The sequence below is a fragment of the Lutjanus erythropterus genome, chromosome 4, assembly GCF_056507025.1.
Source record: "Lutjanus erythropterus isolate fLutEry1 chromosome 4, fLutEry1.hap2, whole genome shotgun sequence".
NCBI classification, from domain to species: Eukaryota; Metazoa; Chordata; class Actinopteri; order Lutjaniformes; family Lutjanidae; genus Lutjanus; species Lutjanus erythropterus.
Genome location: NC_139320.1, coordinates 9,303,409 through 9,375,497, shown reverse-complemented (window position 1 = coordinate 9,375,497; position 72,089 = coordinate 9,303,409). Strand labels below are relative to the sequence as shown.

General features: G+C 39.9%; 2 protein-coding genes across 5 annotated transcripts; both read right to left on the bottom strand.

The window, feature by feature from the left end:
* Nucleotides 1-29,544: 29,544 nt before the first annotated feature.
* On the bottom strand, nucleotides 29,545-37,749 carry rhoub (ras homolog family member Ub). 2 transcript variants are annotated; one of them, XM_084716907.1, is made up of 3 exons: nucleotides 37,368-37,749; nucleotides 36,518-36,601; nucleotides 29,545-30,888 (listed from the first exon to the last, which is right to left on the bottom strand). In XM_084716907.1, exons 1-3 carry the CDS (start codon nucleotides 37,583-37,585, stop codon nucleotides 30,432-30,434), a joined length of 759 nt encoding a protein of 252 aa, XP_084573033.1. In that variant the 5' UTR covers nucleotides 37,586-37,749; the 3' UTR covers nucleotides 29,545-30,431. The 2 variants fall into 2 exon arrangements, with proteins under 2 accessions (XP_084573033.1, XP_084573031.1); XM_084716905.1 differs by lacking the exon at nucleotides 36,518-36,601 and adding an exon at nucleotides 34,024-34,082 and having other exon boundaries at nucleotides 29,545-30,887; nucleotides 37,369-37,744.
* Nucleotides 37,750-41,779: 4,030 nt separating this feature from the next.
* On the bottom strand, nucleotides 41,780-62,226 carry rtn2a (reticulon 2a). Of its 3 annotated transcripts, XM_084716904.1 has the most exons (11): nucleotides 62,115-62,224; nucleotides 60,479-60,532; nucleotides 58,808-59,159; nucleotides 58,593-58,777; nucleotides 55,726-55,938; nucleotides 48,745-48,952; nucleotides 47,228-47,366; nucleotides 44,384-44,453; nucleotides 44,230-44,276; nucleotides 44,078-44,136; nucleotides 41,780-42,514 (listed from the first exon to the last, which is right to left on the bottom strand). In XM_084716904.1, exons 1-11 carry the CDS (start codon nucleotides 62,143-62,145, stop codon nucleotides 42,439-42,441), a joined length of 1,434 nt encoding a protein of 477 aa, XP_084573030.1. In that variant the 5' UTR covers nucleotides 62,146-62,224; the 3' UTR covers nucleotides 41,780-42,438. The 3 variants fall into 3 exon arrangements, with proteins under 3 accessions (XP_084573030.1, XP_084573028.1, XP_084573029.1); XM_084716902.1 differs by having other exon boundaries at nucleotides 58,593-59,159; nucleotides 62,115-62,226; XM_084716903.1 differs by having other exon boundaries at nucleotides 55,726-55,935; nucleotides 58,593-59,159; nucleotides 62,115-62,226.
* Between the last annotated feature and the right edge of the window lie 9,863 nt (nucleotides 62,227-72,089).

The window sequence follows — 72,089 nt, the reverse complement described above, 5'->3', positions numbered from 1 at the left end:
ATATCAATGCATTAAATTACATTGTGAAAGCAAAATATAAAGGGTTTTATGTTATATGAATATTACAATTACAAAAAGATAAACAGTTGGAAGCCTCAGTTCTCTAGCTGGTGCCATTAAACCATTGCAGAAAAAAGGGCACAACATGATGACTTATAAAAGCACTGGTCAAATGTCAAACTGTGGAAAACATTACAAGGGGCAGCAAGATTCATGTTGATGTCTTATATTGTGTGAAATGAGAGATGTAGTTCACTAAGCACACAAAACTAAACTACAACAAATCTATCTACCACAAACTGAGACTTTCATATGTAGACTTCTATATATATTTTTTCTGAATTAGGTCCCATGGGGCACGCTGGAAAGGGCATGACTTAGGCACTCTATAGGAATTGCTTGCTTGGCACAGATGCAAAAAAAAAAAAGCTTTACTTCCAAAGAATGCGGCTTACGCAAATCCATAAAGGAGTTTCTTTTGCTGCCCCCAACTGTTAGATTGTTGACTACATTGTGATGATGTCACAGATTTTTAAATACCTTTTCTTGGCTCTAGGAAAGTTTACAAATATAAAACAAAACTTCATAATAGAAAGAGTCATAATCGACTTTGTTTGCAGTATGAGGCGTCCTTTCAAGAGTTTTATGGATGTCTCTTTTATGATGGTGGCTTATGAGGAAAAAGAGTTTTGGGCCACACGGGAATTTTTCACTGTAATACCATGGGTGGCCACTTGGAAAAATTGGGAAAAGGCTGAGTGTTAACACTGTATCCTGTCTTGAATACATCCATGGTTTCAACACATTGTTAAACTTTACTGGTGTGATTCACTGTTGCATCTCTGACAGTGATGTTTTCTGCTGCAGCAGGCAGCTGTTTTCCGCATACAAGCCTTAAAAAGCCACGGCACACAACCTGCTCAGCATCAAACAGCAGACAGATAAAGTTAGCAACTAGCTGGTGATCACAGCTGCACATTTTAGCAGCACATATTTACCTCAGCAGACCAAAAACAGAGCTTAAAGAGAGCGAATATTGGACTTACATTCACCAGGTGCTTTGAAACATGATTGCAAATGAATTATCATGTTGCTCCATAATTACTGGATGTGTTAATAAGCAGCAGTTTGCTTTTAAGTCCATCAAACCAACTTAAAAGGTGATGATATGTCAATATTGTGCTGTAAGCTGGTTTCCATGTTTAAAGCATCCAAGATGACTTTATGTTGACATAGATCAAGTCACTGGTCACTCACACCTCCATGGGTCACAACAGTGTCATGCTAGATACTTGACAGCATCTTATCACTCATTTTTAGCTTGGCATATATTCACATACACACAGACACACACAGCTGAATTGTGTCACCACACCTGATTGCCCTCTGTGGCTGCTCAGGTGTGTGTTATGTGTGTGTCAGTGAGCTTAAATAAACAAATGCACATCCGAAGGTATTCCAGGGCTGTTTTTATTACACGCTCACATGATCACACTGACACTCAGGCCTCTCTGGTCTTATCTATACTGCTGGAAGGGGCTCCCTCTGTTCTATAGGAGAACAAAGTCCACTAGTTTCACCATAATAACCCTTCAAAGAGTGTGTGTGTGTGTGTGTGTGTGTGTGTGTGTGTGTGTGTGTGTGTGTGTGTGTGTGTGTGTGTGTGTGTGTGTGCTTGACTTCCAGTAAATGCCCTTACAGCTTTTCGCAGCAGCAGCCATGGTAAGCAGGTGTCCTTTGTTAGGCCTAATCCTCACAAACCTCTTTCAAAAGCGACCTGATATTTACTTTTCTCCCTCTTGCTGAAGTCTCTTGACGTCAGTGCTGCTGAGAAACTGACAAGGCTGAAGTGTATATTTCACAGCAATTCATTCTGAGGACAGTTTTTACAGCCTCTATCTGTTTCACTAACTGAAGATTTATGATGGTGTCTCTCCCCACTCCTCTCTGTCTCCTTCTCAACCCTCTCAACCCGACTTTCCACACTTTTTTTTTTTTAAACTTACCTCCCACCTCCTTATCTGTTGCCTCTGCCCCTTCTCGTCTGCTTCCCTCCCCCCTTGTATCCTTCTTTATCTCCTTTCTTTAAACGCCCCATTTCTCCCCCGAGCTCAGGTTGTCTTGCCTGGAGTTGCACCATTGTACCCATCATTTACTTTTTCTACATCCCCTAGTTATGTCATACCCTCTGTCTGCAGCCCCGGGGGCTTCTGTCAATCAACAGGCTGTAAAACAGTCCTCATCCCACCCTGCCCATTTTCCATCGGCCCATACACACTACAAAGTGTCACTGCTGTTTTCCTGACCCCTTTTCTATATTTTCTTTAGTAGTAAGTTGTAAGTTGCTGTACTTACATGTCTAATTCAAGATGGAGCGATGAGACAGCATTTGCATTCACCAGCAGGTCTATAATAAGATGTCAGCTTTATATACGCAGCAGCCTCATCCAGCAGCTTGGCGGGTCTGTTTATCTTACTATATTTATGTGGCCTGGTGTTTCTAGTGTCTGATTCACTCCCCAGTCAGTGGGGTCTGAAGCAGCTGCATGTGTTATTGGATATGTCTGAGCAAAGTCTGTTTAATAAATTTAGACTGGGTTTCACCAATAAGAGTTCATCTTTAAACCGGATTACATCATAGTTTAACTTTACATTATGTTGCACCAAACTTAACGGTCTTAAAATGAAGAGAGATTACATTTATACCTCTTAAAACCCAATGTAGTTTAAATTTAAAGTTGTTTCACCAAGATTAAAACTCCAATTTAACATGTGATGCAGTATTAACTTTAAACTTACACTTGAGGAGGTTTTACTTTTAAAATTGCCTTTAGAGATGCATTGAGCAAAATAATCAGGGAACAGGATAAATTTGAGTTTTATGATGCATCTCGTGTTCCTTTACTCCAGTTGATTCTCTGATGAGCCAACATGAGTAGGCAAACTTTTTAGCTACCTAGCAAACAGGCTAATGTTGTGTTACTATTCTAGTTAGCAAACCAGTGTAACGTTTTGTTAACTATTTTAGCTAGCAAACAATGCAATGTTTTTTTAAGGAATACAGAGCAGCTAGTTAACAGTTTCTACCCTCTTTTATATAAAGCATCTCCGTAATGATATTAACCCCATTTAATTTCAGTTTACATCAACAAACTTGCATTTAGTGAACTGAGATAATTTTTTAATTGTGCAACAGAGCTGTGCTTAAAAAATCCGGTTTTACTCATTTCAAATCTAGTTTTGCTAAACACTGATTAGAATGAATCCTTGATTAATATTTGGTGCAATCTAGTCTTAGACCATAAAACATGAAGTAGATTTTTAATTTTGTGCAAATGATGCAGGTCAAAATGCATACAGTAAGTACAGCACATCTGCTTTTGTCTGCAGAAGTCTGTGGGTTGAGTGTCTGTCTGTCAGTCTGTTGTTCATTGGAGTGTTTCTGCGTGGATGAATAGTACAGTGAAGTTTGGGGTGGGTTATGTAATGGAGGGGGGCGGTTGATGGAAGAACAGAGTAATGCATAAAGGCGGACATACAGCACACTGTGTCTCCATGCTGGGACATGTCGGGATAAGAGAATGCCACCTCTTGTTTATCTGCGTCTTTGCTCCACAACTCATCAATAAGGTTCTTTGACAGAGACACAGATACACTGTATGTCATTCGTCAACCTGCCACTCACTCCCACCAGCTGACCCCTGAACTCCCCCGAACGCTCCCATTTACATCCCGCCTCCTTTAAACAAAACAAAACAACCATTCAAAAACAGAAGTGTAATATTTATTAATAAAATTCCAGCCATGTTTCCTAAATAACATGTTCAATTTTCAGTTTTTGTTTGGTTTCTCTTCCACAAACTTGCATGTTCACTGTCACTACAGTTTAGATATGAGATTATGAATCAGTGCAATAAAGACACATTGTTTTTCACAGACCCAGGTGGAGCAGCAGACAGACGCCCTGATGACAACACTGTGAAAACAGATGTCAGGTGTCACTTGGACTCAGGTTTTCCGTGGCTAACAGAGCGCCAGCTCAACTTTAACTCACTCACAGGCAATGTGATACTAATGAACAATCAGGTTACTGTGGTATTCGATATACTACAATGAAAACTGATTTTATGCATCACTTTGCCTGTGAAGTGCAGTTATAAAAAATCAAGTATCAGGTCATGTAAGCCTGCACGCATGCATAATTTTTGAGTTGCAACATTAAATCCGTCTGGATTTTGCTGCCTGACTGTTCCACATTTACTGTGTGTGTGTGTGTAGTTAGATGAGCTGACTTCAGGAGGGAGATTGGCCTGCCAGTCTAGAGTGATTCTATCTATAGGCCCACTGAGACATCTGCAGCAGCTGGCCAACACAGTCACCCGTCTCATTTTAGGCAACAGACGGCCACACAGAATGGCACCATGTCCAAATGAGAGAGGAGGAACAGACCGAATAAGTGAGGTCTTCTCACTGAATGACAGGGGAGATATGAGAAATGCGGAGAGGAATAACCTACTGTTAAGGCAAATAGGGAAATGAGTATGAGTGCTTAATGAGATACAGAATGAGCTGCATTGTAATTAAGCAAACAGAGAGGCTGTCCACAATGACAGGAGGTCTGTTAACATGTTTATTAAAAAAAAATGCAATACAATAAATAATAGGTATTTGAATTAAAGAGAGCGAAACGAGTGCAGTGGAAAGACATGACACACTGTCCTTGAAATTACATTTTTATACTACTAATTTGACCTCCTTGAGTTACGTTTTTTTTTCAACATAATAAAGTTAAAGTTAAAATCCTTAAGATTTCAGTCCTGGATTATTTAACAACTTAACCTGTTGTTCCTGATGGTGACAGCAAGTGTGGTTTGGAGCATACTTTGTCAGAAATACAACAGAAGAGCCACATGTGTGTTTACAGCACAGCAAAACAAACTCACATTGTTTTAATAAAGGAGTCAGTCAATAACAATTGCAACTGCAATGTGACTTCAAGCTGCACATGCTGTCAGTAGTTTTCCACCCAGGTCCAGGGAGAGGACACAAGAAAAAGGAGGTGGTTACCTTGCTGAGGAGTTTGTGGTGTGCAAAGTGTCATCTCACAGCTTACTGTGGCTGCTCCGTCTTAGTCCATTAAAGTTCTCTGCTGCTATTAAAAATAAACAACATTGAGATGTGAATTTGTCTGGGACCTCTCAGTTCATTTTCTATTTCTAATGGACGTAATCAACAAATGCAGACCAAAACGCCTCTGGATGCAATGGGATAGACTTGAAACCAATCAGGGCATCAAAACATGTGACATAGCAGAGTTGGTAAATTAAACTTACCAAATCCTGTCAGAAGTTTGGCAAACACATCTTTCTTATCAAGAAAAACTACAAGTGCAGTTGTTTGTTCTGTGACAGTGGATTCAGTGGAAACAGCTCAGTGGCAGCAAAAATGCTTCAGCGCCCAATAAGGTCAACGTCCTCTGTACATTCAGCATATCAAACCCACCCCATATTAGATAAACAGTTCTGATTGGCCCCACCAGATCCAGAGACAGTGGAAATCTGTATTAACTGAAGGGGGGTCTGATTTCATGAAAATCTTAGGGTTTCTAACTTTAATTATAGTAGAGACAGAAAGTTTATACTAGATTTATGTGCAAAATGCACATACAATCATACATAGAATATCATCTCACAGCTATAAAGATTAACACTTTTTATGGATATGTTCAAATACTCAGAACACTTGGTGGAAGTGAGAGAAGTGAGAGAAAGATTGCAGCCCTGGTTAAATATTAAAGAAAGTTATGGGACATAATGTGTTTCCTTAATCAACACAGAACCAAAATGACAAAAGCATTGGTGTGTGTGGAACATGAGGAACCTGGTTATTCACATCCCTGTAAACATGATTCTCACAGTATTCAGGTTTCTGATCATCTGTGTGCAGCTCTATCTTTACCTCTCATCATCTCTGTACTAATAAAGAATGTTCAGAAATCAGGTTAAGGTCTAAGGCAGCATATCCAGGTCTCTCAAAACCGGGAAAAGGCCTCATCCAGGATTCTGAAAGCAGGATATGATGCTTACATGTGCAAAACATAATGCAGATGTGCTAAAAACCTGATCATAATATTTGTGCACATGTAAACACACTGAATGGAAAAAAATTAAACAAAAACACATTACTACTGAATGTAGTCCAGGCAGCAACTACATTTCCCTCAAAACATCACTGGCAAAGAAAGGAAAGAAAAAAAACTGATAAACTTCTTACATAACTGCAAGAACGTACAATTTCAATGTCAATAGAGTAGAAGTCATCACTTCAACTTCACCACAACTATGCCCAAGGACAGAGATAGTGGTAGGTTGACAGAATAGAAGAACAAGGGGGAGGGAGGAAGAAAGAAAGAAAGAAAGAAGGAAAGAAAGAAAAGGAAAAGGAAAGTCTTCGGTGAAGACTGGGAAGATAGATGGAGTTTGTGATCCAGAAGAATGTAGTGAATGACGTGTGATAACAGAACAGTCGTTCATGCTGGTGGGTTGTGTGTGAGCTGGGACATTAACTGGCCTGAGGGACTTTTCCTCCCTAATCCTCACTCAAGTATAAGTGACAGGCATCCACTGTGTGTGACAGCAGAGAAAAACATTGTAAAACTGCTCCATGCACAAACTGCTCCTGCTGCTGCTGTACGAGCTGCTTTACATGAGAGCAGCCATACGTCACGTCCCTGCTCTATGAACGACCACGCCCCCATTAGGTGAAAACAACTGCTTTAAGAGTTAGACATTGGAAAAAAAAATGAGTGACATTAAAGCTGCTGCCTAAAACCTGCTGTGTCACATTTCGGACACCAAACAACGAATTTTTTTTTATTTTAATCATTTTCTTTTCCCAACCGCGTGAGAGAGTAAAAGAAGAGATCTGTGGCTGTAGGCCATCATAACAGGACTCCCAAACTTTTTCTGGCAGGAAGCTGAAAAAGTCAATGCCCCACTACCCCAAAATTAGTATCATTAATAAAAATAGGGGGAAAAACTAATAAAAAAGATTTAGTGGAACAAAAGTTAGCACGGTAGCATCAGCAAACTAATTTATTTATTTCCTGTACATAAATCATATTCATTTAACTTTGTTTGAATGAGAAAAGAGTCTTAGTGGTGGTGTAAGTAAAGATTTTACTGTGAAAACATATGGCCCAACCGGGTGTTGAACCAAACTCCTTTTTCCAAAAGGTCCACTCAAAAAAACAAAAAAAACAAAAAAAAATCCTGGGTGCAGAGGGTATTTTAATGTTAATCATTTGCATAAATTTAGCTGACCTACCACCTTGTAATGAACCTCATGAACAGCCTAAAATAATGGAGGTAATGAGGGCAAAACTGGTCTGTTTTCTACTTCTCTTCTTCTTGTAGTAAACAGTTGCCATATTAATTAAGCACAAACAGCTATCAAATTAGAGACAGTTGTCTCCGCTTCGCACCAGATGCAATTAGTTTGCAACACATATGTCAAGCTCAAATCCTGTGGGCCAAACCTGGTCCAGCATCTCATTTTAAGTAGGCTGCTGGAGCTTGTAAAGAAGTTAGTTTGCACAGTACAATTCTATGCTGTGTTGTACGTACTGTGTCCAGAAACTACATGTCCCAGAATCTGTGCACTTTGGTGTCTAATTGCAAGGTGTCATTTGAGGCAGTTTGTATATTACCACTACTACTTTTACTTTATTTTTAGTCAGACATGTAGAGGTCTGCTTGCCATTGTTTTTCCTAAACTTCTGCTGTCAGAACTAGTTATTAGTCATTAAATTATTAGTAATACTAATGACAATCGAATGCAGAAGTAAATATGATGACAGAATACATTATAGTCTTATTTACAACCAGTCCTTTGAAGGCCTCCATGATGCTGATGAGGCCTGACATCAGCATTGATACCCCTGGTTTACAGTAAGGACAGATTACCAAAACAGCTAAATAAAGTGCTCTAATGACATAAAGAGTGACTGATTTTTGAAATAAATAACTGGAAAATTCAGTAAGGTAGTTGTATATGTCAGCTTTGTCATTTTGATGGAAGCAGAGTGAAAGGAGGAGAGGAATGTGCTTTCGTAAGGTTTTTATTCCCCTGAAGTAGAGGAAAACTTGAAAATGAGTGACAGATCCAAACTGTTGCTGCTGTCTGTCTAATCCAGGGCTTAGTCCCTCTGAGTCCCACTGAAGTGCTCATATTCAAGAGCAGACTGGACATGGAAATAGATTCTGTCTCACTGCTCCAGATTTACGTTAGACGAATGACCACTAACTCCCACACATGCCCCGGTCTCTCTTGAGCACACAGAGGCACCATGAACACACACATTATACTCAACCCATTCACATTTATCCACACACACGCACACACAGCGAGGCATGCACTGGCTGACAGAGAGAGTGGTTGTTCCTCCGAGTCCTCCCTCGACCGGCAGCTCTGAGACGCCATGGGTCTATATTTCAAAGGCCAAGGTCAGAGCGGCCTGCATTCACCAGGAAGTTACACAGTAATGAGACCAATTAGGAGGCTGCCGCAAGGAGGTATTCAATCTCTCTCTGTCTCCATCCCTCTCTCAAATCCCACCAGGAATAAAAGCCTCACTTTGTCCTCGGAAACGATCCACATTTTTAGCAAAACCTTAAAAACAATAAATACAGCTTCTCCTTGAGTTTGGCTGTCGGCTGCAGCTGTCATATGACTCTTTTCCCACAGCCGGGCAACATGGCACCACTTTCGATTCACCCTCTCATTTTTACTCACATCACACTCCCCCTCTGTCTGCTCTGCCCCATCCGTCTCCCCCAGACCTTCTGTATCTCAGTCTGTCCTCCCTTCCCGACGTCTCTCTGTGGTTCACTCCCACCAGCCCAGTGTCCCATATGACATATCACACACACACACACACACACACACACACACACACACACACACACACACACACACACACACAGTTTGATTCCCACAGTGACCAATACGTGTCCATTAACTACCTGTGTGGTTCAACCTTGAGTGAGACAATGAACCTCTGTCCTCATTTCACCAACCAGTGGTGGCAAAAGTAAAATACTAGTGCTAAAGTACAAGACATAGGCATTATCAGTAAAGTGTGCTTAAAAGTAAATTCATTCCTTGTAGGAGAAAGTCCACTGTCAGTATCATGTTATTATGTGATTGTTACGTTAACATTTTCTTTAAGCTTACATACCACAAAGAGCACTAATCAGCATGTGAAATTAGGTGTATCATGTCATCTGTAGTATCTGTAGCTTCCTTCCTAAGGAAAAAATAAACTAATTAATAAAAGGCAGGATAAAAGTATTAGTATGAGAGGTGTTAGACAGCACAGCAATGAATAGACATAGGCGTTAGATCAGCATTTTCTGAGGCTTATAAATTTTAACAAAAATGTTTAAATACAAACTGGAGGTGCGCTATTTGAAGGATTTGGGCATGAAGGGAGCAGGGAAGGTCTGTTGTTGCATTGTGGGAAGTGAAGTATCCAGAGTATTTGGAGTTTGGATCAGCTTGTCTCCTGTCCCCTGTGACAACATTATGAAAGTACAAAATCTGACAAATTATCATTAATGAGGATTTTTCTTGGTCACCTATCAGTTTATTTTCTCGGTCTGTATATGCTGTTTTTAGTGGTACTACTATTGTTTTTGAACAGTATCAATCAGTGTTACTGACAAATATAAACATAAATTAGGGGCTTGTTGTTATTATTATTAATTTAATTGATTTTGATTTATTGTAATTTTATTTTAATATCATTTTTTGTAGTTTTGTCTTCCCTTGCCTTGCATTTTTAATTGCTTTGCATTCATCAGTTTAAACAGCATTTAAATGTTGTAGCTCACCAAAATGCTAATGTTAACAGTTTAATATGTTATGTAACATAAATTTAACTACTGTTTAACAATTCATTGCAAGTAGAAAAGGAACAGAGAGAAATTTTCAAGTTGAACATTGACCCTCATTAGCATGCAACATGTTGAGCACCACCATCAACTTCGCATTTACATTAGAGAAGGAAGTTAAAGATGTTAAGTTGGATAATAAAAAAAATTAATTACACAATAAGTTTAAGACAATAAACCAGACATGGAAAGTAACTAATGACGTTTTTAGTGCAAGTTCAAGCAGAACTGTCAGCCTATTTCCTCATCAAGCTGAGGCTCCTCCTCTCTACTGTTATCCAATGAGTTCACTGGGTTCTGTGTGCAGGCTTTCCTGTCATCTACCTTACATATTTTGTCTTTTCTGCTGTCATTGGTTCCGCCCTGCAGCTTTGACCCTCCACCATCCCCAGGCTACAGTTCCCTGGGTGGAGTCAGCTGATGTTTAAAAGCCTCTATCCCTATACAGGTATGTCTATTAAGTCGATGCTGACAAGGTCGGTGCTAAAGTATTTATCAAATAAAGATTCTGTAGTCATGTTAACTTTTTGCTTTCCAGGTTAAAGCTGTGACTGTCAAACAAGTAATAGTACTTCAAGTAAAACAGTAAAATGTTCCTCCTGAAATGTAGTGGTGTAGCTTAAAGTTTAAATTAAGCACATATGTTAAACAAAGTCCTTCACTTCAGTACTTAAGTGTACATGAAATAGTAAGTGTACTTGGTAACTTTCCACAATCATCCTCAACTCAGCTGAAGGTTCAGCTGCCCAACATTTTTCTTTCATTCATTCGACCTTTATTTAATATGGAAATACGCTGAGGTAGAGACCTCACTTATAATGTGGCTAAGTAATAAATAAATAAAAGCTCCTAGACACAAAGAACCACCAATAACATTTTAAATGTGAATGTGTGTTAACTGCACACAGACAAAGAGGATGACTGGACTTTGAGGATGTTTCATAATGAGTTTGCATCAAACTAAACCACTGAACCGGTACTTTTCCGTTTACCAGAACAACACCTCATGTTATTAAACTGTAGGTTCTTAGACTGAGTGAAATCCTGCAGCAGGTCTTTGTTCTCATTCTTCTGGTGGTGAAAGCAGCTTTGCTGCTGACACACACCAGACGTCATGACCCCGTTCCCTACGCGTCCAAACCCTCTCCCTGTTCTTAACAACTCAGCTCTTCCTGATGTTTTGTTGGCTGACGCTCCGCAGACCAACAAAGAAAAGAATCAACAGTCGAAACTGAAAAGGAATCGGACAAAAACACCTCCATCAAAAGCATCAAAGACAGTTTCTGAACTGAATGGAGGAGATTAGATGGTGGTTTGACTACCTTTCAATGGAGAAAAGCCTTCGCAAACTACAGAGACAAAAGCAAACAGATGATGTGGAGTCACATTACCAGTGAGTTTGTTCTTATAAACTTTACTGGCAGCGACTGGATCTAATATACAAATGTAATAATGTCAAGTGGAGGTTTGGAAAGGGCAAAAATGGACTGAAAGGAAACTGAAAATAATGGAAAACAATCCTGTATGGGTATGAGGTAATGTTTTAATACAAAAAAGAGGATACAAGCTAGTTAGGGGAAAAAAGGACTGGAGAAGTTTCAGATCAATACATTTCTCTTGACAAGCAAAACTGGCACGCTCACTTTAGTGAATCAGTCAATTTCTCCTGCATGCAACGCAGCTGCTAGTTTCCATTCATTTCAGTCTGTTATGAAAATCAACTTGCAGTCACTTGGTTGAGATCAGTAATCCATCACAGTTAACACACATCTGTCTGTTGTCAAAGATATGTTATCATTGCCTGGTAGTACAGTGCAGAGACTTCACATCCATCACTTTTAACTGCTGAACCGTGTAACGATAACATCACTTTGCCCTACATAGAAGGACGTGTGATGTTCTTTGAGATATGTTACCTAACTCAAGTAATATAGAATGAAACAAACATTTTTTCTCAAAAAAGTTCAACAACTTAAAGTTAAAATTTTAAGTTGACTGGATTTGAAAAGACAAGTTGAGGTAATTTTGTAATGATGATGAAAAATAAACTTTTCTTGTCAAATAAACTTGATATTAGTTGAGGAATCAAACTCTTAATTTTTAGATAAACTAAGCATACTTTTGCCAACTTATAAACTTCTTTTGATGAGATCATTTACTGTTCATTTATTTAGATAAACTGAAATCTTTGAGTTAAAAAAAATGTATGCATATGTATTGTATGTATAATTGGTTCACAGAGACATGATTTGTCGTGATTTGGGTGCTTGAAAATAAAATGGTTGCAAATGAAAATATTAAATTTCAAATTTAACGATTTAAATGTCACTGTAATGAGTTTACACAACAATTTTATACATTTTGGGGGGTTTCTAGGATTCAAAGATTAGTTAGTTAGATTTAGTTTATCTAAAAGATTAAAGTAACTGCTCTCATCAAAGCATTATTAGTTGGTAAAACTTTTCAAAACATAAGCATATAACTTCAGCTCAAAACCCTTGTTGCCTTGAATTTTTTTTGTTGAGCCATCTCACCTTTTTAATTTTTTATTGTGTACTGTGAAAACAAGCAATCATGGCTCATCTTAAAGTTTACTCAAAATTCACAGATAGTTTTTGTAATACGTATTTTCTCTTTAAACTATACTAAAAAAAATAAGGGTTTCAGGAGAATTTTAACTCTCCACCACAATGCATGCTGGGAAATCTGCTAATATTTGGATCCTGTTTCCTTTGAAACTTCATTTAATAAGTTGGTTGAAGTCATAACACTACATGCATTCAACTGATCATTTCAAGTCAAAACACTTCAGGTTTAATGAACTCACGTTTCTAAGTTCTGAAGAACAGAGAATAAGAGAATAACTTCTAAGTTGAAATAACTTCTAAATAAAACTTGTATATTTATGTACAATGAATGAGAAAAGATTAGTTCATTTCACTAAATTCCTATAGGATTTACAGTGAACATGAGCTTCCTGAAAGGAAGGAGAAACGTGTTTAGAAAGAATGAACAGTTGATCAGCAGTGATTTGAAGTAAATATAATTGATAGTCAATGAGTTACAACATAATATAAACACTGACTGTTCTTTTAACACTTATCTTAACCTCTTACATCTTGTTGTCAGGTCCTGCCTTCACCCTGCCAGTCTCACATCAGGTTAGTCCAGACACTCGGTCTGGACAGTGTCTGGGGTCAAGGCCCTCCTACAGAGCTCCTCTCATAGGTCACATCCTGTCCGAAGGGGGAGAAAGAGTGGGCTCTTCTTACCGTGGGAGGTGAGAGGCAGGAGGTCAGAGGCTAGGGCTGCTTTCTCAGGTTTCAAAGCTTGCTGGGGGCTGAGGTCACAGGGTCACAGCGGGTAGTTCAGCTCTAGTTAGGGCCGCTGTATCTGTGTGGATGTGCAGTAATGGCTTCCGCAATTAAACACTAAAAATGGAAGCATTTATATCCTCTAGTGAAAGAGGGGGACAGTGATGATCGTCAGGGTAACTGCTGTTTCGTCTAATCATGTGATCTGTCTCCGGGTGCTCGTTACTTGCTGTGCAGTGGAGCACACACTGCAACTGTGATTTTAGTGTGTGTGGTACTGAGCAATCAATCATTAAGGGCAGCTCTGCTTTTGACTTCAGTGGACAAACACAGCGTCAGTGTGAGCTCACTGTCGAACATAAAAGACTATCAGCTCAGACAGATTCAGGAGTCTGTGCATGTGCAGCCAGTTCTCTTCTACCTGCATACAAGTTCATATGCTAAAGTCTTTTTTGCATGAAGGTAATACACCAGGGTTTCCAATCAAAAAATGTCAGGTGATGTAGTATAATAAGCGAGAAAATCCATGTATGGAGGAGGTAGGATGGACTCAAGGGTACGGGTCAAACAATCACAGGACTTTTACCCAGGAGGCTGTGTAAAGCAATAATAAGTATGAGCTGAATTTGGCAGCAGAAGTGCCACATATCACTTTGACCTGAAACATGGATGGCCTGTCAAGCAGCTTTATTGGACAACACTAACCATATATTTGATTTTGTTACCATGATGACGAAGGTCACCTGTTTTTGGATGAAGATGAAGGTCACTTGACTGTGGATCTGATCTCCACAGAAGTTAATTGGAACACTTGGTGAATCACCTGCACACAAAATTTGACTTTGGTGTATGTAGATTGCAGAGACTCTGTGTGTGTTAAACTGAGTATACGCTGTAAGGATTTGGGCTGTCCCAGACAAAAGATGTCCAATGAGAAAGAACTGTGGTGACATCTTTGGTCATGGTCATCTTGCAACCAAACAAAGCTTGGGACAAAATTCTGACATCGTTCTCAAGTTTGTTAGACCCATGTCACACATAGTGGCTTGCAATAAACTTGTAAGATTACTCACAGTCTCACAGTGTTAGGAGGCTTTAGTCGGCTTTGTAAAGACCGTTGTAATTTTTAGAAGAGTGTGACAAGAAAGTAAAGGGGAACAGATGACTAAGTATAACAGGAGGATAAAAAGCTGGAAACAGTGGATGAAAAATGGAGAAAAAAAACACTTAACTCTAAGTCCTAAGTCAAACTTGAAGAAACTTGGTGTTGGGAAGTGAACGAAAAGTTCTAAAAGAAAAGGACTGGGAGTGGCAGAGAGGAGAGAAGGTAAAGGTCATTCTGCTGGCCAGGGCCTGAAGAATAAGTCATTGTTTTTCTTATTCGATCGGGAAAGTGAATGCAGATATTCAGAAGTGGGATAAAGGGCAAAGAGAGCAGAGCGGGGGTTTGAAATGGGAGTGAGTGTGGGTGTGGACAAAACAAAAGAAGACAAGAGAGAAAGACTGCCAAGAGTGAGGAAGATAAAGAGGGTGAGAGAGAGTGCAGAAGAGGACAAATCAAAGAACCTGCTGCAACAAAATGTACGGAGAAGAGCTAAAAGTACGTCAGAGCCCTGCTGTTTTCCAGCGAGCTGTAAAAGCACAGGGACAGGGAAGTGGAGCACTTCTGCAGGTGTTATCTCAGTTACCGATAAAGAGCTTCATGCACAGCGTGGCGTGAGGCGAGGAGCCGGGCTTCATAGGGAGAGAGGGACACGCTTACATAACTGGCCCCGTAACTGCCAACAGCTGGCTTGGTCTGAGCTTGCAGCACTAAAGCCTCTATGGTCCAGATCCAGATTTCATGTGTCTATCAGTAAGTACATTAGAGCTGAGAGGAGAACAGAGAGTCCCTGACCATGAGATGTTCTGTTTCCTGTCAAGATGTGTCTCCTTAGTCCAAGCAGGAGAGCATATGTGTTGATCAGATGCCAAGAACGGGAAAGAAGAGACCGTGGTCACTTTAATACGCTGATCCAATTATTCATTTCAAACAGATTGAAATAACTGATGAAGCAATGTGACACTTCCCAGCCTCAGGCACTGACCGGTTATTAAAATGTATCAACATGAGGTAAACTGTATATCTTCAATCCATCGCTGCGAGATGACGACATGAGGATGTGAGGAGAACTAGAGGGAGGAAAAATGATTCCATTAAAGCTGCAATATTTAATAAGTGTATCCACAAGATCTACAGTTTCTACTACAAACGTTTCCAAAAAGACCTCCAAATTAAATAAGAGAATCTGTGATTTGTAGTTCTGCTCCACAACACATTAGGGTTTTTTGGTCATTTGCCCTCCAAAAGTGTTCAAATCATCTGATCTGACACAGCTTTGGTTAGAGGGATAGTTCGGATTATTTGAAATGGGGTTGCATGAGGATAATCAGTGCATTATCTATAACATATTAATGTTGAGCAACAATGTATGCAAATAGCATATTAGCATTCAAATATTTGCTAACCAGTACAGCACAAAGGATAGCTGAAGCTGATGGGAGTGCCATTACTTTTGCAGTACTGAACAAATTAAACTCTTTACCAGATGATGACGATTAAGAGTTGGGGATCACCAAGGTTGGTAATATTCATTCTGACGGTGACATGAATGCCTACACCACATTTCATGGTGATCCATCAAATAGATATTCAACTCAAATACAAATTTTAACCTCATGGTGGCTCTAGAGGAAAAGTTAGGGGCTCACCAAAGTCAATACATTATCACTCCCAACTCATCGTTGTTCAGTGCCACTACACTTCAAACTATGACGCTGTCGGTGCCCCTCAAAGTTTTGCACATGCTTGGCTGCACAGTCAGTGACGGCATTAGAAGCACAGGGGTACTGACTGAGCTCTCATATTTTACATGCTGGGAGTGATGGGCTGACTTCACCCTCTGGGGACCATGAATATCTGTACAAACTATCATGACAATCCATCAAACATTTGTTGAGATATTTCAGTTCGGACCAAACACAGAGCAACTAACCAACATCAGCCACCCATTGCCTCGAGCCGCCTGCATGGATAAAAATACTGACTCGGATAACGTAAGGGAACAATAGTGGTCATGGTTAAAAACAAACAGCGTTGATTGCTCTATGTTGACCCATCCATCGGCCTGGCCTCCTCCCTCTGTGGACATTGTGGCTCCATAATAATGTGATACTATTTCCTCCTTTTCTCCAGATGGACAAGAGTCTGATTCCTGCAGCTGTTAGATGGCTTTATCACATGCACACATTTACTGCAACTACTGGTGTTGTCCTTTCTTCTTGGAAGGACAGTGTCAACATTTTTCTTTAGAACTGATGATCACAATCAGTCAGCCCTGCATTCATGGAGCAAAATTATCTGTGTGTACTTTCCCAACAAGGAATACTTTGGTTCAACACACGGTCCGTCCTGCTGAGCTGGTCAGGCCACTAATGAGTCACAGGGTTGGGTAAATAATCAGCTTCCACCTCTGACATTATCAGTGACCACTGAGCCTGTGGACTGACTTCCATGTCATTTGTTTACTCTGGGAATAAAATCACACTTTTGTTGATAGTGTCAATTCTGCACGGATGTTTGGAAGCACTGTGACGGGGTGTGTGATCAATATTGAAACCAGTGAGTCACTCATGTGTTATCTGAGGTGTCTTTGTCCCGTGCAAATCAGTCAAACTGAAGGCTATTGGATTTGCAGTCCAAACAGTGGTAAACCACAGCACGACATCAAGGCCAGGGAAAACAGGGCATAAATGTGTGTGCATGCATATGGATACACACACACACACACACACACACACACACACACACACACACACACTCATGCACAGTCTGTACCCTTATCTGTCCCATATGAGAGATCAAAGCACCACAGGCTGTCAGCAATCAAACAGAGAATGAGGGAACGCCAGCAAAATAAACTGATAAAGAAAGAGCGAGTGATAGAGGGCTCAAAAAGAAAGGGGAAACCCAGGGTGAGGTGATACAAACAAGTCCAGAGGAGACAGAGAGCCCTGGTGAAAACTAAATATGCCAAGTATATTAAATTTGAGCATACTTGAGTGCTGAGTACTTGCAGTCAGACTAATGATCACTATATTTTAAACATGTTAATGACTAGTTAATTTGGAGTTTTTCTATTTTGTACATTATATACAGTCCAGTCTATTTTAGTTGTGATTAAAATAAGCAGTTTGTAGTTTATTTCATGTACTTTGTATTTCATGTAATTTGGCTTACAAGATCCCTTCTCAATTAAAAACATGCACATGTGGCAGTCTTTGCTGCTGCCTGCTCTTTATAAGTGTATGGGTATTGAAACAAAGACACTTAAATACGTAAGTAAAAGATTTCCTGCTAAATATAACTTTATTTTGTATGAATGATTATGATAGGAGCACACTTTATGCTTGAACACCTGTCCTGACAGTGTCGATGTATGACCCTGCTAACGGGACCTCAAAATAAACCTCAAAATGAACTTACCATATAAGTGTTTGAATTTTATTGTACTTTTTAAAAGTAAACTAATGTCTAATGTTTAAAATAAAGCACACTTCTTGTGAGTACACTAAAATATCACTTAAAGTATTGCAGGATTAGTATATATTTAGTACATTCATTCTATTTTGAAGTACACTGTTTTTAAAAGTACACTTTAAATATACTCTAAATTAAGCAGAAATTACAGTATACTTGAAATAAGTTTTCTGTTATTAAAGGTAGAATCAGTAGGATTTGTCCGAGCTGTTCATAAATGCACCAAAAAGATAGCTGATTGTTGAGTCTCGTTCCCCGGACGTCAAATACCGACATTTTGAGTTGTTAGAGCGTCCTGAGTACAGCAAATAATGGGAAGTAAAAGGCAGGGTCGCTGCTGACACAGCCACCATCACACACTTCTTGTGGGTCATATGTGATGATTAAATGGGATTCTGTTTACATGAATCTGTACATTGTTTTTTGGAAAATGTTGCATATTATGCTTTTAATTTAGATTTCTAATTCACTAAAGTATACTACTTTTTGATCTGGGATACAATGAAGAAATGAGAAGAATATATTCACATATGTCCCGTGTAAATGAGGTCACTACACCCATGAGCCATTTCTACACAGAGAACAATATATGTCCCCAGAGGCCAATCAGATAACATCAGGCTGCAGCTGTGAGCCAATCACAGTCTCTGTTAGTGACATCAGATGTACAGTTGGATTCAAACCAGGCAATATGATCTACTGAGGGAAGAAAAAAAACACTTTTAAAGGGTGGTTCGTCTTGGAAATCAAAACCTTATTGAATTAGACCCTAAAGTCTCTACTCTTGTGCTCCAGTTTCCTCAACTATATCACTTTCTAGAGTTGGGGAAGGACTACTTTTCATGCCCCAGATACAATTTGGCTCTGAACACCGAAACTAAGTACAGTGCAGGCAACTTGAGACACTCTGCAAACAGCAGATGTTCTCCTTATCAAGGAGTACACAGCATCTGGTTCATGTCTGAACTCCACAGAATATAAATCCAAAGTGTTTACAGCTGAACCTTATAGGCAACATGTGAAGTTGTGACATAACTCAAGTCAATGATGAACTATGATCCACAGTGGAGAGGAGTTTCTATTGCAGAGCAGAGCTGCAGATAAGGAACAGATATTGAGCCACTTCTGTCATCTCATTTTATCTCAAACAGCTTAATTATCTTTTCAGCTGTGTGCTCAGCCATAAACAGAGAGGAATTGCACAACCTTCTTCTGTGTTTATGTCTGTGGAGAACAATATATTGTAAAGGCAAAGACAAGCCCATGCAGCAACAAACTGCATGAACCGCTGGCAATTTCAAGTTTGTTTAATGCTGCAGATACACAATTGGAGTGATCACTAAGACAGAAAATTGGGATCTTATAAACACAGTTCCATTCAAACCAGTACTTACATTTTTGCTGACTACACAAAAAAAATCAGCAAGTCAAATCTGTAAGAAAGAAAGGGACTGAAACTTACTTGTTGTAATGGCTCTACTGATTAACTTACCACAGAAGTCCTGTAGAACATATGAGACAAGCAAAAGATTTCTTTGGACTGCAGGTTGTTCAGAAATTCTCCTGCTTACTTCAGATAGAATCAGAGCCAGAGCCATCAGGCAGCCCTACTTTATTGTAATGTCTTAAGATTTGCAGCTATTTTGTCATAAACCAAAGTACTGGACAATTCAAATTTTGGCCAGATGATAGTGCTGCATGAAAAGTCAGCAGATCGCAAAAGTCTGAAATAAATTTCATGGGAATCCATGTAATAATTGTTGAGACATGTCACTAAAAACAAAAAAGGTCAACATAATGGAGGCTGTGAAAGTCAGGGGATCACCTAAATCTGTATGATTTAAACTCTAGGGACGATGAATGTCTGCAGAAAAATTTTGCATCAGCCAATCTCAAAGATCTAGAATAATTTAACTGCGTATGTGAAAACATTGACCCACTGATGTTCAAAATGCCAGGGGGTCACCAAAGTCAATGTTCATCGTCTATGAACATTAGTATCAGATGTCACTACAATCAGTCCGATTGTTGTTGAAACATGTCATTAAAAATCAAAAATATCATCCCTATGGTGGCACTAGAGGAAAAATGAGGGGGTCACCTACATTAAATTCACTTGTTATCCAGTCCAGTTGTTGCTGAAATATTTCTATTTCGTAGCTTGGCTGAAAGTAAACATGAGAATTAAATTTAAAAATACAAGCAAAGCTCCACAAAACTAAGAAGAATTGGAGTGAAACTAGGACAAAGAACTGTGTCAGGTAAACAAGTGACTGAAGTATGTTACAAAGATCTTGCGTGAGCAGCTGAGTATCGTAGTTTATAGTCACTTTTATAGATATCCTCTAAATGTGACTGTCCCTCGAGGGTACAGCTGAAGCACCTACACATAAACACATTGCACAGTATATGTACACGTGCAAAGATACAAAAATGTGCATGTCCAAACAGTTTGCCTGAAGAAAAGACACATGTTCCACTAACCACAGGACAGATGTTCTGGAGGCAGAGATGGGCCTCTTTATAGCAAAACACTGAGCTGTTCAAAGAGGCCCGATGACCCCGGGACAGAGCGACTCAATTAGCTTCCCATAATGAGACCACATTGTGGGGGGTGTTTATATAAGCTTATTAAAACATAATCCTGCTAGCAACGCCATACTGTAGCATGCCAGACAGGCAGCTCTTGCACACAGTGTTAGCTAATAGAGGGTCAGTGGACGTAGACTGAGAAGTGAGTTCAGATAAAATATACTTATTCAGAAATATATTAACTTCAGTGTTTTGGGAATAAAACAAGGTTTCATCTCTGTCTTTCTGCACTTTACAGATGATTTCACTTAATTTTAATGACTGTTTGACCTTTATTTTTGCTGTGCATTGATTATCTAGAAGTTATGTATTGAGTATTCTCCACAACTGCTGCAGTACAATACTGGTATTGAGAAAAGCACTACAGCACTACAGCAAATACCTGTGCAAGACAGTAGCACACTGCTGACAAGTGTGAAATATTTCCTGATACTAAACTGTGTTCAGTGAATGGCTGAAAGTTTAAAACAAAAAATACTTTACAATTGTAAATACATCACAGCCAGTTCAGACTCCTTGAAAAGTTTTGTTTTTTTAAATGTAATGTACAATGTAAACAGTCTTTGAAACCTCTTTATTTTACATAATTTCTTTATGAATTATTACTGTCAATAACTGTTTATGTTACTCTTGTTCATTCACATTTTCAGATGTCACTTTGTAGACTTATGCACATTTAATGTACTGTATATTCCTGTATGATGCTCAGTAATACTGCCTTGGTTAAGTGCTTCAGTAAATATTTACAATATATTTATCTGCAATACAATAAACACCCGATGAAGCATACAATTGCAAATATTGAAGGAGACGAATGCATTTGCAAAAACCTTCCTATTTATACACTCAGCAGAGTAATATTAATATTTAATGTGGGACATGTTTTTTGCCACCTGATGACTTTAAGTTTAATATTCACTCTCATCTAACTCTTGGGGGAAATGTCTGTCTCTTTAGCTGTTGAACACTCTGTTCTGTTCACCAGCTAGTTGCTAATTTTTTTTTCTGCCTGTTGTTTTGTGCTGGACAGAAAGTATACACTAGATTTATAAAACCATCTTCACTGAAAACACCTGTTTGCTGCTGGAAAGAGGTGATAAGTCTGATGAGTCCCCTTTAACATTACACACAGCACGTGGATTCACTGTGAATGTAAAATACAGATTAGAGAAAACAACGTTTTAGACACCTGTGAGTAAATACAGTATCAGTATCTGTTGTAAATGAGTGGTGGTCCTCCAGGGGACGAGGTCTCTCTGAAGCAGGGTGCAGTTCATCTGACAGATTCAAGGATCCATTAAAGAACAAGAAACACACAGGACTGAATCCACCCCACTGACAGAGTTATTGTCTGTCTCTGATTTCCACGTGCTTCAACATAAACACAGTTGGCAGAAAAAAAAAGTGTGTTAAATAAAGTTTTGACTTAAAAACCTTGGTGAACTTGTACTTTACCACCTACAGTATGTATAACATTCTTAGCTGAACGGTAAAGTTTGCAGGATAAATGACTGATGCAGAACAGGTGTTTAACGTCTGGTGAAAACGTCTGCATCAGGAGTTTTCACAGTCTGGACTGTGTCATCACCAGCAGTGATTTTGTCACTCCCACTCATATTCTTTGTCTTAGTTTTATTTGGGAGGATAATCATGCTCTAATCCTAGGAACTACAGGATAGTTTGGATTATTTGAAGAGGGGTTATATGAGGTACTTATCCACAGTGTATTAACTGCAGTAGATGCTGGACAACACGCCCTCAGTTTGGAGAAGCAGATAGAGCACCAGCAGGTTAAATGTGTGACAGGGAGTGGTGTGATCAATATGACTCCATTCAGTGTGAGGGCACAGTGATAACTGTTTGCTTTCACCTGTTAACTCACATGATTTAAGCAGTGATTCAATGCTTGTATGTGCACACACTGATGGAGGCTGGATGACCGAAAGAATTTTGTGTAACTTTCTGCCAGACATGAACAAGAACAAGCTTGTTGAACAAAATTACTTACATGTGTAGGAGGTCAGTACGCTTTAGTAACCCCTCAATTTAAACACTTAGAAAAGGCCCACCCAAAAAAAATGAATATCTGTGCAGAGTATTTTCACTGCTTTCCCTTGTCATCAGACAGTCTTTTCTGACAAGAAACCTCTGTTATATAAGCCAGATATCACTCTCTGCTCTGCCAGACTCCATTGGCAAAACCAGTAAATTCACCTCAGAACACAGGAGTTGCTGGTCTGCTGCTGTCTCAGTTGTTTAGTTTGTGTTACTGTGTGATTTCAGTATTTTAAAAGGTTATTTCGGATTCACCAAAATCATACAATAATACAATCAAACTAAGCAATTGACACAGTGGTCAACCAGCAACTCCTGTCTTCTACTAGGTTAAATTATGATTTTGCCAGTGGAGCCATAGTTTGCTATGGAGAATGATACTGGGTTTATAGATAACAGTGGTTTCCCACCAGAAAAGTCGCCTGACAACAAGGCAAACATTCCAGCTGATACTGATTGTGTTAGATGAGCCTAAAATACATTTTGCTGCTGTTCACAGCAGTACCTTACTCAGCTTCCTGGAGGTCTGTTGACAGGTAATAAACTGACTTTCAATAAGTGCCTCATGCAACACCACTTCAAATAATGAGCTGTCCCTTTAATTAAAGGTCTGTGAACAGGAAGTTTAATGTTGACATCGAGTCAGTGAGTTAATATTAACTGTGGCCTATAATTTCAACACAATTTTTAGTCTCTATATAATTTTTTTTAACAAGTGTGCCAAATGAGCTACTAGCAGTTCTAGTTTGTTTATTTAAAATTGAACATTTTAAGGTCCCATATATTTCAAGCACGCTGAGCACCATTCTCAGCTGTCAGTAAACCTGTGTGTTATAGTCGCATACAGTAGAGCCAGCACTGAATGCTTAACTTCCTGTGAACATATGTGAACATATGAGAGCATGAGAACAAGTCACTGAGGTAAGTTACGAGAGAGAGAGAGAGAGAGAGAGAGAGAGAGACTGAGGTCTTAAACATACTTTGAAAGCAGATTTCTGTCAAGAATAATGAACTGAACTCAATCGCTGGTTCAGTCTACGTGTGGGTGTCTTTTAATCAGGGCCCCAGACATATTGCATCGCATTACCAGAGCTTGAGTAACAGTTAATCCTAAAGACAATGTACAAAGTGGACCACAGTCTACTGGTTGGATCCCTTCCCACCCTTACAGACCTGATCGACATTGGTAATGTCCCTCTGTAATCCCGCCTCCATGGGCTGAGCTCCAGTCATTATGCTGGCAATTATCTAAGGGGTGCCGGAGAAATCCCTCGCCAACTTTAAGACATCAAAACTGATTACCAGAGCTGCTCTTTCATGTGCAGTCAGAGTTCAGTTGTTACCTAAATGATTCTCAGAGGTTATGTAAGGAACTGGGTTTACAGGACTGAGAAGTTCAACGACCAGCTGAGGGAGGCCACAGCTGACTAGGCCACCCATTTCACACCAGTATCTCATCTAAAAGTTTCCATCCATGGAAAGAATGTAGACACCATTAACAGTCCTGTAATATTTCTGAGATTTGCAGGGGTTTGATGGCATGAAGAAGAGTTTACATTGTATGATTACGCAGACCTAGACATGTTGGTTTTATTTTAAGCTGATTCTAATATTTGTTAGATTATATCTAAAAGATCATCATTTTAGGAAATGCATTTATTCACTTTCTTGTCAAAAGAGATGGGAGGATTGATACCACTCTCATATCTGTCCATTCAAAGCTGGCTCACGAAGCTGAGCCAGCTTTGAATGGCATTATGTGGATTACATGCTGACAGAGCCAGGCTAGCTGTATCCCCTAGCTGACACTTTTAGGCTAAGCTAAGCAAGCCAGCACTGGTTCTAGCTTTATGTTTAAAAGACTGATATAAAACTGGTATTGATCTTCTCATCTAATTCTCAGCAAGATGGGAAATAAGTGCATTTCCCAAAATGTTGTTCTAATCCTTTAAGATCCAACTGTTTTTTAAGGAAAGACATTATTATTCTCCACCATAATATTGGACAGTGTAGTGAATGCTACAGAAGAAATGTTTAGATCTGTTTGACAGGACTCAGGCAGAAATCATGTTCACGGATGAAGTAATATTAAAGTTTTATTCACATTATGGTAAGTCTCACTCTCTGATGATCATCTAATGTTTCCCTGTGCTTCCTTGAAAGCCTCGGGTTTGCCCCAGCAAAGTTGTTAAGCCCAGTGGCAAGTATCTTTTGACAGGCCAAGAGGCCAATTGTCTTTTTTGACAGTGGCTAGCAACAGAATGATGGTACCATTAAGCTAGAGTCCTGGGGTGCATCTATGGCTAGTTTGATTCCCGCCTGTGGCCCATTTGCTGCGTGTCATCCCCTCTCTCTCTACCCCCTTTCCTGTCATATCTTCAGCTGTCCTATCTCAATAAAACACCCAAAAAATAATCTTAACAAAAAAAAAAAAAAGCTAGGGTCCTATAGATTCTGTGAAAATAATCATGGCCCAAACTGTGGAAGTGAGACTTTAAAAAAGCCATAATACAGATTTCATAGGGCCCCACTTTAAGTTAATGCTAAAAACCTTACATTTCAGAACGTTACTTGGATTTGAGAGTATTATTACATAATGTGTTGTTATAAAGAGTCATTGATTCCAGACACACTTACAAAAATAATCTACTAGAGAGTTTTACAAAGAATTTGACAAGGTACAATCTTGGGATGCTTTCAGCAACAACAACAAAAAATCTTATTTTTTAGGCTTGGTTGTGGGTTATGGCTTGCAATATACTGTGGGAAACCATGGCCGTTATAGCAGTTAGAGGGAGTAAAGGTACTATTGTCAAGTCTTTAGATATTTTAGATATTTTAATGTGAAAATGTTTCATGTTATACCTTTAAATGAAAGACAGATCCTTGAGATCCAGCTCCATTTGAGAAGAAACTGAGCATCTCTATTGGACTGAGCCCAACATCAGTTACAGTGGAGCCACATAAGCCATTTAAATGTTGGTTTTGCCTCCATGAACCTGTGACCATAAAAAGGCTCCAGTGCCTACAGTGAGTAATAATATTTTGTCAGTTCCACACGAGTTCCATATCTTGATGTTGGCTCTGTGTCGTGTTTTAGGTTTACATATGGTTAAATAAATACACCCACATATATTTGGTTAACACTGAGCTCTCTTGTTTTATAAAGTATTTATTCACTTTTCTGCCTTAGGGACAGTTTTGGTATTTGGATTCAGCAGATTAGTCTAAATATGTGGAAAGACACTCGCACATGGATTCACAGTCTAACAATGTCATGGTGAAATCTGAGAGATGTGTACAGCTCATGGCTTATGGGTTTCCTGTCTGTTAGTGTCATGACTGACAGCTCGAGATTCTACCACAGACAATGACCTTTACTGCTAGCAGACAGGTAGGAATTACACACAAACCACAATACTAAATCACAGGACGTTTCACAAGAAGGCTGTCGTATTGCTACGGCACAAAAATGGAGTTTCCTGCTAAAATATTGGTGGAAAGTGGAGCCATCCTGACTATCATAATTAGAGCACTTGGCACAACTCTTAACTTAGTTTCACCCACTCAGAGGCTGGACAACGTACTCATCTGCAGTCTGCCAGACGACACAAACTCTCTTTTAGCTGCCCACCCTATCATTAGCGCTCCAAACAAGTACAAGATACCTAGCTAACTGTCATTCTCTGCCCATTGTTGTATACTGTGGTGTAGACATGTAGCTATGAATAGGAGGAAAAGCCTATTTCAGGCAATTATACTCATCTGATCCTGCATAGTTAGAAGTCTTGGTGCCGACAAAACCTCTGAGGCTAAATCTTTGAAGTCACATTTAACTCTTTCCCAACTTTCTAAAAATGAAGTTTAAGTTAATTTGAGAGACTGACTGAGTCTGAAATAGTTTACTATGTAGTGATTCACATGGTAAAAAAAAACAAAAAAAAAAACTACTTATGTAATTTTAGTTCAGCATAATTTTAGTCATTGTATATTTACAGGCACAATATGCAATATTTTCCTAAAGAAATGTATAGACTCATATAACAGAATACCTTTCAGTCATCAGTGTGTGGCTGTATCCTGCCCGCTGCCTGTGTTTCCTTATTTTCTTCTTATTTTGCTGTGCTAAGCCTAACACATCTTCATATTCATATTCTTTACAAACAGCAACTGACAGATCCTGCATATACCTTTCACTGATGAATGAAGTGTGGATTTTTTTTTTATTCTCAGAAAATTGTCTAGAGTTTGGTTGGTAGCTCGTTAAATACATTCTTAAATACATTCCTCTTAGAAGTATTGGACTCTTGATCCCTGGTGCGTTTATGAGCAGCTCAGACAAATCCTACTAATCTTGGCCATCCTTGAAAATCTGTAGTTGTGTGAGATTTAATGTCTTCCTTCTCATAATGTCAAATAGCCTCAAAAGTGAATGATTTTGGACACAGCCAGTGTTTTTTCAACTAGCCACATACTGTTAGTTTGACACCACCTCTTGGAGTCTCATACTGATGCACAGGGGACACTGTACACTGGCTGTACGAGAGACTTCCAGGAAGTCTTTTTAATATGTTGCTTACACTGTGAAATGGTTGCAGTTTGGTTAGGTTTACGTGGCAAAACTACAAAGACAAAAACAGCAGCAATGCAGCATAGCGTTTCAGCTGTTACATCGCTCTTGATACCAGAAAGACTCCATTTTTAAAGAATTTGAAAATGTAAATCATGTCAGGGCATAGACCCAATAATTTGTTCATCTTTATAAATCAAGAATCAATAGATAGTACCAACATAGGCATCAGTGCTAAAAAAAATGTTTAAATTGAGAAATCAAATCGAATCATGACCTCGAAATCAAAAGTCAATTTGAATTGTGGAGTCGGAGAGTCATGACAACTCTGTTTCTAAGCTAACGTGAGCTAGTGTTGCAAACTGCTGGCGCTGTAGGGGAGCTAGAGACATTCGGGGACATGGATAAACGTTACATCCTGGAAAAAAAGTCCTGATTCCTTTACAAAGTCCGCAGGCTGTTAAAGACACCTGAGAAAATCTGACAGGGTTTCATTGGTTTAAGTTACGTTACAATCTTTTCACACATAGCAATAGAAAGCGATGAATACATGTAAATTGCTTCACATTGCCGAGTAGCTTTAAGGCACGTTAAAGGCTGCAGGTGCACTTCTGTAATAGCCTACTATCCTACATTTTGGTCAGAAACCAGGTCTTCTCTATCTTTTTGGCAAATTTCTTACTGAAGTACCAGATCTGACAAAACACCTGTTCATACTCAAATAACATTTGACGTCAGGAGACAAACTTGTAACAAACACTCCTCCGCTCTTATCATCACATAATTTTCTCTACAGCGTGACAGTCAAGATAGCATATCTCTATGGATGAGTCAACAGTGGAAACAGGTGAAATATTTCACATTTTATTTTGTTCCGCTCATACAGCTCAACAAACTGCTCTCACCAACTGACACACTCATACTGGTAAGTACCATTTGGAGTTGGACAGCACAGCCAATGACTGAGTCACTTATATATGTGCACACAGATTTATCCTGATGACATTACAAACATCATAAATGATTACTATGTAACATACATAATGACATACAGTATTTCATACAACTGCTCTGTATTGCTGTTTGATCAGTTATTGGCCCAGAAGGAACAGATAAATAGACAGAGCTGAATGACAGGCTTCTGAAAAATAAGAAGCAAACATAGAATCAGTCTCTTTGGTGATTTCACCTCTTTACTGGATCATTTCACAAGAGAAGAGAGCTCCAACGTACTGACCGACACAGATGGACAATTATCTGTTTAAGGCCCTGACTGCAATGACAAAGAAAGACCCTGTGATCATCCAAACCGGTGGGTGGTGCAGGGAGCATGCAGATCGTAAACCTACATCTCAAGGACAGCAGATGCATTTACCTGCTATGTATCTAACTCACACCACTGGTCCAAAGGCCATTGCATGGCAAGACTTCAGTGATGTGTTTGGACTGTGTGTGATAAGTGCAATGTACAGTGGCACCGCCCAACTTATTGCTGCAACTCTGTAACAGTAAAAACTGGCTTTTCTTAAACACTTAAGGTGAAGCTTTTCAGTTAACTGAAGCTACAAAAACCTGCAGCAGGCATGTGTTACCCAGTATAGGTTGGCTAATCAGCATCAATCGGCATTTGGTGTACTCTGTTAATGTTTCATGGCATCAATCTCATGTAGTCAGTGTGTATTAGTGTATTAGTTTACAGACCTCTAAGGGTCAGTGTCCACCAAAGCATGTTCTCTCATCTGTTCTGGAAATGCCCAGCTGGGAGCACTTGAGAGGTGCAGTTTTCAGCTCTGGTTGTATTGATAATATCTACAGAAGTAGCGCTTAATTTATGTTTTGCAAGTACTTAATTTCCCAGATAATTTGTGTTATCAGGAATACTGAATGTAAAATGCTGGCACAAGGTAGAGCTGCCCACTAGCTGAAGTCCTTGCTCTAGATGAAGGAAAGGCTGAAGATGATCTTGGTGAGTACCAGTACGTAGTTCATTCAAGGAGTACTAGCAGGACACAGCTGGTAGTAGTCTATTTGTCCTGCCCCTCCTCCACTGTGATTGGATAGCTGGGTAAAAATTAACCTGACTCATCGGATGTGATGATAGTCGGGCTATAAGCCTGCCTCTGGTCGCCTGCTTGAGGCGGCACATGCCATATCTGCTATCTGTGTTTTCAAAGTCACTATTGGAAACAACTGCAACCTTCGAGGTAGGAACCTACACACTGAAAATGGAAAATTAGCACCTGGGTCACATACTAGCAGCTTTTACCTTTTCTTTTGACATTTTAATGCCAGGGCTCGCCTCCCCACATGCAAATGTTTTCCCCAACACTATTTTGCAGGGGCACCATTGCTGCATCCTGAGCTTAGCGCAGCCAAATAAAACTGTGAAGAGAAAAGCAAACAAGCCAGAGTGTCTTTCCCCTATAGCAGATTAGACCTTTCTCCAGACCTGTGGAGACCTGTGGCCCTATGAGGCTGGTGAAAACTGACAATGAAAGCACACTTTGGTGGACACAAGAGTGACAGCTGTATCAGCCCTTCAAAATGTGGCACAGACACAAGCTGGCATTCATAAACTGTTGTATGAGCTTGAAGTTATAGAGAACTGAATGGTGGGACTACAACATGTTCAAACCACAGTTTCACTCACAGATTTAAAAAAGAATTTATACTCATTTACACATGATTGTGATCCAAAAGAGAATGAGTTAAACAAGTTCTGATTTAGGAAACAAGGTGCACAACTGGCTTTGACTTTCAGCAGTGAATTATTGCATCTTTGATTGGGGATTTAAGCTGAGCAGCGTATTAACTTTATGTTCTGATTTCAGTGAAATAAATGGGGCTGAATTACAGTGTAAAACACATAAAATAATATACTTTGTTAAAGAAGGGTATGAAATCAGAGACGCACAGTAGGAGAAGTATACTTTTAGTACATAACATCAGCGTCTGAACACCTCCCCTTCAAGTCAGCTCATATTTCCTTTTGGACGTGTCCAGTATGATATGCAGTCCATGTGCCATAAAACTTTATTAGCTCCATAATTTTTGGTTGAATGCTGCTCACAGTCATATTTAACAGTTCAGACTGGCTCAGAGGAGCAGGCAGTGGTTACAGCCTGGTGCTCTCTGTCTTTTAGGCATCAACGAGGGGATCTTTGAAAATATCCCAAACCTGCAACAACTCTACAGCGCAGGCAGACACACTCTGCCTCTGTTGTTCCACTGAATTAAAGTCATTCTGGCCGACACATTTTGGGTCGTCCACGTGAACGTAAAGAGTCCTTACATCCATCTCAGTCCACGCCAATAAGTCAGCAGTTCCAGTTTTATCATCAGTCACAGGGAAATTGTCTCCTCCCTCCTTACTGGACGCACACATACTTCTTCCACCAGGACTTGGAGAGCATCTTCATCTTATCAGCTGTACTGCGGACCTTCCTCTCTCGCCTCGCTCTCCTGTCAGAATGACGCAGCCCTACAGAAATGGCCGCATCAAACACCTCCTTCAGATTCTTTTGCGTCAGCGCCGAGCACTCGATGTACGTCACCGCCCCGATTTTTTCAGACAGCGCCCTGGCGTCTTCCTCTGGCACCGGCCTCTCCCTCCGCCTCGCCAGCTCGATCAGCACTTTGACGTCCTGCCGCAGATCGCACTGCGTGCCTACGAGGAGGATGGGCGTGAGAGGGCAGCGGCGGCGGATTTCGGGGACCCACTTCTCCCAGACGTTCTGAAAGGAGGCGGGGCTGACCACGCTGAAGCAGAGCAGCAGGGCGTCAGTCCGGCTGTAGCAGAAGTGGCGGAGTTTGTCGAATTCATCCTAATGGAGACAGAAATAAATAATTAGTAATGTGGTGATGTCCAATGCAGGTGGATATAGGGTTACAAATTTGGTGCATTTTCCTTAACCCTTTTTTAGTTTTTCCCCCCTCACGTCTTTCTCATTTTTATTTGCAGTTTAAGTTTCCTTTTTGAACAAATGGCTATTAATCTGTTTGAGTTTTTTTTAGGGGAAAAAAGTAAAAATTCTCTGATTCCAGTGAATATTTTCTTGTTTCTTTCATCCTCTATGAGAGTAAACTTTAAAAAAAAAAATCCCACCATATTCTGACATTTGTTAGACCAAACAACTAATTGATTAGTTGAGGAAATAGCTGACAGATAAATTGATAATGAAAATAAGCATTAATTGCAGCCCTGAATTATTTCCTTTCACCTCTCACCTAGACTGACCACACAATACGACACTATCAGTAATCGCCTCACTGGTCAACACACTCACAGGAGAGGGAAATGTGCCAGTAACAGTTCAATAAAAACAAGCTAAATGGTATTTATATTGTGCTAATATGCAGTATACACAAGTCCTGCCCACGCATTTATATAATCTACTGTAAATCTCTTAAATTAACACGTTGGAGCCACACAGCTTTGACTAACAAGGGCCTCCCACACCCTTGAGTATACAGATTAAGAAAATGTCTGGCAGAAACCTGCCACAAACCACTCCTTCCTCTAAACCCTCTCAGCTCCTTCTGACTTTAAAACACAAGCACATCTGCAGAAACAGTCATGTAGATTTGAAGCTCAACAAATGCAGTGGACACTTATCAACTTGTGAGTTTCCCACACAAGCTTTGGCTGCGACTTGTGATCTAATGACGTATGTCCATCTGCAGAATATACAGACATCAACATCTCTGAGTAAGGAACAGCTTTGTTTATCAGCCTTGGTGGCAGCTGTTATCATTTTTCTCCAGACCATTTCTTTCTTCTTTCTTTCTGCCTCGACTCTATCTCGCTATCTCGCTCCCTCTCTACCCCTCTCTGTCTCTCTCATCTCTTGTTTTTTGGCACACCCCGACCTGTTTCTGGCACCAGCTCCCCTCTTATGAAATTGCATAAGTACAGTAAGTGTGTGCCGACTTTTATCTGCCCATATTTGCCCTAGCTTGCCTGCATGTGTGTGCGTCTGTGTGTGTACTTCTACCACTGCGTGCAGCTTGCAACATGCTGTGAGGTTTACACGTATTAGGCGTTTGTTGAAATGCCTCGTTCCACTTTACAGCCAAGTTGTCTTTGATTCTGTGCAGAACTGGCAGTGCCCTCACAGCGATTGTGAATGTCAAATATGCTGCTCCCAGGGCAGGGTTCTATTGAGCTGGATTATGAAACAACTACACACGCTCCAGGGGAAAAAAAAACAAAACACTCTTTCACAACCTGTTCCTTCCATCACTGCCCTCCAGTACCAACAAAATAATGAGTCAATAACTTTTGTGCGCTCCCTGTACCACCCGTGTCCTGAACAGCAGAGAGACACAGGAGGAATGTTTTTTTTGCGTCATCACCTTCAGCCAAACCTACGGGCTTTTCCCTCTCCTTCAGCACCCTGTCACTGCATCCTCTCCTATGGAGTAATGTTATTATCACTGCAGATGGAGACTGACAGCAGGAATTTTGTAATTTCTATACAGATGAGCTACCTGAAAAGGCAGGCACGAGGCCAACATGAAGAATGAAAAGCTGAAAGTAAAGGCAACATGGGCACAACCACAAATACAGTAAGTCTCTAACTATGAATGCTTGATTTTTTAAATTTATTTTCAGTTAACTGATTAGTTGTTTACTCTATTATATGTCAAAAATAGTGAAATTTACCCTCAAAGAGTCCCAGTTGTCAAGGTGTCCAGCTCAAATAGCTAATTTAATCAGATTTACAACAATGTAAAAACGATAAATGCCACACATCTTCACATTTGAGGAGCTGGAAGGGGTGAATGTTTGTCTTTTATGCTGTGCTTAATAAATAAGAGATTCATAAATAGTAAGGTAACAAGAAACAGCCATGCTAGCAGCTTTGTGAGGCTGTGCTCAGGCACTACAGTGCAGAGCTAAATGCTAAAGTCAGCATGCTAACATGCTCATAATAATGACGCTAGCATGCTGATGTTAACCAGGTATAATTTGTACCATTTTAACAATCATATCTTAGCATGTTAACATGTTAACGTTTGCTAATTAGCACTAAACATTTATATTCAAAAATATTTACCAGAACAGGATTATGCCTGTTTCAGTTTGGGTGTCCCGCGTCCAGATCAGTATCCGTAAAGTCCTAAGATGCCCCAGTTTACAACATTTGCTATCAAATATTCTCAGCTTTCCCCACTATTAAAATAATAATTAGAATATCACACTTGTTTTTAGTGCTTACATAAACATTTATCATGAATCTCTCCTACTTATTCTGACCCAAACCAATAAAAAATGATGCACAATGCACCACATGCTGAATTCAATACTGATTTGTCTGTATGTGTCAACCAGTCGTTGTCAGAGCTGTCGCTATCCTATGAGTGACAGGCAAGTGTCATAGACTTTGAGAACCTTTCATTATGCTATTGGTTAGCTGTCATGACAAAGAGGAAGTTGAGCTTCTTTAAAGAACTCCAGGAGCCTTACTCCTTCCTTCATAAACTACATGGCATGACAAAATGCTGCACTGATGGGTTGAGGTGAGCTTGGTAAGTATAGTTAGTGCTAAAATAACGAGCCCCCGTCCTGATGAAAATGTCTATGGGGTGTACATATGTGCTTACATGTGCACATGCATGAATGTGCAGTAAAGGTCTCAGTTTGGAGGTTTGAAAATATGGTTATTTTAATTATGATTCCTCTAAATGAAAGGTCAGGGGATCACAGAAGTCACTATCCTCTGTGAATCATGAATATGTGTATATAATTTCATGGCCATCCATTCATAGTCGTCGAAATATTTCAGTCTGGACCAAAGTAGTGGACCAGCCGACCAACTGGCATTCATTAAGCCAATGACCTGGACAAAAAGTGACATTTCGGTGTAACTGAGGCTGCAGGGCATTCACTGTGATCCTCATGTGTCTTTCCAGGGTGCCAAATGGTACAATATGTGTTTGTGTGTGAACACAACTCACCTGTCCTGCAGTGTCACACAACTGTAGTCTCACTGGGTTTCCATCCACCTGAACCACAGCTGTGGGCACAGAAAAACAGAGACAGAGAAAATAAGCCACAGCTGTCAACATCACTTTAAGCCCGCTGTAAAGGCTCCACCTGACACTTCAGAAGCTAACACACACACACACACACACACACACACACACACACACACACACACAGAATAATCAGTGGAATAAACAAAAGGTTGCCAGTTGAAAACACAGAGACCCCCTGCTCGGCTCTTCCAGCTCACAGACGGCCCGCTCTGTCTCGCCCACCCACTCTGCCAGTTACTGTTGAGACCACAACACTTTACTGTCGCTCTGCTCGGACCTCGCTGTGAGCTTTGTTGTCTGCTGTGTTTTGACAGAGGCCATTCCATGGTTGTCTAATGGGGGGGGGGGGGTTAAAAACAGAGTGGATTCTGTTTGTTCAGTGACTCTCTTCCAATAGGCCTCATTCTAGATTGGAAAAGTGGATGAGTCATCTTACAGCGAGTTTCATTATAGGGCCGTTTATTCTTTTCAGAAGAGCGAGCACAATGCAGAGCAGCAGGCACATGGAAACATTTACAATACGCCTGGAGTGTGTGGTCGGTCATACCACCTGATCAAAGAGTTCGCTGGAACTATTCAAGTAATAGGACAGGCGTCACAGCAGCCTGCTTTAACAAAAGGGAGGAGAAAGAGCGGGAGAAGAGAAAGAAAGGAGAACTGGCATTGTGTAATCATTTCCTAATCCCGGACATATGATACCGCTTTGATTTTCTGGACCAAAACTCTCTCTTCTCGTACCCTCTCCCCTGCGTCTCCTCTGCCACCTGTGGCGTTGCATAAGTGCTCAGAAGTCAGCTTTCAAGAGGACGCTCTTGATTCCGGGCACAGAGAAATGACATCACCATTAAGGGCCCCCAACTGCACAATCAGTCTCTGTCAGGCCGGGACGAAAGACAATCTGTGCCTCTGAGCCAGTGCGACAGATGTGCCCATTCCAGTGTAGAGGAGAGGGCTCGCGGGTCAAGGCGGACAACAATAGGCAGAGTTGTGCAACCAAAACCCCTGAACCAGAGACGCTGCCGCTCTGTTCTGTAGGGGAGGGTGGAGCCAGTGCTCGTCTGAGGGCGCTGTGTGTTCTCAGAGAAGGTTTTATTAGATGTGTGTTGGCCAAGTTGTTAGTTTTACTGCTCATTGGTAAAACGTCAGAAAATAACTTAGATTAGTGACAAAAATGCTGAAGTTTTAACATCAGTTTTACAGGATACAAAGTCAAGAATCCATTCTGTAATTTTAGTAGTTTTATTATTATTTTCACTAACAATTAATCTGTTGATAATTTTCTCAATTAATCCATTAACTGTTTGGTCCATAAATTGTCAGTAAATGGTGCAAAATGTTAATCACTGATTCCTTGAGCCAAGATGAGGTCAAAGGTTTTGTTTTGCCCACGACCCCAAGATGTTTACATTTGAGAAACTGAAATCAGACAATATGAACATTTTTTCTTTAAATGATTCAATACGATTAACTGATTGTCAAAATAGCTTGTGATTAATTCAACAGTAATTGATTAATTGACTAATGGTTGCAGCACTACAGTTTATACTCCTGTATCCAGCAGTGACAATAACAGCTGATAATTCTATAATAAAGCAGCAAAGATTGGTTGATTAATTGATTAGTCAATTGAAATAAAATCAATCGCCCACTATTCTGATATTGTTTAACTGTTTGGGCAAAAGAAGTACTTTGAAGACATCACTTTGGAAAAACTGAGAAATTGTGATGAGTGTCTTCTGTGATTTTGTAGACCAGGTGGTGTCAAAGTGTTAGACTGTTGGCCCCGCCTTGGAGAAAGGTGTGATTTAGTTGCCCAATGTGGCATTTTACTTGCCCTGGGCTGGTGGACAAGCATTGTTGCTCAGTCCTGCATGATTATGTTATTTGATCCCACAGACACTCAACAATTAATAAGAAAAGTTTCTGTCTCTGGGGAAAAAAAAACAGTAAAATTTCCCAGTACTGTATCTCTGAACTAAGTCTTTAACCAAATCAAACACATAATATTTTTCACCGAGCCTCCCCTGGACCTGTGTGGAGCCCCCCTCTGCCTCCCACCTCAGTTCTAGACTGAACCATTCATTTGAAAATAAACTGCTGGTTAATTGAAAATGAAAATTGTTAGTTGCAACTCTAATGTCAAGTATTCATTCCTTAATTTTAAATAAGCATAAAAAAGTCTCGATGTGATTTGTCTTATATCAGTACTGTCAGTTGACACTCCTGTATCCAGCAGGGACATTAACAGCTGTTAGTTATACTGTATAATGGAAAAAGTGAAGTTTGTAGAGTTTCTAAAGAAAAACTCAGGAGGGACCTTCTGATGATGTGATCATGGAGCAATAAAAGGTGATCAACAGGTCACAGGTGTATTTTTTCCTGCTAACACTGATCAGTTTAAAAAAAGATCCCCCTTTGAAATATTTTTCCTCTCCTCTTAGTATTTTGCAGTAAACAAAGCCTGCTGGGACTAGTGAGACAGTTTGGAAAGTGGAACTGTGCCAAATGGAAAACCAGGGAGGACAACCCGTGTGCATTAACACTGATGGAAGACAGATAACAGGAAACACAAACACATCATAACAATGGAATAACAGGGTAAATGTCAGAATGGGCGGGTGCTCTGAAAACAGGCAAAGTTGAGGAAAGGTTCAGTGAAAATTAGTGAAATAGTTGAGGCAGGTAGAAACAAAATGACTGACTTCTGAAGTGGAACAAATGTCATATAAGTTTCAAGTTATTTTATCATCTTTGCAAATCCACATCTATAATCTAGAGCTCCATATTTGAAAATGTGATGCTGTTAAAGTCAAATGGCCTTTATTGTCAGGATGTTTGCATTGCCAAAGCAAGTGTTAAATACTAAAACAAAAGAAAAGTGTACATAAACATAAGAATAATAAGTTTTAAAACTATTTAGATATTCCATTAATCAGTCTGAGTATTTTTTGAGAAACAATTTGAAATTCTCTGATTTCTAGAATATTTTCTGGTTTATTTACTCATTTCTGACAATAAACTGAGAATCTTTGGATTACAGGCGACACAAGACATTTGAGGACGTCATCTTGGGCTTTGTGAAACAGTGATCATCATTTTTTCCTGTTCTGCAGATTAATTGACAAACTAATCGGTATTTGCAGCTCTACTGTCATGACATTACTTGATCTGTATTTCCCTATTTTGAACTAATAATGCACTGAAGCAAACTGTAGACTAAAGATGTGAAAAAGTCTAAAATATCAATATGTTTCTTTTGCCTACCTGAGAAGTCATCAAACGCAGTAGGGACGTATTTTGTCGGGTATCCATTGGTCGTGTAACTGACCACCAGGCTGGTTTTACCCACCGCTCCGTCTCCGAGCAGGATGCACTTCAGCAGCCGCTCCTGCGGCTGCCCCGGCCGGGCGGGTTTGGGGTTGTGTGGGGGCACCGGAGGGGCCATGGTCCGTCCGTAATCCATGCTGACTGGAGGTGACATTCAATCGGCCAGCACTTCACCTCAGAGGAGCCACCATGAGAACCGGGTTCCTCCTCCTTTGCTACAAGCCTCACAAATGCTGCGGGATTCGTGCGTGAACGCTGTCCTCCTGTCTGTCCTCCTGTCTGTCCCGCACGCTGCAGGTCCACTGAGGCAGATGACAGACTGAGCTCTGAACGTGAGGGCGGGTCTACAGGGTTATATCTTCACGTTGATTTGACTAATCCCACCCACTTCACCTCCCAGCAGCGCACGGCTGGACACACAGGTGGAATAACTAAAAAAAAAGTTTATTTCTTTAGAAAATTACTCTTACTTTACACTTTGGGGGGAAATTCAAAAGGATAAAAACACCCACAATCAATTCTCTTTATTTGTTTTGTTTTATTTCTATATAGTAATTAATACACACAGTGCAACCAATGCGACTCCGTGCGGGCAAGTAAAGACTTGTCCCCACCAGTGAGAAGAGGACAGCCTTGATGTCCATTTTGAACATGACACATAAAGGACTGAAATTACAAACCTACTCAGACCCTCTGACCTACTTTAAGTTGGAGCCAGGAGGAGCAGTCGGGGGCAGAGATGTCTCACACAAATCCAAAATTCAAAAGTACCTTTCCCTCTGATTGGACAGATTTTCAAACTGTCCAGTTACTGCTGTCTTCTTGTGTCCTCAGCCCAACCTGTCAGACACACTTGGAGAATGGAGGGAAAGTGATTTCTTGACTTTTGTCGCCTCCTGGTGGTTCAGACCTGAACACTCACAGGGCGCATGTGGAATATACCGGTGCTGGGGGGATGTACTCTCATTCTTTACTTTAGTAAAAATACTAATACCACACCGTAAAAGTACAAGCCCTGCATAGCGTAGAAAATATTACTAAGAGTCATAAGTACGTAAGTATCATCAAAAATACTCAATGCCCCTGTGACCACTATTATATAAGATGTTAGAATATTATTACTCATACAATAATATAAAAACAGGATTTTACAGATGTAGTTGGTTGAAGTGAAGCTCATGTAAAACTATTTTATATAAGACAACAGCTAATTATTTTCCTCATAGATAAATTAATCTCCTAATGATTTTCTATAGTAATCCATGTGATTGTTTTGTTTGTACATTTTCAGAAAATAGTGACTCTATAGTCCAAAACCTCAAAATTATTAAAATAATGACATGAAAAGGCATAAAAAAGCATTAGAAAATGAATAAAATGGAAACTGATACCATTCAACAGTTTCAGCTCTTCTTGTGTGTACAGTAGTTTGATTAATAAAGTAACATATGTTTTAAGTTCTTTGTGTATTTGAATGAAATCTTAATCTGTAAAATAACTAGTAACTAAAGCTGTTATAAATTTGGTGAAAAGTACAATATGTCACTCTGAGCTGTATTGGAGTAGAAGTAGAAAGTATACTTTATGAAAAAAGCACAATAACCTCAAATTTGTAGTTAAGTAAAGTAACTGAGTAAATGTAATCTGTGACAGTCACTGGTAAATGCATATGCAGCATCTTAACTTTAAATCAGATGTGCCCATGCAGATAAAAAAAAAAAAAAAATCTGACTTATTAACCCTGGAGTTTCTAATGAATCTACATGAACTCAAACCTCTCTGGGGGTCCAAGCTGAAACTGTGGGGACACACGTTACGTACAACTTGTATACATGTGTGAGGTCTGCATTTGTGTTATCTGTCCATATTGAAAATCTGTGAAAAAGTCACACTATACGCTTTTATCTTTCCAGTGTGTTTATTTTTCCAAGATTAAAACTCTAGTTATTTTCAAGAATACAAAATTATCAGTGTACTACTTTAATGCATGTAATGAACTAAATTAACTAAAAGTTACTTCCCTGTTTGGATTTAGTTTATTTTTCATCCACACAGCCAGCATGTGTTAGTGAGACAGTTCAATGAAAATGATGAGTTTGACTAGATTAACAGCAGTTTAGTTCAAATAGACTTTGATAAGACAGATCTCAGTGGATCAAACTGTGTGTATGCTAAGCAGTGAGGACAAGTAAGGACATTAGTGTCTTTAATTTCCCTGTTATCGCCACAGAAAACTGCTACAGGAGGCCAGAGTGTGTGTGTGCAATTACTGTAGGTCCAATACTAAGCAGCACATGATGTCTAAGGCTATCAGGCCACCATGTCTGGGTTTCATGGATCTGTGAACATAACAACACTTTCACTGCAATAATAAGGCAGAGGAACAGACACATTCTGGTGAGAGCAAGTGCTAAAGGGAAATGTGGACTTGAGCTGCTGAGTATCCTGAATAATTTTATTATTCCTAAAATTGATCTACTTACAATTCTGTATAAGATACCATGATCATGGCACACATACTATCACACAAATATTGTACATGTACAAAACACCATTCTCAGGAAGGCAATGGGCAGGTAATGAGAAGTGGTTACGGGAGGAGAAATCGCTGTAAGCTGTTGTCAGCAGTTGTAAGTACTGTGAGTTAGGGATGCACGATAATATCGGCACGTCGTCAGTATTGGCTGGAAATGAACATTTCTGCCGATATGACAGGTCAATAAGATGACGCTTCAATTATGTCATGCCACACACGTATGTCTGCACTGCAAGGGTTTTTTTTTTTTGGAGTATCTGAAACATAAAGCAAAGTTGCTGTTTGGAATGATTGCTCAGCATCTGTCATGCGAGGAGAAGCCAAACTACATTCCTTCAACACTACAAATTAAACTTCCCATCCTAAGAACTGTCCTCTTGATCATTTCAACAAATTTGTGAGGAACAGAGAAAACAATACTGTCAGCAGTAGTTGTCTTATTTTGCTCTGTAAATTTGTACGCTTTGAAAATTGTTCTATTTTACATCTGCATCTGCGAGTGGACCATAATGATAAGAGTAGCCATAATAATGTGTTAATTTTGGATATGAGGGGGGCTTGATGTTCTCTGCAGTATAGTAAAATATGTGTACATACTGGCATTTGGCCAAAATGAGGCTGAAAATTTTGGCATATCAGATATCGGCAAAAATCCAATATCGTGCATCCCTACTGTGAATCATATCATGCACTGTAACCTGCAGTTAAAAAGGCACCTGCTGTATTTCACTCCCACATTCCCCGACATCACACAGAAACCTCAGAGGATCTGAAAGCACGTTTTGTATCATCTGATCCTAAAACAAACACTGACACCTCAAGTGTGAAGTGATTTCATTCCATTCATGATACATCTTAATTACTGGACGTGTAGCAGAAGAATCTATCTCTATCTCTCTGAATATTATGTTTCAACTTCCCATTTACATCAGTGAATGAGGAAAAACAACACCCAGTGGTGTAAGTAAGGTAGAAATGTGAGAAAATATGACCAGGAATAAAAAAAAAAAAACACTAAAAACCTCAAATGTGAATGTATGGAAGCCCACTACTGCCTCTGTGATGAAAAAAGGACCCTGAAAATTATTATAATGAGAAACTTATTCCTAAATACTATGCTAGTCTTTCAAAATAATGACTCAGGCTGGGTTGCATCAACAAAGATTTAACCCTGTTTAAATCTTGGTTTAACTTGGTTAACATTTTTTTTTTAAATATTTTAGCTGGCCAATAAACTATGTAACTTAAAATCAAACTTTTTAGCTAGTAAGCAAACAATGCCATGTTAGCTAGCTAGAAAACCTAAAAAAAAACAAAAAACAAAACTTTTTAGCTAATGAGCAAACAACATGACTTAAAAAACAACTTTTAGCAAGCTAGCAAACAATGCAAGGCTTTGTTAAGAAACACAGGGCAGCTGGAAATGACTATTTTTTCCTGTGTTCATGTTTTTTTTCACTTACTAGTTTCCAACAGCACACACGTTTTATTTCATTTCATTCTAATTTGCATAAGTGAGCGTCTTCATATAAACTATTGGACATCACTAAACTTGGATTTGACTGAACAGAGATTAGTTTTGAATTGTGCAACACGGCTCTGCTCATCTTCAAACCTGCTCGTTTTAAACCTAGTTTGCTGTACTGTGATTAGACCTAATCTTAAATTAAATTAATATTTGTTGGTGCAGTCTTCGTATATAAAACTAATGACTAAGAGGATCCTTTTTCCATCACAACAGCTGAAATGAGCTTCCATATGAATGACAGTGAAAGTCTGTGTGGAGGAAAAGAAACAGAAAGTTGTAGAAAATAAAGAAGAAATGTGACTTTAATTGCTTTTAGGTTTCATTTCAGCAAGCTGTATGTCAGGACTTCCACACACACAAACACACACACTCACACTTGCATACACACACAGATAAACTGTCATGAGAATGAATATGCATTCAATAAATTACATGTGCTGACACATGCATCCTTAATTACCAGTTTTATGCTGCCATGAATAATGATCAGCCCTGTTTTTGCTGTCGGTGTGGGAACTTCCCATTCCTGGTCTTTGTAGCTCATTTGGACTACAGCTCTAACCAACTAAGACACGTCTTTAGTCATTTTTACATATTAAAAACAGTGAATATTTCTAAGAATGGTCACATACGACAAACTGTGTCGTTGAATCTTTCCATCTCGTCAGCAGCAGGAGTCTCATCCAGGATTCAAACACCTTGATTTCACTTTGATTACGTTTTAACCCAAACCCCAACCTCCAACCCCCATAACTTAGATACAGTTAGAGTATAAAGTACCATGCGTGAGCCTCATCATTGTCCGTTTAAGTAACCTCCCCTCCCTTCCCCAGTCTCTGGAGCTCTGCCTCTCGGGAGCTCTGAGCTCAGACTGCTGGGTAAGACATCTGAGTGACAGCCTGTAACTCTGGGAGCTTTTCCTTAAGTTCTTGTCCATCAGTGTTTACTGGTTTTTGGGTTTGGCGCCACCGGGAGTTGGATCAGGAGGAGGGCCACCACCCTGCGCAAGTCTTTGAAAGCTGTGGAAGAGAAGTAGAGGGGTGGTTATGTACCGGTCGACAAATTTACTGTCTGTCACAATATTTACATTGTTGTTCTGCACATAAACATGCCACCAGGTTTATAGGCAGTTGTGTGCCATGTGTGAAAGATGCCAACCGCCAACAGAACATTTAAGCCAACACTGCTCTAATGCTTCTGATCAGTCCAAAAGTCCAGGGGTTGGAAATGAAATGAGCCCATAAATTATTGCTTTGACCAACAATAATCATCAAACATGAAGAAGTTGAAACTGATGAACACTATATATTAATATTATTATTATTATTATTATTATTATTATTATTTAAGCTACAACACTGCATAATTGTGACCAGTGCTTAACATTTACTGTAAAGTTTTACCATGTTTCAGTGATGCTTAGTCTGAAAGTACCTTAGTTTTAATTCCTTCCTGTTCTTTTTAATGAACTTCATGCACACTAGTAACTGCCTTACAGAAATATCACCTGCTGTAAATCAGACAGATATATGTACCGATATTTGCACTTTAAGAAAGAATAAAAGCAAAACATAACCTTAGCGTAGTCATAAAATATACCATTAAAAATATAATTAGCAATTGTATGAACATACTTTATGTAATGTGATAACACAAACAATTTAACAAATACAAACATATAAATATCAAAAATGTATCCCTTATGAGACTGATTACAGTAAAACTGCATATCTACACTCTTAGCATAAAGTTGTGTCGCTTTTATGTAGCTTTAAAATAGCTTAATTGCTTTAATTGTAGTACCCCTTCCAGCCTCCTAATGTACGCTTGTTTTGAATGTAACTGTAATGCAGTATTGTTAATCATAATAAAATAAACACAACTAAGCATCTGAGCTCCACTGAGCCATGTTTTTAGTGAGTGACAGGATGTCCTCTTTAATCAAGTGAGTCCCAGTCAGCTTTCAGCCTTAAATGGGCGCTTCAACACTGTTGGCAGCTACAGGAAATACACAACACAGACGCTGTAGGTACTTTGCTGCTCGCAAATACCACCAAGTGTGGGTACTGAGCCAGACCGCTGACGTCACTAAAGCGCTAATTTATGAAAATCACACTGCAAGACAGACAAGACAAACCACAACATTCCTGGTCAACACAAAACTTCAACATTTACGTAACACATGGAGCCTTTAGACAGACGGGCTGCAACGTGAGACAACACAGAAACACCGCAGACCGCACAAACACACTTGTTGTTGCCATGGTTTGTAACTCTTCAAGTTAAAAAAAAGATGAGCTAAAAAGTCAATAAGCATGTCAGACTGTGTTCTTCACTTTTTAGTGACACAGTTTCTGTTGTCATCTGAGCGACTTGCAGCGTTTCTGTATTTTCCCACCTGACCTTGTTGTGAAATTGATGCAGATTTTTCCTTAATTTTCTTGTGTTTTGTCTATGTGCATGTGATTAGCTGGAGTCTGTTGAGCTCTCGGGGTCACTAATTAACTAACCACCTCAGCAACAAAATATCAGTAGACTTCTGCTGATGGCAACAATGTGCCAAAAGATGGCGCCATACTCACGTGTCCTTGATGTTGTCAACGTGGGCCTGGATTTTTGCAATGAAACTGTCCACCTGCTCCTGTGAAATGACAGAAAAATATACGTTTATGGATAAAGAAACAAAGGACAAGTTAAAGTCAAAGTATAAAGGATGATGTAAGAGAATTATTACCTGGCGTTGTCTGTAGAAAAGTGGCAGAGAAAAGACAGCGATCACACCTGGAGAGGAGAGAAGACAGAAAAGTAGAGTGTAGTGACAGTTACAGTTATAGTGACAGCCATACAGTATGATAATAGATTTCCAGCGGGTGATATGTGTTTCTTACTGATGATGAGCAGAGTAAGGCCATTGCACAGATCTCCCAAGTACGTTACAAGGTACATCAGAACCAGGAACTAAAGCCAAGAGAAAGAGAAAGAGAGGAACAGCAGCACAGAGTCAGTTTAAGCAATAAATCACGACTCCACGCTGACATCACTTTCACCTTGGTGAAGAAAAGAAATAGCACCAAGTACGACGCTCCCAATATGGGTTTCGGCGTTTCCCGTTATATCCCACAGTGTCACAGCGCTGTGTATGGCTGCAGTGTTGCCCTGATATGGGACACCCCTGTCTCAGATGGAAAGAGAATCCGGGCATCACCGTGTACCTCGTCCTGTGTGTCATGTCACATACCGGCCAGGTCAGGGTTGAGACTGTGAGGTCGTGGGGATTTAGGGGCTGAGCCAGCTCACACTGACAAACCATTTACTGTAAATGTGTGAAATCTGTCTGCTCACAAACTGTGACTGTTAATTAGTGAAATATCATAATTATATTAGAGATGAACTGACTGATTTTTTGATGATATTTAATGTGCAATAGTTTATACTGACATTTGATCTGATAATGACACAAACAAAAATACCAGTGAAGTTTACTTACTATATTTTAGCAGTGATGATTGGTACTGATGTGTAGTAAATGCTGCATCAGCAGCACCTAGACTGATATAGTGTTAAACACACAATCCAAGCATCTGTGGTCATAAAGGGAAATGAGCATAAATCAATTCATGTTACATTTAGAACTTACTTTACTTGATTTATGGTCATAGGAGGATCCTTATGAAGTTTGCTTGTTTTTTTTGTTTTTTTTTACCATTAACTGTCAACTAAAATAATAATTAATTATCAGAAGGAGAACACAGAGCAACAGAAACTTTTATAAAATGTCCAGAAAGTTAAAATAATTTTATCCATTACAAAACTGGTGATGTAAATGTCACATTTACAGTACAAAGATAACATTGTTAAAAATAGGAGGGCAGTCCTCCGCCGAGGACAACAGTCCAGAACAGTCCAGTCATCTATGATATATGAAAATGTAAGTGCAACCACTTTAAATGTCTGGATATATTTAAATAGGCTTATTTTGGTTATATCATCTTGGGAAGGATAATTTAGACATTTCATTTCAGACAAACCAGTTGCATTTGTCTCCACAGTGATGTTTGAAGCGGTTGTTATGTTTTGTTGAATGTTCAGTTGTGGCACATCATTCACTTTAATTACGACGGGTTTCACACACGCTCAAGCACTTCACTTTATTTTGCCATAGATGCCTATGTTACAGCTCATCTGGGGTCCTTTCTTGCAATGTTAATAAATTATTTTAATAATCTGTTTATTGGCTGCATCATTCTGATCTGCTTCAATATTTAATGGGTTCCTCCCTGTCCCACGTTACACCTTTACCACCAAGTTTCATGAAAATCAAGCCAGTAGTTTTTATAATCCTGCTGACAGAGAAAAACAAACTAAACCATAAACATAAGCAGGTAACGACAGCTGACATAATACACTAATGAATATACAGTACCTTGGTCATACGTTTGATATTAGCCCTCACTTTTTATGCGGACAAGTGTGATTTTTGTTGTTGCTGATATTGATATGATGACTGTTGTGTGTTTCCATCGCATCATTATAAACCTACTATGTGGTTTATGAACAACGTGTGTGCATTTAGTAAATACACTTGATGCTACTGCTCATACCACATATTAGCACTGATTTTCTTTATCAAAGATTCTTCACAGTCCTTTTGTCCAGTCTGAGGTCAGATGCTGCTTCAACATGTAAACATGAGGAGACAGAGTTCGAACGTGATTAACAACTACCTCAATTTACCACCAACACTTTTAAAGAAGTGTAGCATGTCTTTTGTCATCATTGGATATTTCTTATCTACATTAGTAGATCCCTTGTAATCACCAACATTTTGATTAACAGTAATTTGAGTAATGTTTTTTTCTCAGGAAATTGTAAAAGATTACAAGTACATTTATTTTACAATTAATGACATGTAACTAGTTACTCTTCAACACTGCTAGTAGGTGAGGCTTGTTTTAATCTAACGGTTGCTGATGATATGCAACCTACTGGCTGGTTAACAGGAGTGAGGATTCACAATCGGTGTAAGTATAATATACATTTTATACAGGTTTTTTCCAAAAGTGAGAATCACCGTAGCCATGGGAGCTCCATGATAGAAGAAATATTAGGTGATATAGGTATTAGATATATAGGTGATAATATATGGAGAGACTGTGGCAACATACATGTGTGATAACATATGATGCTGACAGATTTATTTAGGCTTGATAAACATAAACTTCATGCTTGTGTTCTGCTTGCAAGTGAGGCAAACCCAGAGGCTGGATAAAAAGCATAGATAAGAAGAGCGAGGCCAGCTGCTTCCTCTTTATACTGTTAAAACCAATCCAAATTAATCTGATAGGATTTTTTCCGAACGGACTGATTTCTCTCCACATGGTTACCAAAAATATTTCATTGGGACTGACAGATGCCGTCAGTGATATTGCCCTAATTTAGGAGCAGAGTCTTCTGCTCTGTGCTAGCATAATGAGAGAGACGGTTGGCATGGCGATGCTGTCATCTCCAATGACGGAGGGAGGAGGATGACAGATGATGGAGCAAAATGAAAGAATGTCAAGACGCACTGACATCTGAATTAATGAGGGGGAGAGGTTCTGGACAGGGTGAAACAAATCTCTGAGAACAGGTCATTAAGAGACTAAGAGACTGAACAGCACACACACACACACACACACACACACACACACACAGATCCTGTAAGACTAACTAAATTTTCTATCTCAGCTCACCTTGAGGGATTCAAAGAGACTTTTAACGAAGAAGAGTCCCTTCAGAGTGTCCACAGCAGACAGAGTCATGATGATGGCTTTCTGCATGTAGAGGTCGGCCTCCTCTCCACTGAAGCTGATGTCCAGGTCCAAGTATGACCTGAGAGAAAAGCAGACAAGAAAAAGAGGACATGAGGGATGCAGCAAAAAGCAGGCTGAAAAAGATAGATATATTATTGATGATAAACAGAAATGTTTGTTCTTGTGCCTCTCCATGTAGTATTTTCCTCAGTCATCTATTTACTGTTTACTAAAATATTGATGTATAACCACATGGTGATTGATGTTCTTTGGCTGCTATCCTTCAAGCCCAAATATAAATCCCCTCCTGTCACTCCTGTCAGTGTCCACAGGTCAAAATACCCGAGCTTTTCAGTTTGTCACCACCAAGCTTCGATAATCAATTTAGCCTATTCAGCTGTCATCTCATACATACATCACTCAGCCTAATTCACAAATGTGAATTAATCTGGAATCTCTCAGTTTATTTTTTATATCCAAGGGTTGTTATCAACAAGTGAAAACCAAAATGCCTCTGGACACAAATGGACAGACATACAAGCAACCAACCAGAGTAATGAAAGCAGTCAGAGCTGTAGGCACATATGGAAGCCTTTGGATTGTACGTCAACGTTGCCACAAGCAAGTGAGGGTGGTGCATGATCCATTTTCAAGCAGGAAAAAAAATTGCATCCTTGTCACAAACTTTCTCAAATAAATGCTAAACAGTACACTAAAATGTAGATGTGAAAACATTTGAGGTGAGAAATACTCAATGCAGTAACTATATCTTGGTCCTAGTTTGACAGTTTGATTTGAGTTTTGTGCAACTTTTCAACTCTGGACTGCTGATGCTTCTCCGTCAGTCATCGTATCAAACCCCACCCTGTGTTAACTTAATAGTTGTGACTGAGATACAGGATGGGTGGAAATCTGTTTGAACAGGAAGGTGGCCAGATGTATGTGCCAGAGCAAATTAAACATGAGCTTGCATATTTGTCCGGTTCCCAGGCTAGGTATCACTGACCAGTAATTTAGAAAGTACATCAGTTGGCTATTTATTAAGGAAAGGTCAACAGAAAAACAGCATTAAAACATATTTTTGCATAGAAGCACACATACACTGACAAAGCAAGTTGCTTATTAATACAAGCCTTGCTATTACAATTATTGTAACTGTAATAATCCCAATTATGCTAACAGAAACATCCAACCAATTACTAGCCTTACTAGGAGATATTAAATATTTTATTATTTGATGTGAGTGCAGTAACCAAAAGGGGAATTTTAAAATGCAGCAAATCTGTTTCAACCAGAAAAGAAAATAGAAACCGGAGTGGAAGAGCTTTCGGCTGAATGAACTCTTGTTGCGCTTGTTTTAGAAAACATTCATACACTGTGACTGAATGGGGTGAATCCACCTCTGCGTGTTGAGTCATTTTGCTGTTCCCTGTCTAGACACCTCTCCTTGTTCTTACTTGAAGGGGTGTTCTCCGTCACCCCAGCTGAGGGCGTAGAGGAGTTGGTAGTAGATTCGCACTGAGATGGTGAAGCACACAATGGCGAGGGAGACTGTGGAGATCACGGTGATGATGCTGAGCTGGAACAGGGACAGCAGACCGACCACTAACCCTGTTAGCACCATCCCTGTTCGCTCCGTGTCTTTCCAGAAGATCAGGTCCATCACTAAAAAAGACAAGTGGAGGGAGGAAGAGGAGGAGGAGAGAAAAGAAGGGTTACTGAAGAGTGAGAAAATAACATGGAGAGGATAAAGAAGTAAAGTAGAAAAAACAGGGGAATATACAGGTGGCTGCTGAGACAGACTGATTATGAGACATCTGAATTTGAAAAATTCACCCTTCCCAAGTCCCGTCTCTTTTTGCTCTGTGCTCCAGTAACAGTTGAACAAGCAGAACCTCGATCAGCTTTCTCCTCTTCTGTTCCTTGTACTTACCCTGCATTTGTGTGGTGTCGAAATAATTGGAAAAAATCGGTTCCGGACTTGAGAAAACTTATGTGAACAACTCAAAAAGTCAGCAAAAATTTTGCGACACAGTTTGCTGAGTTGTTGTCTGTTGATGTGAAATATGCAGAAACATGACAGACAAGAGTAACTGTTTGGTGGACAACTTATTCATTCATGTACTGCAAATCAATTTTTTGATCATATGCAATGTGTTGTATTAGGTTGTGTTAGTTGCTGTCCACGTAGAGTAACATAGAGTAAGTAATTAGTTACAAAAGTTACTTTTCTGTATTAACCATAATAACACCTCAGGTAAGGTACAATCTCAAGCTCATGAACACACCAGCGCTGGAAGAACGACTTCTGTCTGTGAATGCAGCATCAGATGTGCTCTGTGCTCGGCTCATCCATGTTGAAACGAAAACCAGATCTGAAGATGGTTAAAAGATGCTACTGGGGGACCTGTAAAAGCAACATATAGTCACATTTTAGGTTAGCTAATGTTAGCAAAATGCTACTAGCTCATAATATATAACAAGTCAAGAAAAGCCAAGAAAGTCGCAGTTTGTTGTAAAACTGTTTAAGTATAAGACGATGAAGACCAAAAACCGAATGGTCGCGTAAGTGGCTTCATGACTTTCTTCCTCCGAAAGCTAACGTTAGCCACTGAAGCTACAATGCCTGTGTGTTTTTGAACATGTAGTCACACAAGCAGCAGCTCTTGTTTGTTCTTTTGCTTCTCCACTGATAAAAGGACCAGGAGACGCTGGGTGAAACATCTGAGGTAAGATAACATTACAAGGGACAGAGATGTTGGTGTTGATGACATATATTGTGCAAAAATAAACTGAACTAAAACAAACCTACCACGAAGTGCGACTTTCCTTACTTTTAAAATGATCTTTTAAAACATCATACGTGTGATTTGTGGTACAATACAATTAGATTAGCTAGCTAGTTAGATACGATTTTGCAACTATAAATATTAGATGTAACTCAGTAGCTAATAACTGATGTAGATTAGCTGACTAGTTAGTCAGCATTTTCCTAACATTAGCTAATTTAAGATGTGACTTTAAATTTGTTGCTTTTACAGGTCCCTCTTCAAAATGTTTTAGCCATCTTTAAAATGAAGTTTTCATTTCAAAACAGCATGTACACAAAACAAGAAGGGACAAAGTTGACCAGGTTTCCACAATACCAATCTTGCTCAACTGTTATTGGAGCACAGAGTGAAAAGGGGGACTTGGAAAGGGTCAGGCGGAGATTCAGAGGTCTTGAAACAGACTCTTCGTTCTGTATCAATCACTAAACTTATACAAAACACTCGCAGAAATGCTCAAGAAAGAAGTGTGTAATATTTGTTTGTTCTTCTGGCCGCACACAGCTGACAGCTCTGTGAGTTACTGCATCCTTCCTGGTTTTCACTGAGCAGCTGCACCAACATCACTCAGCTTCCAGTCCTTCAGTCCAAAAGGTCTTTCATTTTTGGGGGGAGTTAGGGAGAAGAAGAGTGGCAGGAAGATACAGTAGTTCCGACACAGCGATAGGAAGGGGGAAAGAGGCCAGAGAAGTGGAAGGGGGAGACATGAGGCAGAGAGGGATTTCTAGCTTCCAGCGTGAGAGAACACACCGAGCAGCCTCGAGGACACGTCAGGCTCTGGCTCGGGCTAAATTTAGCCCTCAGATGGAGCAGGGAGGCAAGCGGTCGAGCTGAATTTAAATGCAGCCTTCACAGCACCTGCCGACAGACGTCAGGCCGTCAGCAGCCCCTTGTCCGCACCCTGTTGGTCTGTCCCGCTCTGTCACCCGGCAACAGCTGCCCTGGAGACTGAGGTGTCCACAGAGGCATGCTTTACAACAGTGGACAACTTTAATCTAGACAGTAGAATATGTGATTCATTTACCTAGCTTGAATTCTTTCAAACATCACATTTTTGTCTTCAGAAAACCGGCATGTTGCATTACAAAAAGAGGACAACCAATAAAGTTAAACTGTAAGACACACTCCCTGGTGTTGTGTAATTATAGTGTTGTTGTATGGTACAGGACTGTCACTGTCACAGCTCTTTGTTCTTGTCTTTCAGTGAAATGTTTAGCCTCAGCATGAGAATAAAGGGAAGCCTCTTTGAATAGAGTGCACTGACAGCAGGTGGGTTATTTATAAGCATCACTGCACACGATTAATACCCATGATTCCCCTGGAACACACCTGTCCAACGTGTTTGTTGTGCTGCTGTCATTCTGAGACAGGGTTACTCAGCACATGGTGTCAGAGAAGAGAACAAGTTTCATAAGAACAATAGAAAGAAACCAACACAAGACTACTGAAAGCATCTAATCTATGGACGATGTCTGTGTTTAACAAAGGACACCCAGAAGACGACTATATCTAAAACATGGGCATCGTACTGCACAATAAGACACAGTGACATCCTGAAGTCTCCACTGGTTGTTTGGCATTTCTTGTCATATTAACGCTGACTTTGTACAGCCATTGATATTTAAGAAAAAATGCTAAATGACAGAGTCCCAAGAGACACACATCACACTTCCTCCCTGGCAGGAAGCGACATAATTTTCTTCTGCGAGCCCAGGCTACATTTTTTGTAACTCAAACTGCTAGCTTGCAAAGCCGCTAACAGAGCGTGTAGATACGCAACTTAACCCTTAGACGTCAGCAGCAACAACTATTGCAAAAATATTTGAAGACAAGCAAAACAGAAACAAGTCTGTGATCGTTACATCTGTACACAGTGGAAAATGTTCAAAAAACTGCGTGGGGACGGTACTGATGGTGTGTTTTGCCCACCGTTCATCAGATCACCACAAAATCATATGGTGAGTGTTTTACAGCTCGTCTTGATTTTCATCTGACAATACTACAACTGTCTTCCCGCTCACAGTGAATGTGATTGCATCTGTTGCTTTCTTCTTCAGTCAAGTTTATGGCAGTTGAAATTTTTCAACATTTTCATTTTTTATTGAACTTATTATAGTATTATTATTTCAGGAATTATGCATAACTGTTATTTTCTAAATTAAAATTTTAAAAACCCTGCAAATCACACGTACCTCCCATCTGAGAAACGGTTCCCCGTGAACACGTGTTTAAGGAATAAGTATATCTCCAGTCTAACTCAGCAAGGAAGCAAGTACTACATCTTTCAGCCCAATACCAGCTGTCACATACTTCAACTTGTGAAAGAAAACATTTTATATTCTCTCACAGATTTTTTATTGTTGTGTTGGTGTAATAAACATTGCAGCCTTTAGGTGCCCTTAGGGGGGGATTTCAGACTTTTCAGATCTTGTTTCTTTCTATTGCCATCTATATTTGATCACAACTAAATCCACTGGACTTGCATAATTGCCTCTAATCAGTTGTTTTTATTGGTCAATGGCATCCACAATTCATCACACTACTGGGATTACACTTTATCTCATTGTCTATACCAAAATAACACAATCAAAACTAGCAGAATTTGTTTTAATGTACTAATTGTTTGACTAAGTGAGACTCACACAGATGAGCACTGAGGGAGTGAAAGCATAAAGAAATCAATCATCAAGTCAGGCGACCAATTAACCAACCAGCCAATTAATCAGTAAGAACATAAATCACATAACTCATTCACACTTTCTGTCAACCCAACTGGACATCATCTCATTTTAACATCAACATCCATTTCATTTAACTGAGGTCATGTCAGCATTTTCACACACGTCCAGGAAATCTCAGAGTCTGAAGAGTCTGTTGGTGCCAGTTCATCAGCCCAAAGAGGAAACACTAAAATGTAAGCGAACCCAGCTGGCAAAGTTATTGCACATTGCAACAACAGGGCAGTTTGTACTCATTTGAATGGCTGTTGCTGATTCAAATTACGGCCACTGATACAGAGAATACCCTGCTGTTAAAAGCTGAACACACGTCCAGCTGACAGGAGCTGCCGTCTCCAGAGACTCTGCTTGTAAGACGATCAAAGAGAAGCAAGAACTCTCTTCAATTCCCACCTTCAGTCCCCTGATAGTCCGGCTTTCTCACCACTACACCCAAGTCACAAAGCTCAGCAGTCCACTGCTAAGGAATACAAGTGGTTTCAAACCTGTCACACTCTGCCTTCTCTCTTCTCACTGAACTCAAACATGGCTATTTGCACTAACTGTCCCCAGCCGTAAATGAACACCTAAACATCGTCTGCATAGGTGGACTGTCTCAAATTATCCCTCTTTTCGCTTTAAGCGCAAAGGTCTCACCTTTACTGGCCATTTTGGTTGCTGCTCCTGTGTTTCCCCTCACACCCTCTGTCCCTCTCTCTGTCCCGTCCTGCTGTGCTCCTCTCGCCCCTCTGAGCTGTTTTTGGCCATCGCCTGCTCGCTCAGCAGTCCAAAGGCCTGACAGCCCAAAATAATCTTGTTCACAGCACCGCCCACCCCTCTTCAAGACTCCAGGAGCTTCACACGTAGAGGGATGATTTACAACGCAATCACACTATGCTCTTAAAATCACTAGATCATCCTCCTTAAAGCCAAGGTTCACTCTCAAACAGAATGAATTTATGGTATGTCTCTGAATTTAGGTAAAGGTTATATGAAGTTATGTTCACATTCATAAGCCATCTAACACCTGAAACAGGAGAACCAGGGTTCATTTTCTGCTCTGTCACCACATCACACCTTGCTGTGCAACCATGGCTGATAATGAATGGGTGAGCAGTTTGATTTTCCGGGGATGAATTCAGCAAAATTGCTGAAAATAAAGCATATTTCATTGTAAAACTGTAAAAGTAAACTGCTGAAATGTGTACTTATTCCTTGCATAGGCCAACAAGTCAACCAACAACTGGGGCAATATTTCTTTTGCAGATGAATCTTTCAAAATGCACTTTGCACTGCACTCATAAAAATGAGCACAACTCAAAAACTACAAACTAAACAAGTTAAATAACATTGAATATTTAAACATTTTATTCATGTTTCTACATTCAGAAATTGTTTTAGTCAATATGTTTTGTGTGTTTTTTATTAACATTTAATGGAAAATGTGTTCAGTCTTTGTATCTTTTTTTGTATGACACAATTTCAGTACTAATATCAGTTTATTGACTTATATAAACTTTTAGTTTAGGTGAGAGGATTTCAAAGTTCAGAGGAGGCTCAATGAATGTAAGTGAAAAAATACGACATCAGTAATCAAAAGAAGATACAGAATTAAGGAATTATAACTGTGTTTTCTACTTTACTCGAGTCAGAAACTAATAAATGCCTCTGGACAGTCTGAAGTTATGTAAAACAGCTATATCAGGTTATCGTAGCTCAATTGTTGAGTGTTTAATGTAATAATGAGTCCATAGACACCCAGGATTTGAGCAAAACTAAGCATGGGGGCGCCATTTTCCAAGTTTTGTCTGAGGGGAAACACCACAGTCTGAGACTTTGAAAACCAATGGTTTATGTTGTACAGATTTGAAGATTTGAAGTATTTGAAGATACGCCAAGAAACTACATCACAATAAGCAAAAATACCAACGTAGGCACCGGTAGACCATTTCTACTGTAGCTGTACAAGACCTAGAACTATGATTCGTTTTGATCAAAGAATAAGTGTTAAATCTACACATTCAATGCCAACTTTTGATATCTGTGCTAGAGATACATTTCTGTTGCCAAAAAAAGCCCTGAGTTTTTGATATGCAGCCCCTAAAACAAGCAATAAAACCAGAGGTAATGTGAAGCTCCAATAGATGCATGTAGGCTATTTATTCAGGACACCCTAAACTCTGTCATCAGTCTGACCACCCATTCATCAACAGTCTGAGGGTTTACTGCCCCCCACCCCCACCCCCCACCACCAACACCACCACATCCACCAAAATAAGACTGAGCTCAACTCTGACTGAAGGTCCACTTAAAATGCCATCAAGTCGGAAGACAGGATGTTATCTCTTCATGTCTCTTTCTCCATTCTTCTTCATCTCACTCACTCCCAAAGTGCCAACAAACCTGAAGAAACTGCACACACACACACACAGACAGACAGACACACACACACACACACACGCCTGCTCCTCTTTCTGTGTGTATGTGTGTGTGTGTGTGTGTGTGTGTGTGTGTGTGTGTGTGTGTGTATGTGATAAACTATGTTTCAAACAGTGATAAACTCTGACATCAGCAGTGATGGTGCCCAAAATGTAAACCAATGCCAGGAATGCTTTCCCCACAATTAGCCAATCATTCCTGAAATCCCAGGGGAGTGTTACTATGGAGACACAATGAACAGCCAGGACTTCCGGGGGGGTGGAGGGGGGTCTATCTTTGTCTGTCTGATCTTGGAGGTCCATGCTGAAAGCGAAATCTGATATTTTCTTTATTTAAAGAATCGATTAACGAGCTCAATGGAAGGATCTCGCTCAGCAACAAGACAAAGACAGAGAGGTGGGAGGGATGTAGAAGGACAGTGGTACATGTGAGGATACAGATGTGAATCTTGTACCTGCTATGTGGGTGTATACTGTCGGATCCTCTGACAGGTTAAGTGCTGAAAACCAGTGATCGCTGACCAGCTGTTCCTGAGAGTTTAGACCGATGGCGGCTGCCGATGACGAGGACGCTGAGCCTCTGGGTCGTACAGATGTGAGCAGCTTGACTGAAATGGTTTCCCTGGTGACAGGAGACTCTGGCTCGGGGGTCGGTGAGGCTGCTGCTGCTGCCGGGAAACAGATGATTCTGTCACTATCATGATGACATCACTGTTGACTTGCTGTAAAGGCTCAGCTCTAGCAAAAACTACTTACAGATATTAAAAGATACAAGATATTTAAGGGACAGTTCACCCCAAAATCAAAAATCCATGCTTTCCTCTTACCTGTAGCACTATTTATCCATTCAGATTGCTGTGATGTGAGTTGCCAGGTTTTGGAGCTATAAGCTTGTCTGCCTTCTATTGAATATAATGGAACTAAATGGCACTCAGCTTGCGGTGTTCGAAGTGCCACAAAAAAAAGGGACAAAAATGCAAAAAAAAACCATATACCTAAAAATTCTTTCTATGATAAAAAGAAAGTAGTTCCTACATGAAACTACTCACAACGAGGTCTGTCGATTATCTCGAAGAACCAGGTCATGATTTCCGCGAAGAGACATTGCTGTTGAGTTTCTCAACAAAAATAAAACTAAATAATATTTGGGTTTTTTGGAGCTTTTGAGCACAAGTGTCATGTATGTATGCATTTTTAATTTTGGGGTGAACTGTCCCTTTAAATTACACTTTTGCAACAACAGTGTGCCATGGTATTTGGGTTGCAACATTTGTGTTGTGGTTCAAGACATTTTCCTTACTTTTTCCACGTTTACAACTTCATTTAACTCTTCAGGAAATTGTATTCTGAAAAATACTATGAACGTTAATATTATCAAGTTATGAAATCTGTTGCAGGAGTCTGATATGATATGATATGATTCAAGCTGTGGAGTATTTTAGACAACATATTAGGAGCCCGACGGTCACTATGACCAAGTAAGTTCTTTCACTCTAAAAAGGCTGATAATTAATAGGTTGGGCTTCTTAAATTATCCTCATGATGCAGCTGAAACTCTAAAATCTTAGCTGACAGAACCTTGCATTAGTCAACATATCATTCTTCGGTTGTGATGTGTGATTTTGGGCTACATAAATAAAATCTAATCTTACTTGAGGCATCTGAATGAATATGTAAGGACTGAAGAAAAAGGTGGGCTGCTTACAAATGTAAACATTTACAAAAATCACATGTCATATGTGTGTTTTGTCATAGTTTTATGGTTTTTCTAGGTGTGAGGCAAGCTAGTTCAAATATGAACATTCTGCCTTTCGGCCACCATTCACTTGTAGTCATGTTTTGTCAAGTCTGCCTGAAGAAAAAACATTTCAGATCATCATAAATCAGACTGCATCAGCAGCTCCTGGCATATCATGGTTTGACACTCATGACTGCAGACAGGGAGGTGGAATTAAGAAGAATTACAGATGCCAAGAAGAAGAGTGATCTCTCACATTATTAAATGAAAAGAAAACCAGTTCCTGCAGTTTTCAGTAGTAAGAATCTCCTCAATTAACTGAGCTCATCCAGATACCTGTCTGACCAATAGGTGAGCTGCTGGTGTATGTCAATGATGAAACACTGCTGAAAATTGTGACTAGACGAAAATGAAGCACAATCCTGTAACGACACTGTCTGTTCTCATTTTCTTATTCTTCCTAAGTTAATCAAATGGCGAGTTTGGGACATAGTTGACAAGATGTTTTAAAATGCTGACAGGTAGAACTAATCACAGCCGGGTGAGAGGTGCATTCATGCAGTCAATTATAAAAAGCGTTCATGCTGATGTCTGCGGGACAGGATATCTACAGGTTTCTAGTTAAATGTAAGACTTTTTAAAACCTATAATAAGACCATTATGAAAATACTGGACCTATTAAGACCTGTTTCATGCCTGTAGTGTCAAAAAGTACGACCTAAAATCCCAGAACGTTGTTTGCGGGTGACTTTTCACAGCAGTTTAAGCAAACGTTCGCCTCAAATTAAAACATCACATATTTTCCTTTGGCCAGTAGTGCTATTTATCCATCTATGCTGTTTTGGTGTGACTTGCCTAGTTTTGGAGATACTGGTTATAGTGATGTCTGCCTTTTCTCAAATATAATAGAACTAGATGGCATTAGTCCTGTGGTGCTCAAAGCTCCTAAAATGCATCTGAAAAACTCAACAGTAATGTCTCACTCCAGAAATCATGACCTGATCACTCCAGATGATCCACACAGGATCTTGTTGTGAGCAGTTTCATGTAGGAAATACTTTCTTTCTGCTGTGGAATTTACTGCAATTACTTTAGAATCTACTGGAAACTTTCCGACATGAAACTGCTCACAACGTCTGTGGAGTATCCTGAGTAACAGGGTCATGATTTTTGGAAAGAGACATCGTTGTTGAGTTTTTTTTAAATCTGTTTAATTGTTCTTTTGAGCACCACATGGCTAAATGCCATTTAATCCTGTCATACTAGAGAAAAGGCCAATATCTTCAAAACTCTGCAACTCACACCAAAAGAATCTATATGGATAAACAGCACTACAGGCCAGGGGGGAAATATGCATTTTTGATTTTAGGGTGGACTGTCCCCTTAAAGACCTGTAAGGAAGGACAGAACTGTAAATCATCTACACTTCTTAGCAGCCTACTTGAGATTAAGTGTCACTTGAGCAAAAAGCCTATTCAGTTTCCTCTTGAGAAGCTGTCACTGGGTTAACTCTTCGTACATCACAAGCATCCTCAGGCACTTTTAGTCTTCCACTATAAAATAAATTAACCTCTTGTTTCTCACCCTCAAGTATCTGTGAGGGGCTCTGATGCTGGGAAGACAGGGATGGAGAGGGAGGCCGAACAGTCTGACTGCTCAGTGTCTCCTCTCTTTGGACTCCTGTGTCTGTCCCTTGAGTGTCCTGGTCCAGATGTTGGGGAGAGGGCTGGATTGTGATAGTCTCAGTCTGTCTCTCCTGCTCCCTCCTCCTCGCCTCCACCCTCTCCTGCTCCCTCCTCTCTGACGCCTCCTCTTGTTCCTCTTGACTGAGGAAGGCTTGAGGGTCCCAGTCTACGTCGGGGGAGTCCAACAGCGTTTCCAGGGTGTCCGTGCGGATCAAAGGGGTGCGGGTACTCCGGGAGCCGCCCCTGCGTCGGTCACGGTGGTGTCGAGAGGCTCCCACTGCTTCGGCCTCGGCGATGGCGATGTAAGAGAAAGTCAGCTCGAAGGAGTTCTGGCGTGGCGTGCCCCAGATAGACGGGGATGAAGCCAGGCCCTCGTCATCGTCTGGACCCCCGTCTCCCCCATCATCATCGTCAGACCATTCCCTGGCTGTCTGCAGCTCGCACATCTCGGACTCCTCGTTTCCGCCTGAATGGAGACAAAAACAAAGAGGATGTGGTCACAGAGAGACAGAGACAGAGAAAGAAAAGATATTTTGTAAAGTTTTGAGTCAAACGAGGACAGTGATTGTGCTTTTTTTAAAAATAAATAGGTTTGTCAGAAGAAAGCAGCCAGGTGTGTCATTTGATGTTAGACAGAAAAAGGAGTGACATCTAAAGTGAATGAAACCCTCTTTGATAAATACATAAATATCTCTCCTTCCAAAATGTGCCTGTGATCAAAATATCCTCAGTTCTGGTGTTTAAGAGGTGAGAGAGGTGTTCAGATGTTTTCTTCTGATGTTCAGTTCAAAACAGAGGCTTTCAGGATGCAGGAAACCCCACCAACTGAAATAAAAAAAACCTGTTCCACCTACCACACCTTCACACCAAGTCAGATGTGAACTATGGTTGGGCAACATGACAGTATATATGGTGCAATGATAGAAATGTCTGAGGAGCCATCAGACTGGATTCTCATATGATCTCACAAATCCAGCTGTCTCACAAATTAAAGTTATTTGAGCAGTACACTACGCTGTGTTGTCTCTGAAATGTTTTTACCCCTCAGACGTGCTGGACACACAAGAAGGTGGGCATGGAGAGAAAATAATGGGAGAATCCCTGATCCTGCTTGTGATTTCGATTCATTTCCGATGTAGCTCATTTTGATCAATTTTCAATCAAAGCTGTGCTCAGTATTGTTTAGCTGTGTTGTGTTGCTATATGTGCTGACGTGGTGTTTGTTGTTGTTGTATTATTTTACTGACGTTTTGCTGTTTCCTGTTGCTCTGCGTGGCTCGTGTTGCGTCTCTATGGTGTCTTGTCGTCTTTGTCGTGTAGATTTGACCCCTTTCTCGCCAAAGGACCACCATTCAAAATTAGCTGGCTGGCTAACACAGGCATATTTACAGAAATGTTGTTGTGTGCCCAAAGTATACTGGAACACACGGGGTCATTCAACAAAGTTTTATTAAGTGACTTTTCACAGGGACTCAGATTTTGATTATGATGACGATGCATCTGGCGTCGAAGCTTTAGTCACTTAGCAAACCTTCCACCTTAGTCTGTGTGCCTCAGTATACGAAGGAAGGATTCGGCCTATTTTCCAACTCCTTCCTGTGACAAGATGATCCTGTCGTTGACCACAACAAACAGGCCTGCAGTGAGTCTACTGAAATGTGTTTAACCTCTTCCTTCAGTCCTTATATATAAATAAATGAAATGAATATCTCATTTTTACAAGCTGTGTGTATCAATTTCTCAGTGGCTGAACAAAGTGTGGATGTCACGTGTCTGCTCGGTTACCATCGGTACATGGAGGCGTTGAGTCTGGAGTGGACGCCACAGAGCCATATTCCTCTGGAAGAAAACAACAATTTACATAAATCTACTAGTAAACATGCATTAGCAAAACACCTTCATAAATATAAATGTGTTGTTGCTGCTTTTACATGCTGCAAACCCATTCCTTCCATGATTTCACATGTACCTCTCAACCTGTAGGTGTACTAATGTCAAATGATTAAAAGCATTAAAAGCCCCAACAAGCACAGCAGGACGTTCTCATGAGTCATTTTTAAAGTTAGAGCAGTGAGCTGTCTCAGACACTCGCTCACATTTAAATACTGATAGTTCAGCTAATCAACAAATATCAGCCTCTATACTCTCAGAGAAATAAAGGTGCTAACTAGAACCATAAAGGTTTTTTTTTTGCTTGTCCCCATAGGAGAACCCTTTTTGGACTCTGATAGAACCTTTTATTAAGGTTCTACTTGGAACCCTTTCAGAGAGTTGCTAACTAGAACCCAACATAAAGCGTTACAGCTAGAACCATCCGTGAAAGGTTTTACCCAGAACTACCTATTAGAACTTATAGAGAACCCTTGTATGGTGTAATGGTTCTACCCATACAGGAGTTCTGCCCAAAAAGAAAGACAAGAATCCACCTAAAACCTTTTGAAATTTCAAGGGTTTTATTTAGAACACACTCTGGGTTCTGCTGAGAATCATCATATTCCAAGGGATTTATATAGATCCGACCATGGGGTTCTACTGGGAACCTTTTTATATTCCAGGGTTTTTATCTAGAACCCACCTACTGAGAACCCTTTAATATTATGGCAGAAAGAACCCTTGATGAAGGGATTATTGGAATCCTTGAAGAACTCTTTCTTCCAAAAAAGGTTCTTTGGATGACAAGGGTTCTTAAGGGAACCCTGACTCTACCTTTTCTTGAAAAACGGGTTCTTTAGAAGCAAATGGTTCTGGGTAGAGCCCAGCCCTCAGCGCTTCAAGAAGAACCCTTTTGGAACCTTTAGTTATAACAGTGTACAAAACAGCCCTGCATGCCACTAAAGCTAATACGATGTTTTTATGACAGTTTCAGTTTGATGCTGTAGGTCAGTGAATACAGACTGGCAGCAGTAAAGGCCTTCACTACGTTAGACAGCCAGCATGACATTAGCTAATAAATCAACCCCAGGCAGAGCAGAGAGGGCAGTATATTCTATTCAGCACATGTATGAACACATGCAAATCACCATGAACCACTTTCATTCAACCTGCAGAGGACATCAGGGGAATATTCTGACAAAAAGATGAAATAAAACACAGACATGAAGGCACAACAGAAGCTTTTAGGAGGAGAAATAACTTGACATGCTGCCTGCAAAGCCTTCTCGCACACGACCACATAAACATCTGCAGATCAACAACAGCATAGCTCCTTCTGCACTGCATCCATCCACTCAGCCATGTGTTTATTAAAGGTGGGAGCAGAGAGGATGGAGAGTGGGGAGGGGAGTGGGCTAACACAAGCGATGCTCAGAGCAGTTAGCAAGAAAAGATGCTGAGCTGGAATATATGACGATCGTATGGTGAGATAAACAAACGCAGACCTCCCACACAAACGCACACAGATGGAGAACAAAAGCAGACTCACGGCAGTGGGAGAATCCTAAAACCTGGCCCATGCTCCATCAAGGCATCACTGGGCCCATCCAGTCTGGAAGCCCCCCTCCTCCCCTCCTCTGCTGCCGGCTCTCACGTCCTGTGGATATACTCTTCCTCCTCCTCCTCTTGCCTCTGTTTCTTCTGTTGAGCAGCTTCCTCTCTGCTCTGCTCCTGCCTCCCGCTCTGTCACTCAGCAGCCCCGCCCTGCCTGCCTCGCTCCACCATCATCCTCCCTCCTCCTCCTCCTCCTTTCAGCTCCTCTTGCATCGTTATGACTGCAGCTGGAGTAATGTACGCTACAGCAAAGGGAGAGAAGCGTGAGTGTGTGTCCCTGTTGTCTGAGCTCACTGTCGTCTCCCATTCATTGATAACCTGTGTCTCTCTCCCTCGTCATGTGATTTCAACTCAGGATCTTATAGGAGCAGGCCGTAAGAGAGGAGTAATAAGTCATTAATAATGTATACCACAAGCATATAGGAAACATACACAGAAGGATGCATTAGTAGATGGACCGGACAGCTGAAGCTCCAACATGTAGGGTTTATCATCTTTGCTATGTTTTAGTAATATATACAGTATATGAGATCTCAATTTCACATAGAAGAAATATCAGTCGCTGTTTCTTAACAACAAACAAACAAACCACACCAAAATGCATGATAAAAGCTGGAGTATAAATAAATAATGTACACACGCAGCTAAAAGCTTTTTTCACATTAGGAGGTGAGGCCTGTGCAACAGTGAAAAGTAGAGGGCAGCATTGTGCAGCTTTAACTGAGGCTTGGATCATGATTCATGGAAAAAGGTTTAAGTAAACGAAGAAATGTGCATGACCTCTTTGCTTTGCTTTATATATCACATTTCATTTTAAATGAGGCCTTAGAGACAAAATACAGCACAAGAAGCTAAAAGCAAGACGATGTAACTTTTGTAACAGGTGATAAAAAATATTTATTTTAAGGTTTAATTCATAAGCAAGTAGCCTTTAATAACCAATGTTTGAATATTTTAGATCTTTATTGCTAAGTAACTGACATTAAAATCACTTAAACCTCATCCTACCATCATATCTCACATAAACTGTAAGAAACAACCATCAGCAAAATGTTAACTTATTTCTTCCTTATAATATTATTACTTGTGTTATTTGAAGAACAACAACAGGTTATTATTATTTTAAGAAAAGTTAATTTGGTTTGGGGAAGTTAATTTGCATATCACGTAACATCTGTGTCTGTCTCCATCAAAATGATCCCCTCATTAAACTTTAAATTAGGACCCACGGCAAATGTTGGACACTTGAATAAATAGTCAGTGTGATTTTTAAGTTTCTTCGTTTACTTCCAATCCAGCTTGTTTTCTGAAAAGACACAGATGAAACAGTACATCACATTTTGACACACGTCTGTCCAACTCAGCCTTTATTTACATCTGAGCTGTATATAAATCAGTCTCTAACAATACACACAAGTACACCAAACGTCCCTGCGGCTCCCTGCTTCAACATGACTGTTTTTTCAAACAGGTAAAAGGCACACCTGTTTTAACACATGCTGGACTTCCTACACATTACAGCCAAAGTTAGCATAGCCGCTACATCTACACCGAAAAATAGCTTAGCTGCTAACTTTACATACAAAAGCTCCAGTCACACTTCAGATACACAGTGAGAATAAACAGCCATCTTTCCCAGCTCTATAACTCCCTGTACACTTCTGTACACTTACTACTCAGTTTGCTTACCTGAAAATACACAGATGACACGGTACATCTCATGTGGACACAGGTCTGTCCAACTCAAAGTGTCTTCATTTACCTCCAGCAGAGATGCTGCCTTCAAGGGACGCGCCCTCTTGTGTCGAAAAGAGGCAACAACACCTATTTTCGTAAGCACCGTTTGAGATGCAGGACATTTTATCTTGAACATTGTGTGTTTTATATTACTATAATGAAATGAAATTATAACTAAATGAAATTAAATAAAAGCGACAAGATACACGAAGAAGACCAACTTCCGGCTCCAGTTAGATAATTGATAGAATTTGGTTCAAACTTTGCTGCTTTTCCTTTGAATTACTGTGATAATTTTTAATTTATTTGTAAAAAAAAATGTTGAGGTTTGGACAAAACAAACATGAAGGCATCACTTTGGACTCTGGTTTGTAAAAATTCTGGCATCACAATGATGCAAACAATTAATTGATTAACAGAGAAAATATTCATCAGATTAAACATCATCACTTTTCTTTTCCTCACCCACTTTAAACCAGCGAGAGGAGCTCAGACAGAAACATGAAGACAGAAAACTGTCAGATGGAATCATCACAAGTGTTCTAGATCTCATGTGTTCGTGTAGGAACCTGATGAAGAATCTGTACTATAAAAAATATTTTCAGAGTCTTTAAAGTGTTTAAAAGTTGGTTTCTTTCCCACAGGCCTCTGCTCTTCCTGTTTCCAACCACACTGTGAACCCGACACACAATCCAGACCACAGTCACAGAAGCTGCTGAAAACTCAGACGTTCTCGAAACACGGTGAGAAGAACGTCACGGCTGCAGCTCTCTGTCTGTCCTGAACTGCAGAGCTGAGGTTTATGAATTTATTCTCTGTGACTGATGGTGAACTTTGAGTTCTGTGTTCCTCAGCTGCAGCTGAAGCTCCTGATGATGCCTCTTCCCTCCACCTCCAGCTCTGGAGGAGCTGATGAGGGGAAGCAGTGCATCATCAACGACCAGACGGGACCCTTCATCGTCCTCTACATCCTCATCTTCATCATCAGTCTGCCTGGAAACCTGTTGTCTGTGTGGGTCTTCATCCGCAGCCCCAGAGCCAAGGTACCACTGAGAGAAAGAACTTAGAACTAACTAGAACAGGCTCTAGAAAGGGTTCTTCACCCCGTCCCCATAGGAGAACCATTTTTGGTTCAAAGTAGGACCTTTATAAAGCTTTCAAAGAGTTCTACACAGAACCAAATATAAAGCTGAGATTGCAGTTACAGACTCCTCAATATTACGACACACAATCCGTTAATCTCTACCTCACTCATGGCTCAAACAGCACTTTTCTGATACACCTCGTATATCTAGAACCATCTGAACCCTCTATGAAAGGTTCTACAGAGAACCCGTCTTTGGTGTAATGTTTCCACTCAGAACACTCTCTGGGGGTTCTAGTCAGAACATTTCCACCTTCTGGGTGCTAACAAGAACCCACCCAGGGGGCTCCACCATAAACCTTTTTTAAAATCCAAATTTATCAAGCACTCACAAAGGAGGTTCTACCAAGAACCTTTTTATAATCTATAAATTTTATCTAGGACCTACTCAGGTTCTACAAAGATATTCCAGTGGTTTTATCTAGACTCCAGCCATGAGTTTCTACTGAGAACCATTTTATATTCTGAGAACTGACACAGGAGATCTACCAAGAACCATTATATCTTCCAAGAGCCCACACAGGGGTTCTAATGAGAACCTTTTTATATTCTGAAAGGTTTATCTACAACTGACCCTGGAGGTTCTACCAAGAACCATTACATTTTCCAAGAATTCTATCAAGAACTCACCCAGGAGGTTCTACTGCAAACACTTTTCATAATCCAACGGTTTTATTTAGAACCCAATGGATCAACAGACTACATTCCAAGACTGTTATCCAGAACCCACCAAAGTTTCTACAGAGAACTCTTTCATATTCCAGTACAAAGAACACTTGACAGGATTTCAACAGTCTTTGACCTATTTTTTTTTTACTTCCATAAAAGGTTCTTTGGCTGAAAAGGGTTCTTAATGGAATCCTTAGTCTTACAAAGAACCATTGACAAACTGTAGGGTTTTTCAGAGGCGAATGGTTCTGAATGGTTCCAGGTTGAACCTCGGCCCTTCAGGAAGAACCCTTTTGGAACCTTTATTCCATATCAGTCAAGGTGAGACGGAGGTCAGATCCTGTCTGACAGGAGAAGATGAGGTGAACTGAAATTAAAGTTGTTTTGTTAATACTCAACTGTTACAGGATCATAGGATTATTGCTGCATATAGAAAAAACAAAAATCTACAAGACATTTTAGTTAAAGCCAAAATCAAACCACTTTCTAACTCTAGACCTAATTAGCACAGAGATTTTTTTCAGCACCAACCCTGGATGTGTAATCAACACAATTATAATGTTTTTCCAACACACAGATATGGTAGTGTCCATTCTAAGAACTGTGTTTATTTAATTAAATGTAAAAAATGTGCCATACAGTATGTGGGTGAGATGGGCAATACGATGTTGACCAGGTTTACACAACACAGATACAATATGTATGTTCCACAGCCAGGAGAGGAACAATACAGAGGCTTTGGACACACAGATTAGACACTTTACAACCAGGTGGTCTCTATGAAGGACAATAAAAATTAAATGTCAACACCGAAGCCATAGGCCATCAACTGTCTGCATTTCCCGGTCCCCATCACCTCTCATTAACAATAGGGTCCTCGCACCAGACAGTACTCGGGCCCTAATAAAACAGGAACGCATCACTAGGTCAGTCTCCCAAGCACTTATCCCAGTAAAAATTGCTACGGTCTGAGATCAAATTTTCACACATATACCCAACTCTGGAATGAGATACCATATTATATTAGAACAATAACCTCTGTTATACATTTTAAACAGACATATAAACACTATCTGATGGAAGGATACACATGCAACCACAAACTTAACCCATAATGTGTGCATACCTCATTCAAGTCCCTGCCTCTCTAATTGTCCATGTTGCTGTTTGTTTCTATGTTTTTGTTGACTTTTACTGTTTTGTGATGTGTTTCTGTCTTTCATGTGCTGCAGAACAGGAACCTGCTGTAAACCAGATTGAACTGAGTCAGGCTCAATTAATGGCAACTGATTTTTATTATGTTACTTTTAATCTTTTCCTGTATAATAAATAAATGAAATGAAAAAGTGTACTGGAGCTGCAACAGTTAATCTCTGAATTAATAATTAATCAACTTTTAAATTACTTGTCAACTATTTTGATAAGTGATAAATTGTTTTAGGTCTTTTTGTTCCTTTAAGTGTGTTTTTAATCAAAAGACTGTTATGTGGGGTGGAATTGCTAGCTCTACGTTCAACCAACCCTCCTCCTTTATCCGGGCTTGGGACCGGCAAAGTGACTCAAAAGAGACACTTTGGCAGAGTTACTTAGGTTTTTGTTTTTTTGCTAAATTTTTTTTTTGTTTTGATGCATGTCTTTGGACTGTGGGAGGAAGCAGGAGCACCCTGAGAGAACCCACGCAGACACGAGGAGAACATGCAAACTCCACACAGAAAGGCGTCGCCCCAGCCGCAAACTCCCCAGCCAGCTCGGGGGCTGGGGAGTTTGAACTCAGGACCTCCTTGCTGTGAGGCAGCAGTGCAAACCACTGCGCCCGTGCCGCCCCAAAGCAACCAACCATGCTATATAGGCAGTGGCGTCGCCCCAACATGGCGGCGCACTAGCTAGATAGCTAGGTAGAAATGACAAAAATCGTCATATCTCTGCTTTTTTACAACTTTTAAAATCTGATTTTTGACAGACTGGTTCTTGTTGTGAGTAGTTTCATGTAGGAACTACTTTCTTTCTGCAGTAGAATCTACTGGAACTACTTATTTTACTCCCCGTTGTGCAGAATCTAATCTTCCCTCTATTTCTTCTTCGATGGTTCCTGTGCCATAAGCGAATAAATTAACAAATCTTCTCCACCGCGATGGTTTCTTTCTTCTCTTTGTCTTGACTAGCTCAGCTTTATGTCCATGACTCACAAGTGGAAGCTCAAGTGTCATTTCGATGTCTGCTCCCTCCTCTTCCGCCAAATGAACAGATCTTCTCCATTGTGAAAGCTTCCTTGTTGTCTTTGTCGTTATTAGATCATTTGTATGTTCGCTGCTCACCTGTGGAGGCTCTGGTGCTGTTATAACCTCCACCTCCACATGTGGTTCGTCCTGTTCTCTGGTCTCAGAAATCAGATTCAGGTCCTCTTCGGTTTTGAGTTGGATGTTCTTCTGGTACTCACAGGATTTTATTTCCTCCTCGTGTTCGTGGCTGCTCTGACTGTCTGTCGTCTGGCTGGCCTTCCCCACCAGCTCTTCACGCTGAAGTAGGAAATTTGTCAACTTCTCACACTCCAGAAGGCTTTGCACTTCAACATAGTCGTAGTAAAGTTTCAGCTTGTCATCCCGCTCACGCTGCAGCTCCCCCTCAATCTCAAAGAGTTTGTGCTGAAGCTCAGTGTTCCCAGTCTGAAGTTCTTTGTTTGAAGTCTGAAGTTCTGTGCTCGTTGCCTGAAGTTCTGTGTTTGAAGTCTGAAGTTCTTTGTTCAATGTATGAAGTTCTTTGACTGAAGTCCAAAGCTCTGTGTTCCATATCTTAAGTTCTTTGTTTGAAGTGAGTAGAGTAGAAGCTTGACTGTGGGCATAAAGAACTGTTCCATGTTCTGACTATCTGACTGATGTTCTCATTATGATTTTCTGTTTCACAAATGGGTGAATTTTCAAACATGTAAACCCCCTCACACACACCAAAAAACCAACCAAACAAACAAACAAACTCTTTAACTCTGCCACTGCCGGTCCCAAGCCCAGATAAGAAAAGAGGAGGGGAGAGTGAGACTTTATAGTGACTAACCACAAATATGTTACGAAAAAAAGGAGATAAAAATAAGTAAATAAATATGTTTGAGAGGAAAGGGGGGTTACCAACATCAATCAGTATGGTTCATTCTGTGAGAGTCATGAATGTGCACCCCAAATTAGAAAAGATTTGGATGAAAGATACACTAAAACTGAAAGTTTGACCCGATGGTGGCGCTGCAGGAAAGGTCATATCATCACCAAAACCAATAGGGTTCATACTCCTGTGGTCATTAATGTTGTCAGTAAATTTGAGAAGATTTGGATGAAAACTTTTCAAGATAAATTAATTCTGATTTAAAAGTTTGGCCTGATGGTGGCGCTGGAGGACAGGTCAAGGTTTCATTATCAAGGGGTTATTTAAGTATTCAACAAATAAACAAAGTGCCTGACACAAAAACTTGGTCTGTGATGTTAAATTACTTTTATTGTTTTCTCAAAGGAGTCAGGTGTCTTTTACAGAGAGTGATATTTGTACGATTTTCCATCAGAAAAGGCTGACCATGGATAAGTACCTCATACAACCACACTTCAAAAATCCCAAACTATCCCTTTAACTCACCACTGTCTTTGTTGTACTTCTGCAAAACTTCCCAAAATTATTCAGAAAACACTCATGGAATTCTCTTTGAATAATAAAATCTTTATTGTCAGGATTTGGTTGTAGGAAACATCATACAGTCTGGTGTTACAGCAGACGTTTGGTCAGTCAGTCAGTCAGAGCCAACTATGAGTGGAGAGACTGCGTTTAACAGGGAAGAAGAAGGAGGGTCTGTAGAATGACCACACAAAGCTGTGAGCTGGACCAAAAGACAAGGGTAAAAGAACCAGGTTTCAAATGATGTCACCTTCAAGTCTGCACTGAATATCTGAACTGAGCTGTTACCTTAAGTTTCTCCATTGAATTGTTGCGGTTCTTTATTGGTCTGTATGAAAGCACAAAAATGCATAGCTGTGTACATACATCAGTATTTATCATGTATTTCCACAATAAACTGAACAGACATTTGGTGCTTGTCAGGCTGAAGTAAAGGGGGGTCGGACAGTGTTAGTTCAAGCTTATTCTACATGAAATCTACATCATAAAGTCACCGTGATTCATCCACAGGCCACAGTTCAAATTTTTACCAGCTGTTTTACCACATTCACAAGCTTTGGCTGATAGTAATAATGTCTCAACTTGATATTTCCATTAATAGCCTCGTGCACTGCATAATAGAACCGTTTTCTGCTTTCCTACAGAAAATGAATAAAAATATTCAAAAACATTGTCAAACAGCACATTTCTGAATGATCTGATGATGATCATCCAGATAACAACAGACTCCTGGTTACTGGGTCAACACGTAAACACATTTTAACTTGTTGTGAATGATGTAGTTAAAGGTCCAGTGTGTCAGATTTAAGAGGAAAAAATGATATATGATATTGATAAATATGTTTTCATCAATGTGTTATCACCTGAAAATAAGAGTCATGTTTCTGTTACCTTACAATGAGCCCTTTGTATGCGTTACTCACAGCAGGATTTAACTCTATTCTAACTCTGCGCCATTTTACTAATGTGCTGTAAATTTTCTAATGTCTTATTATAAAACCTCAATGTAACTAATCGACTAGACACCAATTCAAACCAAATCAGGAATTTAATTTGAATGAGGCTCAGTTTCTTACATTAACTTTATATTCTAAAGCACAAATAAATATATTAAGGGCTGCAACTAACAATTATTTTCCTTATCAATTTATCAATTAACTATTTGGTCTACTAAGTGCCAGAAAATGGTGAAAATCAGTTTCTCCAAGTTCAAGATGACGTCCTCAAATGTCTTGTTTTGTCCACACCTCAAAGATATTCAGTTTGCCATCAGAAACCAGAAAATATTCACATTTAAGAATTCTTGCAACTCTAAACTGTACTGATTTTTCCTAGTGACAGAGAGTGTGTGTGTGTGTGTGTGTGTGTACATATATATTCATTCAATATTCAATCATTTAACGTAATTTTTTAAAGAATTAAAGTCCAGATTCTCTGATTTCAGCTTCTTAAATGTGAATATTTTCTGGTTTGTTTACTAAACTGAATATTTTTGAGTTGTGGACAAAACAAGACATTTGAGGACGTCATCTTGGACTTGAATTTTCTGATACTTTATAGACCAATGTTTCCTGAACAACTAAACATTTAGGGGAAAAAATGATTGAAATCGTTACAGGAAAGACTTTCAGGATTATTTAATCAATTAATTGAGAAAATAATTTACAGATTACTCGTCAATGAAAATAATCAGTTGCCGCCCTCATATAGTTCAGACTTTATGAGGACAACTGAATAGTAACTGCTGGCAAAATCAAAATACTGGACCTTCTCGAGGTCCCCAGTCTGCTTTTTTTGTTGCACCAGTGCTGTGACACTAATTAAAACTGGTCCTCAATCAAAGATGTTTTTTTTTATTTGTTTTTATGTTGCATTGTGGGATCATTTTAGCCCACTGAAAGTGATTTTCTGTTGGAAGCTATATTTATACAAAGCACAGAAGACAGCGTAAAGTCAGTGATGAGGACAACATGTGCTCTCTGCTCTGGTCAAACAGCTCCTGCTGATGTGACTTTTGACACCGTGGAGCTGGTTTGAACTGAACCAGCGTAGATGAGGCTTAACAACACTGAAGATGGTGGCTGAAGGGATGCTTCCAGTCTGACGGCTCTGAAGCTTAAACACAGGCTTAGTCATTTTATATTCTACTGACTATTATAGTTCTTGGTTAAACCAAGTGTCCCAACGCACTCATGAAGTTAATATGTCCAATGAATCTCAGGTGTTTTTTTCTCCACACATGAGCAGAATCTAGTCAGTCAGTCTGTGTTTGACAGGACACCTGAGCTGGCCACAAAACAAACAGTAAATACAAAAGAAAAAAGTTCAGGCACATAAATAAATGGTCGAAAACTGCATATCTGTCAATATAATGTACCATTTTCAGGAAAGTTTCTGTCCAGCAGCCACAGTGGCCAGTAAAGTCAAATATCACCTGTCTCCCTCATGACTTTTTAATACTGACTGTACATAAAGATAGATAAAACGACAGCTCCCCAACAGTGAAGCACCGGCCCCTCCATGTTAAGATGGGACATGAGCCAAATTTAAAAAAATGAACATAAACATCCCAAAGATGGCTTCTGTCTTTATTCTTACCATACTGATGTTTGTTCAAGTCTTTCCTCATCAGTTTGGTTTTAATTAGTTATTTGATGATATAAAAAGGGGATTTCATGTCATGACTGACAGCTGAGCTCTGCTCGCCAT

What these genes read in the sequence shown, in the direction of transcription:
- rhoub (XM_084716907.1), bottom strand. Translation starts at nt 37,585, where the DNA reads ATGTCACCTCCAGTCAGCATGGATTACGGACGGACCATGGCCCCTCCG. An exon ending in GCGTTTGATGACTTCTCAGG is followed by an intron (nt 36,602 to 37,367) that starts TAGGCAAAAGAA and finishes CCATTTGGCACA; the next exon opens with GTTCCACTTTCCAAACTGTC. An exon ending in AGAGGAAAAATATTTCAAAG is followed by an intron (nt 30,889 to 36,517) that starts GGGGATCTTTTT and finishes CTGTCTCCATTA; the next exon opens with GGATGAATTCGACAAACTCC.
- rtn2a (XM_084716902.1), bottom strand. Translation starts at nt 62,145, where the DNA reads ATGGGCCAGGTTTTAGGATTCTCCCACTGCC. An exon ending in CCCCTCACAGATACTTGAGG is followed by an intron (nt 55,939 to 58,592) that starts GTGAGAAACAAG and finishes GTTTCCCGGCAG; the next exon opens with CAGCAGCAGCCTCACCGACC. An exon ending in GACGGAGAACACCCCTTCAA is followed by an intron (nt 47,367 to 48,744) that starts GTAAGAACAAGG and finishes CTTTTCTCTCAG; the next exon opens with GTCATACTTGGACCTGGACA.